The sequence below is a fragment of the Tauraco erythrolophus genome, chromosome 27 (assembly GCF_009769465.1).
Source record: "Tauraco erythrolophus isolate bTauEry1 chromosome 27, bTauEry1.pri, whole genome shotgun sequence".
Taxonomy (NCBI): Eukaryota; Metazoa; Chordata; class Aves; order Musophagiformes; family Musophagidae; genus Tauraco; species Tauraco erythrolophus.
Window position 1 is genome coordinate 4,274,079 of NC_141491.1, and position 60,948 is coordinate 4,335,026.

At 51.6% G+C, this 60,948-nt stretch overlaps 4 protein-coding genes across 5 annotated transcripts; 1 reads left to right on the forward strand and 3 right to left on the reverse strand.

The window, feature by feature from the left end:
- The first annotated feature begins 8,126 nt into the window (after positions 1-8,126).
- On the forward strand, positions 8,127-9,677 carry HMGA1 (high mobility group AT-hook 1). Its single transcript, XM_086627124.1, is given in 4 exon segments — positions 8,127-8,172; positions 8,175-8,227; positions 9,090-9,170; positions 9,624-9,677. Coding segments are annotated over 4 exon segments (234 nt in total).
- Positions 9,678-12,696: 3,019 nt separating this feature from the next.
- On the reverse strand, positions 12,697-13,556 carry SMIM29 (small integral membrane protein 29). The gene is given in 5 exon segments (XM_086627448.1): positions 12,697-12,759; positions 13,156-13,193; positions 13,196-13,260; positions 13,336-13,364; positions 13,446-13,556. Coding segments are annotated over 5 exon segments (306 nt in total).
- Positions 13,557-25,609: 12,053 nt separating this feature from the next.
- NUDT3 (nudix hydrolase 3) lies at positions 25,610-49,249 on the reverse strand. Its single transcript, XM_086627468.1, is given in 6 exon segments — positions 25,610-26,190; positions 26,193-26,267; positions 27,182-27,266; positions 28,038-28,082; positions 36,181-36,291; positions 49,100-49,249. Coding segments are annotated over 6 exon segments (507 nt in total). The 5' UTR covers positions 49,199-49,249; the 3' UTR covers positions 25,610-26,098.
- A 2,810-nt stretch (positions 49,250-52,059) lies between these two features.
- RPS10 (ribosomal protein S10) lies at positions 52,060-58,645 on the reverse strand. Of its 2 annotated transcripts, none has more exons than XM_086627469.1 (6): positions 58,605-58,645; positions 57,534-57,683; positions 56,915-57,086; positions 53,029-53,106; positions 52,596-52,651; positions 52,060-52,148 (listed from the first exon to the last, which is right to left on the reverse strand). In XM_086627469.1, exons 2-6 carry the CDS (start codon positions 57,681-57,683, stop codon positions 52,107-52,109), a joined length of 498 nt encoding a protein of 165 aa, XP_086483595.1. In that variant the 5' UTR covers positions 58,605-58,645; the 3' UTR covers positions 52,060-52,106. The 2 variants fall into 2 exon arrangements, with proteins under 2 accessions (XP_086483595.1, XP_086483596.1); XM_086627470.1 differs by lacking the exon at positions 58,605-58,645 and adding an exon at positions 57,968-58,099.
- Positions 58,646-60,948: the final 2,303 nt, after the last annotated feature.

Here is a 60,948-nt window from a genome sequence, read left to right on the forward strand (position 1 = left end):
AGGAGCTGTTTAATCAAATAAAAAGGACTGTTTCGAGGTGGGTCTGGGGGCTGTTTGGCCACATGGGGCTTCATCAATGGGGCCGTCGGGAAACAAAGCCAGGAGGGGAAACAAAGGCCTCATCCTCATCCCCATCCCCTCCCGCCATGGCCACGAACACCGCGACCTGGGGACATCCCTGCCTGCATCCCAGCTGGTTTCCCAGCTTGTTCGGCTCACCGGGATAACACAGGGCAGCAGCACTCCGTGCGATGCTGACCCTGGCACGGCGCAGGCTGCTCCTCCGCACCCTGCATCGGGCTCAGCTGCCATGGGGGGGAATAAATCACTTCTTGTTTCACTATTTCCGGCCATTTTCACTTTCTGGTCTCGCTGCAGAACTGAACTGCAGGTTGTGGGAACCTTGCTGCACCGGCCGCAGGCTTAACTCCGGAAAAAGCCAACCACTGGCTTTGACTCAGGAAAACTACAAAAACAAAAGTGAAAATTATCTTCCTGGACTGAAATCCCAGGCCCAGTACTGGGCTCTGCTCAGATCCAAGCCGCTTCACACCGTTCTGCATCTCACCTTACCGCATGGGCATCGCAACGTGCAGATTTGTTCCGTTTTAAAGCAGGGGGCAATGCCCCACGGCCCCCTCCCTGTGGATGCAGACCTCACTGCCATGCATTGCCAGGCTATTTCCAAGATCCCCTGGGTCCTCCATCCTGGTAAACACACTCTGAGCACCAAACAAATCTGTTTCTCCAAATCTCAATTTTTTCCTCCCATAGCACGTGCCAGTTTCCCATCAGGATGTTGCTCCTGGATGCTGAGAGCATCTCACCGCCGCTCTTTGGTTCCTGGGACCACTGCAGCACTATTTTGCTATAAAACCAAGCAGTCACCCCACAGGTGAATCCAGCTTGGGGAGGCTCCAGCGTGGGCTCGGCAGTGGGGAATTGCCGAAACTTTCAGGGATCAAAGCGAGAAAAGAGCAGCCCCGGTTGTTCGCAGCTCTCCGGTTACAGCCATTCACTGCACCGCAGAATAAATAACGAGGGATATTAATAACAAACGAGGCTGTGCAGGGACAGAAACCAATTCCTCACCAGGCTCACCACAAAGTGGGGAAGCCCGAGCGTGGCGACGGGGAGGACGGGGCTGCTGGAGGCAGAGGCATCCAGCCACCTCCAAACTCAGGCAGGGCTGCCTGCAGCTGGGGGGAACACCATTTTCGAAAAACAAAACCTAAAAAAAAGGACACTCAGAGTCTGCAAGCAACACCTCACCTGGCTGCAAGGTCCTTGGATGAAGGACCCACCACCAGCATCGGGCCATGGGTCCACAGCCGGGCTCAGCTCTAAATTCAGCAGTGCAAGGGATGCACTGCTCTTTTTGCAGGCATTTGAAAACAGCTACCTCTTACAGAGCGGTTCCCCCCACCCCGTTTGCTTTCATTTTTTCACCCGTCAGAAAGGGGACACTGCTTGATTGTGTTTAGTCAGGGGAATTTGCAAGGATTTTAAAATCCAAATAACAATGAGGAAAAAAGTGCCACAAGCCTGGCTCGGCTCGATTTTTGTTCTTTTTACAGCATAAATCTTGCCTGCTGAAGAAGTTTTGCACATGCAGAAATGATATTTCCAGTTTCACGTTTTTAAAGGTACTTTTTCTAACAAAAAACTTGCTCTGAAACTTAAATCCAGCATCAGCCAGTCTAAAGGTCAGCTCCTAACTCACATTCCTAACTCCCTTAGTGTCAGGAGGTGAAAGTGCCTAATTGGAGTTTCCATTAAATTTGTGATTGGAGTTTCTGCAGGAGTTTGGGGAATTTGACACAGTCCCATCACTGAGAGGATGCCGAGCTCTGGATTTCCTTGTATCCCATCAAAAAACCCCATGAGATCCCAATGCCTGACATGCCTTGGAAAACATGACACAATGAGGGTCTGGGTTTTGGGGTACCTACCTGGAGAGCTGATCTCGGCTCCTATTCCAGACCTGACCTAAACCACTCCCAAACAGATGGCATGAATTCAGAATAAAGTCCTTTTACTGTGAACCAAGCCCACCACCAGCTCAAACCCAAGAGCCTTGGGGCCACCCACCAGCCCTCCAAACCCCACGGTGCCGAGATTCCACACCGGCCTCCTATTCCTGCAGTGGTGCCGCAATGAAAATAAAATAAATATCGTGACAAAACCCGGCCAGCCCTGCGAGGAACTCGGGGATGGGCCCACCCTCCGTGATGGAGCCTCCGATGGGGACCAGAGGCTCTTCTGGGAGCAGAGAGGCAGCAAAAAGGAAAGAGCATCGTGCTTTTGCACATCGGTGCTGGACCCGGTGCACGGCCACAGTCCTGGCCGGTTCTTGTCCCCGCGGTGATGCCAAACCCCCCAGCCACCAACCCAAAACACCGCTTGATCCGCTCTGCGAGGCGAGGGGGAAGCAGCCGGGGATACCATGCCCCCCACCAGCCCCAGCTAGGAGCATCCCTGGAGCATCCCGGGACGAGGGAGTGGAATTGGGAGGGAAGGGTCTCCCATCTCCCCCTGCGCTGCCTCCATCTGCCCCCGGGGGGACCCTCCGCCATCCCCGGGGCTCGGGGCGGGGGGAGCAGCCGCCGCCCGCCCGCCGCAGCCCTTTGAAGGACACTATCAGCTCCCCGGCCCCGCCGCCCGCACCGCCCCCGCCGGCCGTGATGCAGCCCGGCTCCTCCCTCTCCCCGCTCCGCAAGGCTGGAAGCTCCCCTTAGCCTGTTTGCCCTTATTTAATTTCGAGTGTGTGATTTTGCTATTTAGCTGCTGGATCCCCTCCAGTACAGGTTGGGAGCTCGCTCCTTTCTCCCCCCCCCCCACCCCCTTTCCCCCTCTATTTCCTATTTTTTTTTTCCCTCGCTCCCTGCAAATGATTTTTGACACCGGCTTCCTTCTCCTGGAGTAATTTTTTTTCTCCCCTCTCTTTATTATTTAATAAATAAGAGGGGGGGGCCTGGCTGAGCTGTGGATTGCGTGTGTGAGTCGCAGCCTCTCCTCTCTGCCTTCTCCTTTCAGATCCGCAATTTGCGAGGAGCAGCGAGCAGCAGGCAGCAGCAGCAGCAGCAGCAGCCTCCGGGAAGTGGGGGGGGATTTAATTCGCTTCACAACACAGACAAGCCAGGGGGAAAAAAAAAAAATCCAAACCAAACCAAACCAAAAAAAAAACCCTCAAACAACAACAACAAATCAAAAAACGAACCACCACCACCCCAAAAAAAATCACCCCAAGCACCCAGCTCCGAGATCCAGCTGACTGTGAGTGCCGGCTTCCTCTTTCCTTTCTGCTCCGGGGGGTGCGGGGAGGGGCCGGGGGGTACTGGGGGGGGGGGGGGGGAAACGGACGGGGTACCCGGGGCTCTGCTCTGCCCCCCTCCCCGCATGCTGTGCACGATCGCCCCCGGTTTGCTCTGTATTTGCAAGGCACGCGTGTGTGCGTGCGGCGGGCCGGCTCTGCAATGCCTCGCTTTATTAGTCTCGCTATTAATTATTGTTATTAATAGGGTGATGCACCTGGCGGGGCTGCACGGGCCGGGGGGGGAGCCCGGGATCCCCCTGGTTACCGGTCGCTCCCGGGCGGTGGGGACTTTTTTCCTCCACTTACTCGGTTTCGGGCGATGCAAAACGCCCCACGGCCCCGGGGGTGCAGCCCCCCCCCCCCCGCCCCAGCCGACGGTACCGGGCACCCCCGTGCCCGGGGCTCGCAGGGTGCGCTGGGGTCGGGACGGTGCTTGGGGCCGGGTCCGTGCGAGCGTGCGCGGGGGCCGCGGCCGTGTGCACTGGCGGGGACTGGGACCAGTGCGTGGGGCCGGGCCGGTGCAAAGGTGCTGGGGCCGGGGCGGGCGGCCAGGGCCGGGCCCAGTTCAAAGATTATGGGGGGGGGACACGACACACAGGTCGGTGCAAAGTTACAGTGCTGGGGGCACGGCCGCCCCCCGCCCCGCACAGCTGCCCACGCTGCGAGACCGTGGCGCCCGCACCCCCTGCACCCAGCCCCTCCCGGAGGTGGGGGGTGATGCCACGCAGGGGCTGGCTCCCCCCGGGCTTTTATTATACACCGCAGGACGGGGGCTTCACAAAGCGTGTGATGGTGCCCCTTCCTGCCTCTTTCTTTCTCCCCCACCTCCCCCTTCCTTCTTTTATCACTTCCTTTTTATTATGCATGCCCAGGAAGGAAGAGGGGGGTGGGACTTTCCTTAATAGCCGGCCTTGGGGCGGGGGCTTCAAAGCAGCCCCATGGAGGGCTCGTCCTAATGACGAGCCGCGCACATCCTTCCCTGCCGAACAGGCTCTTCAACTTCTGCTCCACATTTCTTCCCCTCCTCCCTCTCCCGTCCTCCCTCTGCCAGGAGGTGCGGCCGGGATCCTTCTCCAGCTGCAATCAGGCTAGATTTCCTGGGCGTGAAGAGGTTTTATTTTTTTTTTTTTTTTTTCGTTGAAGATCTAAGCCACGCCTGTCTCCCTGCTTCTCCTGGCTGGTTTGTTTATCTAAGAGTAGGTGTAGGAGCGGTGGATTTATGGGGTATTGCACAGAGAGGTGTAAGCCAGCGTGCGCGGGTGGGGGAAGGCAGGAGCAGGCCCGGGGCAGAGAGGAGCATCGCTCCGAGGGGCCAGGTTGTCTCTTTTGCAATCCAGCCGTTGCTTGTGCAAGCGGTGGCTGCTGAGAACGGCCCAGCTCATGTCATGGTAGCAGTGGGAGCCGATGGGTTGGGGGAGGAGAGTCCCCACAGCTCCCCATCCGTAGGGATGGAGAGGGGAGGAGTTTTGCATCCCCCAGCTCCATCGATCAAGAGGCAAATATAACCCCTCCACCTCCAAACCTCGCAGAGGTTTATCCCTCCCAGCCTCGAGGGACCCCAGCCAATATCCTGCCCTCATCTCCGACCGATTCCTCCCTGCGTGGAAAGGTTTCTCCTCAGCTGCTTCCTTTCCTCCATGGCAACAACAAGCTGCTCCCTCCCTCCTATATGGCTTTGATGCACATGAGTGGGGCTGGAGCTGCTTCCCGCGGTGTCCCCGACACCATTCCACAGGCTCGGGGGGGCTCCCTGGGGCTGGGCAGGTGCCCCCAAGCTGGGGAGCATCACACTGAGCCAGGGCCACTCTCGGGAAGATGGAGTGGGAATGAGGAGCATCCCCCATCTCCCACCCAGGCATCCCATTCCTCACCTCACTCTCTGGGAGTTGGGGCAGGGAGCTCTCGGTCCCGGGGGTGGTTTCATCCCTGGAGCCCTTGGGGGAGAGGTCGGAGGTGGTGGAGGGACGGGTGGGACCGTGCACATGCGTTCCCCAGCACCAACAACTTTGTGGCGGCAGGGCTCTGGCTCGGGGGGGTTGTACCCGGCGGCACCCCGACGTGTGGGGGTCCCCTCAGCATCCCTGGCTGGAGCCACCACAGCAGGGCCGAGGAGAGCATGGCAGGGTGGGGGCCACACTGGGGCCCATCTGCTTCCAGCTATGGAGAGGGTACGGCACGGCTCAGGGGCTGTTTCCTCCAACAAAGATTGACTTAAAAAGGGACGAACCCGTCCAGCCCCTGGTCCGCCGGCCGGCTTTTTTCTTTCCTAATCTAAACCACACTTTTTTTTTTTTCTAAGAAATCTTTGAAGAGCTCCAGGATGCTGTGAGTAATATTTTCAGGGTGTTTACACGACAGCATGGTTTCTGTCTCCCAGAAAAAAAAAAAAACTGATTTCCGAGGGTGGTTTTGTTGTTGTTGTTTTGCACTCGTGAGTCACTTCCAGAGGGGAGCGGGAAGCTGACCGTGTGTTTTTTAAAAAAGCGTTGATGGTCTGAGCGCGGCTCCTTGCACCGCGTGTCTCGCCTGTGCCCGCTCCAGCCACCCCAATGACGGCTCGGCATCCCCGGGGGGGGGCTCAGCACCCCAGCTGCCCCCGCAGCCCTGCTCTCCCCAGAGTAGCACTGTCCCAGCTCCTCTAACACCACCCAAATTGAAAAACAGCTGCTCAAAGCTACGCGTTATAACCCTGTATGGCAGAGGTAAGGAGGGTGCCTCCGTCTTTGCACACAGACTGGGCACAAAACCTGTACCTGCAGGAGAAGCTGTGCCCAGGGAGCTGCTCGCTCTCCAGAGACATGAGTCAGCCCCAGGGCAGGGGTGCAGGGACTGTCCCCAGAGGCAGAGGGTGTCCTGGTTGGGGTTGCAGCTCCTATCCCGTTCCCATCCCGTCCCATCGGATTTTCTAGCCAAGCCTCCCAGGCAGCTCCAAGGCCTGTGCTTAGGGGCAGCAAGACTGGGATGCTGCTCCCACCACCCTGTTTCTACTGGGAAACATCCCATCACCACCCTGAGCAGGTAACCCCACCTCTGCATGGCCACGGTCACCCGACCAAGGAGCAGAGTGTGTCCTGTGCTCAGGATCACTGGTAAGCACTGGGGCTGTGGTAGCAATCCTGTTCCTTTCCAGCCCAGAGCCCATCCTCCTGGCTCCTGGGCTGGGAGCTGGGTGTGGAACTGGCCCCACAGCTCTGGAAAAGCAGGTTTTTCCCTATGCCCTTGGGGAAGCAGCGAGATGGGAGGGATGATGGAGCCTTTTCCTCCGTGGGATTTCCCTGTGAGCAAGGAAAGCCATCCAGCACTTTGGGACATGGACAGGGGAGGGGAACCCTCTGTCCTGAGGACAAGTGCTGCATGGTGCCTGTCCCTAGACCCAGCTGGGGTGGCAGAAGCAGGTCAGGGGTGCAGCATCCCATCCTGGGTGCAGTGGTGGGGGTGTCGAGGCAGGGGGGGGGAGCAGGACTGCGGGAGCCTGCACCCGCAGGCTTCCAGGGCCCTGGGACACCCATGGGGATGCCCGGAGGCCCCTGGTACCATGCCACCACTCATCCTGTTCCAACTTGCTGGTGCCGGTAGCGTGTCTGGGATTTCAAAGACTCCAGATTAAATCTGGAGCGCTCTCCTCCTTTTGGGGAAAGGGGACGGGCTCTGTGGGAAGGGCTGGCCAAGCTGCTGCTCCCCAAATGCCTGCTGGGAACCCCAGGAGCTGCCTTAGCACCAGGGCGGGCTGATTCAGCGGAGTGTCCATGCCGTGGGCTTGGGGCAGGATCTTGCCTGGCAGCTGGTTGGTTTTGCTCCCCAGCTGGTGATGGGAGGATGAAGCTGTGAATCCTGCCCTGGGGGAAGGCAGGAGTGGGGAACAGGTGAGACAGGGAGGTCTGAGCACCCAGAGCCTCGCCCAGCTGGCGTGAGAGCCGCAGCTGCCACGTACGGCTGGTCATTAGGGCCACGAGAGGGGAGTGGCACCGGGGTCCTGCTGCCACGGTCCAGCCCTGCAGCCTCAGACACGTTGCTCCATCCCTGTGCATTGGTGCTGGCCTGGGCTCACTGCACCAGGGCATCGCCACAGGGCACCGGTGCTGCTGGCAGGGAGCGGTGGGGCAAGAGGACACGCGTCGGGGACCGGCACGGGCCAAAGGTCTGTTTGCAGGAGGGACACGGGTGCAGCAAGGGCGGTTTTGCAGATACCAGCTTTGCAGCGGCGGGAGGAAGGGTTGTGCCTGCCCGAGGTGCTCCGTTTCGGGGGGGAAAGCCCTGCACCGCGGCGTGGTGCTGCCGAATGGGCTTGGCGGTGAAAAATTACAGGCGGGGGGGGCTCTTCTAGGCATGTTTTAGGCTTCTCCCCCGCTGACCCTGCCAGCTCTGGCAGTGCCCTGGGCATGGGCTGGTCCCTGCTCTGAGCAGGGAGAGGAGCCGGATGTGGGTGAAGCTTCAGGAAGGGCTGGAGTAGGGCAGAAGCTGCTCATTTCTGCTAAATTTTAATTCTAAGGGGCGTTCTTAGAGGGGGGACCCCGATCCTTGTCACCTCCCATCCTTGCTGATACCCCACCGGCCACCCCCATCCCTGTGACAGCCGGGGGGGCCAAGCACCCTTACCTGGGGGGGAGTGGGCAGCAGGGGCACTGCCGTGGCCAGGCTGATCCCACGGGAGGCTCTGGTGGCTCCGCTTGTCCCTTGCAGCCCTGTGAGTCACTTCCATGGCCCCCAGTGCCTGGGACAAGGGCTGGGGGGAACAGCACCAGCTGGCATGGCGAGCCATTGCTGACCAACCTTCCTCCTTCTCCCACTCCTCGCCGCTGCTGGAAGGACGATGAGTGAATCCAGCGCCAAATCCAGCCAGCCCCTGGCCTCCAAGGGGAGAAGGACGTGTCAGAGAAGAGGGGCCGGGGGCGGCCCAGGAAGAAGCCACAGGTACATGGGGTCCCCTGGGAGGAAGGGGAGGCACCCTACTAGGCAGCTCTACCCACAGTGATGCCCTTGGGCTGGGCACTCCATGCTATGGGGCAGAGAGAAATCCCCCAATTTGGACCTGGCAGCATCCCCCTGGCGGATGGGGATACCCACGGTGCAGCCCCCGTTATCTCCCTTTGGGCAGCACCTCCCAGGTGCCCACTGGCAGCAAATCCCTCCTGAGGGGGCTTCACAGCCCCCCCCAGCTCTGCAACACCCCAGAGCTCCTCCAGACCCAGGGAAGGGCTCGGGCCTCCCTTGCTGCAGCTGAACCTGCCTTTGCAGACAGGCTAATTAAAGCCCCATTAGCAAAAGCTGCTCAGAGGGATAAGATGCTGCCCGAGCTTTTGCGGTGCCAAACCCACCCCACCCCCCCCCCCCTACACACCCCTCCCCGGGCCGGTGGGGTTCGTGTGCATCATTTTCCCACAGAAAAGGCAATTTGCTGCTTCCTGGACACTTTGCCAGGCAGCAGCACCAGCAGCTCCGGGGTCCGGGGCTGAGGAACCGGCGGGGACCGTCCGGCTAAGCCGAGCGATTAACGCCGGGGCACGACGGGTCACGTACGCGCTTGGCTGAAGGACGCGCAGGAGCCCATGCCTGGTGTCTGACCGCTGATCCCAGTGCAACCGGTGCTCCCGGTACCACCGGTGCTCCCAGTACCACACCGAGAGCATCCCTACCCCAGCGGGGTCTGCCAGGGAGAATGGGACACCCAGCCCAGAGCATCCGGGGCGCGCTGCCGCACTGGGAGCCACTCTGGGCATGCATCCCTCCCTGGGGACCCCCCCATCCACAGCATCCCCCCTCCGCTCTCCCACAGGAGCCCAGTGAGGCCCCAACACCCAAGAGACCCCGCGGACGGCCGAAGGGCAGTAAAAACAAGGCCACCCCGAAAGGCAGGGTAGGTGCTGGGGACGGGGGGTGCTGCAGCCCAGCAGCCATGCACTGGGACGACGGGTTAGTTTTGAGCAAAATTGTAGACAATTCAGGGCAGATCTGCCCCTGGGAGGGGGGTTCCCAGTGCCTGCCCTCAGGGAATGTGGGGGGGGAGGAACTGGGGACCGTGGGTGTCAGCACATGGACAACCGTGACAAACCTGTTTGGAAAACAGGCGACTCACATCCTGCGCCCCGCCGTGTGAGTCACGGGGCCGCGGCCGTCCCGGTGCTGGAAACCGGCGGGGAGGGGGCCGGGGGGCCTGGGTGCAATGGTCCGGGAGATGCCACTGGGGTGATGAATTTGGCAGTCGTGAGTGGGAGGAGGGGAACACCGCCCGCCCCCCGGCAGCATCCCGGGGATGAGGGGACAGACCCATCCTGACCAAAATGTCTGTTTTTTTTTTATTTTTGCTCAGAAAGCTGCAGTCACACCAGGGAGAAAACCTCGAGGCCGACCCAAAAATCGGTGAGTGGGCTTTTCCCTTCCTCCTCCATCCTGGCAGGGTGCTGGGCACCTTGGGAGCATGGCAGCCCCCTGGCTGTCCCCATAAGCATGGGGTGGATGTTGCCAGGCTGGAGAAGAGCAGAGCAGTGGGCAAAAAGGGGACACAGTGTGGCATGGGACAGGCTCTGAACCCGGCCGTGTCATGCTCCAGTGCTGGGGCAGCTGATCCTGCCTCCACGGCATGTTGCCACACGCCTGCCCGGGGAACGCGCTGCGTCACTGGCATGGCATTCCTGCACCTCCGTGCGCAGCAAGCCCCATCCTCCTTTCATTTCTCCTGCCTCTCCCCTTTTCACCCCTTGGTTTGCAGCACCCACGAGCACCACTCAGGTGGTTGAGTTGCTCCCTTCCTGGCATGCCCATTCCACTATCCCCAGCCCCGGGCCACGGCCCCCGTGCCCAGGAGCTGCCACCAGGACACAAGAGCCACCCAAGAGCATCCTCAGGGTGCAGCTGCTCTGCCCTGCGTTGAGTCTCACCCCTTTCCCCAGCCAGGGCTGCAAAACAGGGTGGGGGTCACATCCCGGGGTCTCCTGCACCCCGTGCCAATGCCACAGCACCGGGGACTGTTTTAGGGTCCCCAGGGCAGGGATGGGTTTGGTGGGGGTGGGACCGAGCCCGTCCCATGCCAGCGGGGCCATGCTGGGGACACCGGTGTCCCGCTTTGGCAACCACCGGTCGGTGGCTTCTTTATGAATGAAGCGGGCGGCAGCGGGGGCCGCGCTGACTCACACTCACACTCAGCCCTGACTCACCGCCGCGTGCGGGGCCACCACGCTGGTGGCCACCCGCCCCAGCGTGTGCTGTGTTGGACATGGGCACCCGGTCCTGCTGCCACCAGCCCCCCTGGTGGCAACTGGGGACACGGCAGCGGCACTGGGGATCGGGGGCTCATGTTTGTGGGGTTCACCGTTGCCCAGGGGGTGCAGCCCCGTTCCTTGCCCACCCAAGGGGTTTCTTACCTGGGATTTACCCTGTAATGGTTAAACCTGGCGCAAGAGCCAGTCCCCAGATCCGGAAAGTGCTGGTGCCTCTTTGGACAAGGTGTTGCAATGCCCATTTGGCTCTTCATGAAGGGATGGAGGGGTGCCTGCAGCCCCTGGCACCCCTCAACCACACTCCTTTGCCTCGCAGCAGCAGGACGAGGAAGAGGTAACATTTCCCAGGAGTCATCCGAGGAGGAGCAGTGAAACCTCCCGAACCGGCGCTACCTCATCGCCCGACGGTCCCGGTCCTCGGCGGCCGGGGAGAGGGACGGGGAGAAACCCACCGCGCCGCCCTGGCTTTTTTCCTCCCTCCTCTTGCTCCTTCCTCACCCTCAGACAACGGCAGCACTGGAAAATGGCCCGACCTGGCTGGCCCCCACAGCCCCCCACTGTGGGGGGGCACCCACCCCGCCTTCCCCCGCTCCCCGGTACTGGGTTTCAGGGCAGCCCCACTGGCAAAGTGGGAGCCGGAGCTGGACACCCCCACTTTTGCTGCTTACCCCCCCCACCCCAATGCAGTGATCTCACCCATCCAAAGCGGGGCTGGTTGCCCTCAACACCGGGCTTCACCCCGGGTCCTCTGCGGGGAAGGGACAGGGGGGTCAGCAAAGGTTGAGACCCCCAAATGCATTAGACCTTTGCTCTGGCCTGCTGCTACCCTGGGCAACCCCCCATATCACCCCCCCTCGTCCTGCGTGACTGCACTGTGCGTGGGAGAGTGGCTCCCGCGGTGATGCCAGGGCTTGGTACCCATCCCCAGGGGTGCCCGTTCCTGCGGGGTGGCCTTTCCTAGGTTCTCATAGATATATAATTTTTTTTTAGTACTTTTTTTTTTTTCCTTTCATTCACAACTACCTCTGGATATTTAAGTTCCACTCTCTGAACTCACAGACGTTGCTGCTGTGCCAGCTGCTGGGGCATCGTGGCTTGGTGTTCCTTTATCGGGGTGTCGCTGGGGGCCATGGGGTATTGTTTTTCCTCCCTTTTACGGGCTTTTTTTTTTTTTTTAATTGCTATTTAAGGTCTAGGTGCTCTGCTGCTCCAAGGGATAGAGGTGGGGTGGGGGGACCGCAGGATGCTCCCCCCACCATGCCAACCTCCCGCACAACGGCTGCAGCGGACCGGAGGTCGGTGCTGGGTGGCCCCAGCGGGAGAAAACTGGGGTTTGGTGGGGTTTTTTTGGTCCACGTTAACGACCTTCTGGGTTCCTATTTGCAGTTACTTGAATAAAACATTTTATGGATGTTTGACCTCGCTCCTGGACTCTGGCCGGCAGCGGGGTGGGAGCAGGTTTTCTCCATGCAGGGAGAGCCCGTGGGCACGGAGCAGCCGCTCCGCACGTACCTTCTCCACAGGGACATCCGTGACGGTGCCAGCCGTCCAGCATCCTCCACAGGGACGGATGGGAGCTGTTGATGGAAACAGAAACAGGCAAAACCCCACTGCCCACCCCACCAAACTCCATCCTCGGCGCTTTGTATTACCAAGCCAAGTCACGGCGCTGCCAAAGCAGGGACATACGGTGCCAATCCCCCCCGATGTCGGGCTGACCCACCATCCGGCACCGCTTGTCTGCCGAAAACCCTCCCTGCCTGACGTGAGAGGCTCTTGGTCAAATGCAGAGAAACACGTTTATTTGCTCCAGCACACGCCGCGCGGCTCCTCTGTGTCCTGCCCCCAGCCTGGCAAAGCCCTGGAGCCCGACGGCTCCCCTGCCAGGGTGCCAGCCCCAGCCATCCTGCTCAGTGCATTTTAAGGGCTGTGGTGGGGCAGTTCAAGCAAAAAAAAAGGCAAAAATGGGCGCCGAGATGGGAGATAACCCGTTATCGTCAGTGCTTGTGGGGTGGGATTGCTCCCGGGCAGCGGCCACCAGCATTGCCACGCTATTGCGGGCGATCCTGCCCGTCCCGGCGGACAGCGAAGGCAGCAGCGCCAGTGCCAACACCATCCTCCCTTGCCTCCTGCGGGCAGGATTCGGTCCCAGCTCTCTGGGCAGCATCAGGCCTTCCAGTCCCCGCGTGAGGGGCGATGGGGTGAGGGCCCCCCCCAGCCGGGCACCACCTGCAAAGAGAGCGTGCCCTCAGCACGCCGGGCAGCTTTGGAGCCCAGACCCCACTGGTGCCAAGCAGGTGGGGCAAAAGCAACCCCAAATGGCGTCAGGGCGGGTGGAAGCCCCAGGCTTGCAGGCAGCGGCTGCACAGCCCAACCCTCCCAAAAACCTCTGGATTATGCCCAAACCTTTGCCTGGCTCCCAGAGCCCGGTGGTCCCACCCAGGCTCTACAGCCCCGTGGGCTCCCCGACTTGGGCTACTTAACGCTAATTTTCATGAAAAAAAAGAGAAATAGCAACTCCCGGCAGCACCGTGTGTGTGGCCGGTGAGTGACCCAAGAGGCCACCCCACACGTACCAGCCCCCAAAACCAAACCCCGTCCCGACACGCAGTGGTCCACCACAACCCGGGTGTCCTCCGCCTCCACCAGCAGCTCCTGCTCGACTCCTGCAGCTCCTCGGCCGGGTCGTAGCTGTAAATGGGCAGCAGCCGGTGGCGCAGGCGGTCAAACCTGGCAGGGGGATGGCAGGTGAGCGGTCACTGGTCCCACCACCACCCCAAAAACCCAACCCTACGCCCCACACACTCACTTCGCTTCTTCTGGACGTACATCACCTGCAAGGAGACAGGGGAAGGCGTGAGCGGGCGCAGGGCTCGGCCGGTGTTTGGGCCCCCCCGGTCCTGCCACCCACTCACCGCGGCCAGGAGGGCACCGAGGAGGGTGACGAGGAGGAAGGGTCCCAGGACGTAGCCCACCAGCGAGTCCCCCGCCGTGCCCGGGACCGTGGGGGCCGTGGCGTTGCTCATGGCCCAGCGCCGGCTCCTTCCGCATGGGGACGCGGTGTCCGGCCCCGCCGGACGGGACGTCTGCGAACCCACAACCGGCCCGGTAATACCCCCCGCCCCGGTAATAACCCCATCTACCCCGTAATAACCCCGGGGCCGGGCAGGAACCGGCGGGGGGGTCCATGCACGCCCCCCGCCAGGAGGATGCTCGCGGGCTGCGGGCACCTCGGGACGCGGCAGAGCGGGCGCCCAGCGCCCGGGGAGCCCCACTCGGGGGGGGGGGTCGGGGGCACCCCGCCCTCCCGCCTTACCCGCGCAGAGCGGGGCGGGAGGGAGGGGGTGTCCGCCTCCACGGGCAGGAGCTACGGGGCGGGGGGGGGGCGGAAACGGGCCGGCGGCACCCCCGCCCCAGGCTCTGCCCCCGCCCCCAGCCCCATGCGGGACGCTCCGCCGTGCGGCACGCAGCCCCCGGACCCCCCGCCCTAATTCTGGCCCGCACCGGCCCCCCCCTCGCTGCATCCCGCCCCCCCCAGCCCCCCCCCCATCCCGCATCCCCGCGCGCGGCTCCGCTCCGCCCCGCCCCACCTGCGCGCGCCGCCCGCACCCGAACCCGCGCGGCGCGTGACGGACGGGGGGGCGGGGAAATGGGGGGCTTGGGCGGGGTGGCGGCGCCGGGCCGGCAGGGGGCAGCACAGACCGGGGGGGGGGGGGATCGGGAGAGCGAAGGAGAAGGGGGGGGAAAAAGGGGGAAGGGGAGGAGAAAAAAGGGAAAAGCGGAGGAAAAGGGCGAAAGAAAACCGGGGAAAATGGGAAAATGAAAAATAGGAGAAGGGAAGAAGGAAAAAAAAACGGGAAAAAAAGAGAAAAAGGAGGGAAGGGGCAAGAGAGGGGTGGAGGGTGAGCAGGTGGGTGACGGACAGATGGAAAGAGGGCGGATGGAGGGGGGGGGACACAGCCGGACGGGGGGGGTGCACACCTGGGGGCGGGCGGAGGGGTGGGTGACGGGTGTGGGCGCGGGGGGGTGGAAAGGCAGAGGGATGGATGGGTAGATGGACAGATGGATGGATGATGGATGGACGGATGGGTAGAGGATAATGGATGGACAGAGGGATGGATGGACAGGTGATGGATGGTGGATGCACACAGGGGTGGGCAGGTGTGTCACTGTACCAGTAGCTGGGTGGATGGATGGAGGGACAGACAGACAGATGGACAGAGGGACAGAGGTGCAGGCACAGGGTGAGAGACAGACCCGGGGAAGGCCGGGTCTCAGGGTGCAGGCACACAGGCTGGCTGGGCAGGGTCACCCATGGCAGGGGCTGCCCTGGGTCCCCTCCCTGGCCGGGGGCTCATGCTGCAGCCGATCCCCCCAAGGCCGGACCCACTGGGAGCCTGGGCAGGGGCTGCCATGGCACTGGTGGTGCCACCCACAGCAGAGCCCGGGGCAGTGGCAGCGTCCCAGCCCTGATCCCTGGCCCTAATCCGCTTTGCCCGTGCAGGGACCAGATGGCCCTGCTAAGTGGGTCAGGCGGGAGTGGGGAACATGGGGAGCAAGGAGCCCCATTTTGCTTCCCAACAACTTTAAAAAGTAATAATTGAGTGAAATGAGGTGGAAGAGAGGAGCCTGGAGATGGCAGTGATGGAGGGATACGGCCCCAGTGCCCGGGCTGGTGGCAGGATGGGGCTCGGTGCCACCGCAGAGCACCGAGAGCATCCTGCGCCAGTGGGATGGCAGCATGGGGAAAAGCAGCTCCTGCTCTGCAGCCCCGGGATGAACCTGCCCAGCAAGAGGCCAACCACCCGCATAGCCTGGGTCCTCCTCCTGCCCGCACCGCTGCCTATACTGCTGCCTGTACTGCCTGCCCAGCCCGTGCCGCGTTATTTTCGCCTCCTGATCCCTGCACCAGCCCAGGGAGGGGCTGGGGGTCCATGCTGATGCATCATGGCCGCAGGGTACTCTAGGGACACAGGAGCAGAGACACCCTTGCCCAGGCACAGTGCAGTCAGGGACACCAGAGCCCTTACGGAGGGTGGGAAGGGGTCGGGGTGGTCATCCTCACACTGGGGGGGTTCTCCCAACCCAGCAAAGAGCACCAGCTATAATGAGAGCACCTGGCACCTGCTGCCCCATTGTCCCATCGTTCTCAGTGGTCCCACCAGACCAACACGGCGTGGGCCTCCCACTCCTGCCCGTCCCTCCCAGCCCTGTGCCGCAGCTAAAAATAAATTCAGCAATTTCTAGGAAAGTTCCTTGGAGAGAGTGAGGCAGCAGGAGTGAGCAGGGGCTGGCGGAAGCATGCAGGGTCCCAGGGGAAGCAGTGTGTCCTGGGAGCAGACTGGAGGGTCACTGAGCCCCCCTGAACGGCCCTACGCAGCCCTTGGCATTTGCAGCATCCTCAAATCCTGGGTGAATATTTTTTCCCTGTTCACCACTGCCCAGAGCATCCAGATGGGGAAAAACGGGAGTCGAGGTTGGGGCAGCACAGGGGCTGCTCATCCCTGGAGAGAATTCCCCCATTACTTACCCCCAGGGTAGGGGAAAGATGCTGGGGGGCTGACGGCAGCATCACCACCAGTCCCGGGGACGTGGCCCCTTCATGACCAGGGCGGGAGAGGGGTCAGCCAGAGGGGCAGATTTTTGGCAGGCGATGAGAGCTAAAATAGCAACACAGCAGAGTTCTGCTCCAAAACCGGCTGTGAGAGACATCAGCCCCCTCCTCTCCGCCACAGCCCCCAGCAGATAATTGGGGACAGCTTTGCTGAGCCGCTAAGCTCCTGTTAAGCAGCTAAGCACGAGTGGCCGGATTTCCAGCCAGCATCCCTCGGCTGCTCACCCCGCCAGAAATCCCAGGGAGGGGGGGGATGCTGCCACCCACCCCGCCGGGGCACAGCCCACTCTGGCTCTGCCTCACCGCTCGCCCTCGAAGGTGTTAACTCCACCGTCAGCAGAGATTAATCTCACCCTCGGCTCCGCGCCGCAGCCGTGAACGTGAGGATGTGTGCCCGAGCCGGCGTGGTTTTCCCTGGGCGCGGTAACATGGTGCAGGAGGAGCTGGTTGTGTTCAGGTCTCAAAGGGAACCACCAATCCAGGACATGTCGCTTTGCAGATACCGGCGAGAGCTCCCACGGGTGTATTTACAGCCTCCTTGATGCCATCGGGCTGCACGTTAGTGGATCCTGCTCAGCATTTGCTTCACATCCCAAAAGGAGGAGAGAAACCCCCCCCAAGGCTGAGCAAGGGCCAGACCGGAGCCCTGGGAGTTGGGCAAAGCCGGACTCCTCCCCAGCCCCAAGGCAGATCTGCTGCACTGGGGCATCAGCAGAGCCTGGTCCCTCAGCTGGGGAAAAACAGGGGGGTTTGGGGTAAGGGACGGCTCGGAGGGGCCACATCGGGCACCCGTGAGGCTCGGAGCTGCCCCTGGCACACCCAGCTGCCCCCGCAGCCGGGCACAGCACGGGCAGAGGGACTCGGCATCTCCCCCTGCTCACCTTTCCCAGGCGGGCAGGGAAGACACCAAACCTCCAAAGGGTTTGGGATACCTGAGCCGACCATGGGTTGGAGCACAAACACAGCAGGTATTTGTAAGAACAGGGCCCGAAGCAGCTCGTTTTATTTTTCCTTGACCTACGCTGGCATCTCCGAACACATTTCTCGCCGCCTCCAGCCCTCGCGCTCCCTCACCAGGGCAGCGATCCACAGTGTGCCCTGCCGAGCGATGCCACCGCCAGTGGCTGCCGGTGCCCTCGGTGCCAGTGGCACCCAGACCCCTCCCACCGCAAGGGGCTGCTTCCACACAAAGGGCTCTCACGTGAGGACTGGTGACATAGGTGTGAGCCGCTTTGGAGCCAGGACCGTTCTGCTCCACGAGGCTCTCGGACAGGACCAGAACATTGGAATGAGGCTATGCCGGCCTTAAAACTCACCCCAGGTTTTATTGCGGGTGCCCTCCACACTTGGATGAGCCGTCTGAACATCAGGCTGTCGGTGACATCCCTCTAAATTTTCTTCTCCAGGCTGTGAATGCATCAAGCCACTCCAGGGAGGGCTTTCTCCTCGGTGCGCTTATTGCCCAATCCCCAAGTTCACTTACGTGGGCAAGAGGGCCGGGAAGAAGAGAGACCACGCAGCAAGCAGAGCCGTGTGTGAAATACTGGGTGTTTATTGGTTGGCACTAGATTACAGCCTACACTCTTGTCAAAGTCGCATCCACGAATTTTATTATTATTATATTTTCTTTTAAAGGACAGTGATGACCTTCCCCTTGCACGCAAACAGAGGAAACACCTCGAGAAAGGAACCAGGCTGCCAGCTGCCCAACACCAGCACAGCCTCACACTGTCTCAAATCTGGCTCAAACGCACCCAGACTCATTGCAGAAGAGGGACGGGGGTTTATAACGATACCAGAGCTGAGCGTGGAGCAGACCGTGAGCCCTCGGTCTTCTGGGAACACTATGGATGAAGGATCAAAATTACGTAGCAGGAGCAAGAGAGCACCTGCATTATTCCTAGGCTCGAACTAAGATCTGAGTCTCAAAGGAAAACGAAACGTGTTTTCTACTGAATGCATCTGACTCTGAACAAATGTGTCCTAAGTAAGAACAAGTCTGAGTCAGTAGGAAAGAGGAAGAGCATCAGCTGAAATGCTAGATTTCCAAAGTGCTCTTGCAGTTGTAAAGTGTTTTTGCAAACCATTTCAACTTAATTTACCATAAAAAAAAACCCCAACACGTTAACTTCACCAGAAGATCAGAAATACAAAGCACTGGGGTGAGGAAGAGAAAAGTCTGCAGCCAGAAAAGTAAACCAAAACGATTATGGGAATTGCAAGTCCAAAACCATCTAGAATTCACAGAGAATTCAGTATTTACCTTACTTACAATTAATTGAAAATCACTGACAAACTCGGGCTTCTTTTAATTCTAATAAATTAGCAAGTTTGTTCTCTACATCAGTTTTCCTCCTCCAAACTCACTGACATTTCCATGTGAAAGCTGTGCAGTGGCAGAGCCTCCACTGGAACTGGAACTCAACATCCCAACTGGAACCACCACGTCACACACGAGCAGGAAACCCTCGGAGCCATCACTCCACCACGCTCTGCTGCTGCCATCGTCCACCCCAGCCCGGACACCCTGAATGACTCAGAAAGTATCTGCTGAGTTTAAAACCCATTTTCCATAGGGAATGCTCACACTGGCGCTGCCAAGCAAGAGAGGTGGTGCAGGTTGGTACCCGGATCCGTATCCAAGTCTTATCCGCAAAGGTGAGTTTGAACGTACCAGCTCAGATATGGACAGAAGAGACAGTCAAAGCCCCACAGCTTTGATCTTGGAGGTATCTCGGATCGATACAGACTGGAAAGCCTAAGGCAGACATGCTCCTTCCCACGGACATCCAGCTCGTGCTGCTGGCAGGGTGATGTACCCTGGTTATTTATCCCACTGCCAGGCACACGCTCCAATGGGGTCTGGGGTCCTGCTCTCCAGCTCAGGGTGCTGCCAGGGAGCCTCAGGTACAGAGTTGATGAAAATATCAAGCAGAAAATGCAAAGCGATCGTTCCAGATCTTTGATTTAATAAACAGAAAACAGGAGATACAGGAAGTTCAGCAAACACTCTTGGACCCCCCCAAGAGTAATCTGAGGCAACTCTAGAGCCAATTTCTCAAGTATAACTTCAAAACTCTCACTTTCCCAACAAAAAATAGAAAAAAACCCCACCCACCCTATCAACTAGCACCAAGAGATTTTATGTCTCCTAAATACCTCTTCAATCCAGTAAGAGTTCTTTTTCACCATCTACACGTCTCTCTTATGTACAGACCTCATGACACTACACCCAGTGTAACACCACACGTATCTACACACACCTTCACCCACCGGAACCCCGAGTCCCTCTCTAACCGTATTCAATTCGTTCCAACGCCGAGAAAAGGGAGGACCATACCCATGTAGCTACGGTGCAGCCTCTAACACTGGGACCAGAGGAGGGAGCACACCAGAAGCAAGGTCACCTGCGTCCCAAGGCTGGGATGTAGCACTAGATGATGCCATCTTATGAAGGAGCAAGAGGAGAGTCAGGAGGGAAAATGATCATTTAAAACAGGACCACAGCAGTCGATGAATTAGACAAAGTCACTGGTGAAAGATAAGAGCTCAACACACCAATAAGCATCTGCAACAACTTCACTTCTTGGTGCAAGTTGGCCAAAGAGACCGACAGATTTCGATCCTCTTCTGACAATCAGCACCAGCCATAGCTTCTACTCCAAGAAAGTTAAATATTCCAACCTATTTTTCATGAATAGATCACCTGCGTTTCCTTTCACTGGATGCTTTTTGCGGGTACAAACATGCATCGGCTGTCTGAAGAGCACAAACATACCCATTTGGGATAAAACAGTGGTTTTGAGAACGAGCAAGAAAATCTGAAGTTGTTCTAACCAGGGAGGTAAACATTTGATCTACACGGCTTCAACTCTTCTGGAGCAACAGTGTGCTGCAGAAGGGTGAGTGCATTCTCTGCAAGCAACAGTGGAGGCAGAGGCCCGAAGTCAGGCTAGATCTGGGAAGGGAATGAGGATTCCTGACATTCCCTACCCACATTTTTAGCCACTGACACTTTATGTCTGCACAAGGGAAAAGCAACACCAGCAGATTCCGATCCCTCTTAATTTTTCAGTTTATAGAGTTTGCATTTAAGGCACGTACAAGATCACACGGAATTAAACTGCCTCCTTGCTCAGCAGAAACCGGGAAGTGCACACAGCTTCCATCTGCCGAGGGCAAAAGCTGATGGAATGCTTCAATTACCACTTCTTCCAGTCCCAAAACCAGAGCTCTTACCTTCCTCCACAGCAGCGAGACCGAAGGCACCATCAGAGGAGACGCAGCAGGTTGTCTGGGTGCAGCCCCCCCCAGCACCATGGGTGGAGGGAAAGGCTCTGCTCCTTCCCACCGGCAGCGCTCCGTGGGTTTATTTCGCAGCACAGCTGTTGGAGACGCATCTCTATCGTTAAGCTGGAACCAAATCACTCTAAAAGGAACACATCCCCAGAAGGGAAGAAAAAGGAAACAAATCCCAAAAGTATTTTAGAAAGACGCAGAGGGACAGCACACGCATTCACCTGTCCGTGCCACCTTCCGGACAGCAAAGGCAAGAGATGGTATCTGGGGAGAGCCCTGGCTGGGCTCCCTTTACCAGTAATCTAATGGTTTCTTACAGTGCAAAGTATACAGAACTCAGTGGAATCACAGCAGGTTTACTAGCAAGAACCAACGGCCACTCCCAAGTTATTTCTTGCATCTTCCCGTGCTGAACATGAGCAAGGGATGGGGGAAGAAATAGCAAGAGTTGAACAAGCCAGATATACTCTTCCCATCCGAGCCATGCAGCAGCTTCAACAACCTCATTATGAAGTGCCCCTCTGATAGAGCCCGTATTTTTAGTCCCTTCTAGTGGTTTTAATTACAGTTACTGGCTAATGGAGTTTATTGGTAATACCAGTGCACGACCTCAGCTCTGTTTAACAGCATGAAACACAAACGAGCGAGCTGACCATCACAAACGCCGAATTATCTTTTTGCTAAAGGTGATGCAACTGCCCGATGCTCACTGAACGGCCTCACTCCCTCCCCCTCTCTTTAACAGATTCATTTCAAGATGTTTCAGCTGTAAAACCACTCAGAGGGTATCTGCCTTGTTCTGAGAGCCCAAAATCATGAGCGAGCAATAATTACCCTATCCAGCCCTCACGGCACAGAAGCCGGTGAGAAGACTGCCATCGTGTCCCACATCCTCTCGGCTGTCACGGCCTCAGTCATGAAGAGTTTTTAACAGTTCAAAGTGGAACACATTTTCCATTTGAAAAAACATCTCATTTTCAGTTTGCAAAGTAGCCATTAGCTCAAGGAACGTTTTGCCAAACGATACACCCGGAGAGGCAAACGCCAAACCTGGAGAGACGAACGCCAAACACTCTGCACTTCTTCTAAGAAGTCACGGCAGTTCGAGTGAGGGTTTGCTGAGCGGTGCCGGAGCAGCGCTGCCTGACCGTATCAGAGCTCCAAACAGCTCGGCCAGTGCTGGTCAGAAGTGGAAGCACTGTGCAAAGATCCAGGAGGTACAAACCTCCCCTGGCTTTGTAACAGTACTCGGTTTCTCTATCGCCAATAAACTATTGTCTAGAATTCAACAATCCATCTTTGTAAAGAAGCCAAAAGACATCTGCATGAAGAGATCAGAAGTACTTTAACAGGACTGAATGTCAGATTTCAGAGAGAGTGGAAAAAAAAAAACCCTTCTTTCGCTCTTCTCCAGGCATCTCCCAGCAAAAGGTGTCACCTCCCAGGCCTGGCAGTGTCCCATCACACATCTCACAGCCCCGCACCGCCATCAGCACGCACAGCTGTGTGGCACCTATCAAACACTGTGGGAAAGCTTCATGAAACAGAACTGATATGTGTACTTTTAACCGAAAAAAAAAAAAAGTTTCTTTGAGATGTGCCTTTGAAAAGCAGGAGCAAAGTCAAATTTGAAACCCAAACCCCATTTTACAGTAACCACTTCAAGACAAAGTTGCTTTACGTTTTCTACAGCACACATTTTCTAAGCTGACATTAACCAATGCATCGAAATCCCTGTTCCACCGTGCCAAAGCCCGATTCGAGAGACTTCCGAGAGCTCCAGACACACGGTTTCAGCTCTGCTACGTTTAATTACGCCTGGCAACCTTCCGCGGAGGGACATCCACCTGCCTCTTGAGTTCCATGCATCAGTTCAGATCATCAGAAAGGTACAGGATCCAACAAATCCTGCTGGAAGAATCCAGCAACAGCCACGGAGACACTGGTACCCAGGGGTGGCTTCCCTTTTTCCCTGCTCCCATGCCAGAGCCAACGAATGCCAGTATAGCCGCTACCCCGCATCGGCTTAAACCACCAGCTGACGCTATCGTGCCACAGCAGTAATCCAAGCTGGTCTGTCAAGCATTCCCAGCGACAGATTTTTCTCAGTGTTTTGCGGTTTAAAAGATCATCACGCGCAGCGGTGATGCTTAAGTGCTGAATGCACTTCCCTGCTCCCATTAAGGTCTCAAATACGTTCAAAAATCCAGATGGCAGGAGGCAACTCCGCTATATGAGGATTTCTAATGTTGACAGTAACAGAGGAAGTGAATCAATGTCCGAGAGTGGGAACTGCTCAGGGAACCTCCCTGCGCTGAGCAGCCGGTCTCCCTCTTCCTCTTACTTCATCACCTGTCTTGCAACCCTGAGGTGACACTTAGGTGCATAGAGAAATCCCGTACTTGAGTGTTTCAAGGGCCAATAATTTTCCCCCTCTCCCTCACCGCAGCCAGACTCGATTCTCGGTGTATCAAGAGTGGGGTGTCCTTGTATGTACCACGACTACATGTAGGAAAAGCAGCAAGGGAAAAAGTACTCTTATTAGCAAAATTACAAAGTTGCAGAGGACACCAGAAGTTTTTCATGAGATCCCAGGGTTCAGAGGGTGCCAGAAGGCAATAAACAGTAGCCCCTCTGGGCTGGAGGCTGTGCATCAGTAAAACACCTGGCATTTATCCCAAACCAGATTTCAGAGAACCAAGACAAGCATCTGAAACCTGCAGCTTGAGGGTGACTTGAGGAACTTGCTGCAAACTTGCAGGATGTCTGAATGAAGCACTGGTATTCCTCTGGTTTACTTACAAATATGTCAGTGCCAAGTAAGACCAAAGCGACGCCGAAAGCCAAACTAAGAACGTCATTCTTCGACGGGAAGCTGAGACACATTGTTATGCTGGATTGAAGGCGTCAGGCTGGACACGGTTTGAGGTAAGACTCTCCAACACTAGCTCAGTATAGCACCGGTTTTAGCACGCTGGAAGTCTGACTCTAATCCTACGGGGTTTGTAGCGGTTGGTCACGACAGCAGCCCTAAGCAGCTCGATTGAGTGGGCACACGGCGTCCCTAAAACAACTCTTCCATCACTAATAAAGGTAGTTTGATTGTCGGTCCCAAACCAATTCAACACCATTGCAGATAAAATCGCTTGCACTGCTAGGGCACGCAGCTGTATCAGTTACTACGAAGAACCTCAGATGCTGAGGAAGATGGGAATTTGTGTGGGGCAGGGAGAGATTCAGGCAGCAAGGACCAGGCCTGTTTGGAAATCCGCGTCTGGTGAGCAAAGGCTACTTCTACCCTAGGAGCTACTTCCAGTTTAAGAAGGCGTAACATCAGCCACTCGCTGTTACTGTGTTCACAGCATCAATTCATGCCACATTAAAACACTTTCTTGGCACAATTTATTTTCTGACTCAAACAAATAAGCCATTAGCAAGGTCATTAACAATATTCTACCCTAAATTGTCAGTTTACAGCCCTGTAAAAACATTTTTAGTTTAAAAACAAAAAGTGTGCATGCTGTTGATATTAAAACTGCAGTACTCTTTCAGGAGTACCAGCTGTTTTGTTTGCAAAGCATTTTCAACAGACTGATCTGTAGAGTAAGACGAAAACTCAACTGAAGGCAGTAGGTGGCTGTGTTAGGTGCCACTCAGCGGACTGTCTGAACTTCTTGGACACTTCCAGAAACAATATTCAAGCCCTTTTGAGAGTTTGGTTCAGGTCGATCAGCACAGAGTGAGAAAGTATTGTACATTCGTCTCTAAGTTGGAGGTGAACTGAACTGGTGTAATTTAGGCTCAATTCCAGGCGCTCGGTTTCAAGCTACTTCTTGAATAATGCCTCTCAGCTTTTCCTCACGCACGGTTTTTCATGTTAGGATCACTGGCACTGCTTTGGCCTTGCCAGCTCCACACTGATGAAAGCAAGGAGAACAAGAAAAGGAACAGAACAGGATCTTAAACCGAACAGCTTCTTGCCAAACCAGCAAGGATACCATTCCCCCTTGTCCCAGGCTCCATGATATTTCTATCAGATTTTCATATTGTCAGCGCTTCTCGGGAAGAGAGAAAACTCTGGAACAGCGAGAATTTATTAGAATATTTTTGTTAAATAAAGAGGAGGGAAAAAAAAATAAAAGAGTACTGCAGATTTAATTTCACATCTTGGCTATGCTCTGACAAGGAGAAGTTACTGAATTCAGCAACTACTTCTTGTCCCAAGCCAGGGATTAATTAATGCCCCTCCCAGAACCTGTACCTGTCCCAACCCACCCTCCCAGTCCCAACCCTTCCCATTTTATTTCCCAACTAGACAACATGTTGGCAAATCAAGACAGCATGAAACTTACATCAATAAAAACAACAACAACAAAAAAAAAAAGTGAAGAGTGCCAATGCATCAGGGGAACTATCCTATTAAACGGTGTATTTCTCCACCTAGGAATTCTGCTTCCGGAGTCAGCTGTACCTTTCACAGAGGGAGAGTTTAAACATTTTGAGCATGCTCCATGGTGCAATTTTAAGCGCTGCAGAACCACAGGACAAGAGACTGAACACCTGAATTTTTCCCCCAGGACTTCTTTTCAGGGACAGACACGGTTTATCCAGCCGAGGGGTTCGTGCAGTAACCACTCAGTAAGTCCAATCCGATGCTTCAGCACGAATTACAAGTATCCAGTTCAGCACAGTATAAGGCATGTGGACAAGAAGAGACATCAGCAGAACGCAGCAGGATCAGCGCAACAGCATCGGGGAGTGACGCTCCAGTTTGTCAGACTTCGACCCCACTTGAATCCCTGATTCCTACCACGGGCAATGAAGTTCAGTTTCTATTGTAGCGTTTCTGAGGCTATTTTTGGCCAAGTGTTAAGAGACCAACTCCTTTTTGCTTCACTTCCATGTAAATGCATTGGCGGAAGCTGTAGGAGAAGCACAGAGCCGCAGGGATGTCTGCAGGTGATCAAAACTCTGCCCTCGACTTCAAGTGTCACTGCACTAAATTGGAAGATACTGAACGGGGAGTAAACTGGCCCAGCCACTAGCACTGTCACAGAATATGTGTTTTTAAAAAAACAGAACAAAAGGCAAACAGATTAATTATGAACCCTTTTTTTCAGAAGCAGACCAGGATTAAAAAAATTCCCTCAAAATTAAAATGTTAGATTCTCCACCTAAAAAAAGTTTTATACATATGCGCTGAAAGTGACCACCACACAGGTCTGAACAGCACCTTACAGTACAGACTAAGACTTAAAGAGCTGATCTCACATTTGAAGTCTTTTAATTTAAAAAAAAAAAGTGTGGCTATGGCTGGGATGACACAAACGGGACACTTCAGAACACAAGGCAGAGGTGAAACTGGCAGCCTCGCTCGCCAGGCCATGGAAGCGTTGTAACGGGAAAGGGGCACTTCATGCACAAAATGTATTTTACAAAATACATATCCAAAAAAGCAAAAAAAAAAAAAAAAAAAAAGCCAACAAAAAAAATAATCCCACCTTGCACTAAATTGCAGCACTCTCAACACTCACTCTGCCACAGGCTGCTGCCCATGCCTTGTTTGATAGAGGAGGCATGTGAAAAAGGGGAAGGGGGAGGGAAATCCATGTTTCAGTCTGTTTTCCAAAATTCCTCTCATAGGGATGTCTTCAGTCATCTGATGTCAGACACGGAGCTCTCAGAGTACGTCGTGGTCATGACAGGAGTGCCGTTGTTTGCCAAACAACCTTGCCTCAAGGTTTCAAATAGGAGGCCTGCACTGGTTTATGATACTGCAGAACTTCTATGGCATCTTCTATCTTAAACCATTCCCTTTTCCTTCCTGTGGGTAAAAAGAAAAATCAGTAGATGCAACAACACAATGTTATCCTTTCTATTTTAAAACATTGTAGTTGATTAGCTTCCAGTCGTTACCACGTGTGCTAATGCAGCAATAATAATTTCACTGGGTTGCAAAAGTGCCAGTTCAAAAGACACTGGAAATTTTCTCTCTGTATTATCTGATCTTGAGGGCTACCCACTCCAAACACCACAACGACTACTCCTCTATCCCCACGACAGGCATTTGTTTAGGGCAGTACATCCACTGCCCAAACAAACCAGTCTTGCATTTCCTAATTTAAAAAAAAAACCCCACATTTATTTTGCATTTCTATTCAAGTCACGCTCATTTTTAAGACAACCCACAATGACATGCACCAACCACCACCCCAATTTCAATCAATTTGCAAGTGAACCTGAATTTTTGGTGGACAGCACTCATTTCTTAGTCTTTCCATAAAAAACTCCTCCATACACAGCTTGAAGAAAGTCAAGTTACAGGTGGTACAGTGCTACTGACAAACCTCATGCAGAGCAACAGGTTGGCTTTCATTTCAGAATCTGATTTAAAGGCAAAGATTTCAAAAGATAACGGGGAATGATGAAACCACACTGCCCACATCTATTTTCTTGTAGTCTTGGAAAGGACACCTCTCATGCTCTTTGCTCAGCATCTTGAAGTGCAAGAATTAAAACACAAAATTGCTGTACAGCTGAACTGACTTCTCTTGGGCCACGGAGGTCACAAAAGCATCGATGTGACCACAATTTTTTTTTTTCCCAAGCAACCAAAGGACACACCACTGCAAACTTTTCTCAACCACTCTCACAAGGATTCAGCTGCCAGAAGGATCCTAAGCTGACGTGTTCTGTCTGCATCAAACCAGTTATTGCTAGTAGGGACAAAGAGCTTACCAATACTGACAGAGTCCTCCCAGTCTTCCAACACTTCTGTGACGATAAGTACGTAAACATATGTCCTGTGTTTCCTGTCCCGATTCTAGAAAGGAAAAGGAACAGAATAACAACAGAGCTACCAAAGCAGAAAAGGCAGGTGGGCACATGGTGACTGCAAGTCACTACGACGCTGCAGTACCTCATGTGCAGTTTCTCTCACGTTATAGCCGTTCTTAAAAATCGTTATGTTTTAAATGAGAGGTCTGAAAGCATTAATAGGGATTGCAGCCAAAAATCTAGTTCCTAATCCGTAAGGCAGTATTTGGGGGATGGATATGCTTACAAATCAGTTCCTCAGCTGGAAAAAAAAAAACACAGGAAAGATTTTTATCTATTTCACACAACTCTGAAATAGTTAGTGGGGGGAAAAAAAAAGCACCTGTAAGAAGAGCTCTGTGTGGTACCTGTTGACTGTGCATCTCTCTAGTGTTCGTCAGGTGCTGCCACACTCCTAACAGGAGCCCAGAGGCTGCACCACGTTGCAGAGGGCAGTTTGGCAAGGGGTGACTGCAGGTGTAAGAACAAAGGGGAGCTGCTGCTCCCCAGCTGGTGGGTGGCCTTTTGTGGCAGCAAGAAAGGTGTGAGGGCACTGAGAATATGCTGTTACACTGTGTGATCACCAAAGACTTCAAACTGAAGGGGAGATGGCAAACGATCATTATCCCTGAAAAGATCCACATGCATTTTTATTTATTTGAGAGTTTTAAGTTTTCCCTCAAACAAGTTACCTAGTTCACGACAAACTGGGAAGTGATTTTTACTCCAAGACAATCTTTTGCATCGGAATTTCACAGCCTCGATGTCTGAAACTTACCTCAAAAATTCCCACTAATCTTCCTAACGTCCCTTTCACTCCAGCCTATGAAAAGTTCAACGAGAAAAAAAAACATGGTTAACAACAGGTCAGTACATATTTCCTTATTTGTGTGCAGGAGCAGCTCCTTTAGGACAGGAAGCAAATGCTGTAAATTTCTGTTAACCTGAAAACAACATGGTCACAAGAAAAATGACACAAATGTATCCTGAGCTCTGACCATGCATGCATTCCCAGAAATTTTTCTTCTTTTCTATATTCAAACCATTTTGGATTCAATCTGGAGGAAAAACCAATTATTTGATGAATTACTAATTGCGTACCGGTATACCCTGAACGACCAGAATCTCCTCTAAAGGTATTACAGTCTAAGCATGGATAAAATTTGCTGTCGGGTTTAGCAGTTTTATCTCTTTAAAATTATAGTTTAAGAAAATAGCTTCAAAGTATGTATTAAACATCCACTTAGACCACCAGAGCAACAATACCAGGTATTGCAGGGACATTCTGCACACACTTGAAGCAAGCTAATATAAGCATAAAATACTCCTGACGTCGTAACGTGGCCTCTGCAACAGGAACAAGACTATTTTTGACACACCACAAAACGCAGAGTGCACTGAAAGAAGACTTTTGCATCAAGCACAGACACAAATCCAAAGAAGATCTAAGCAACGGTTTTGTCTTCTATCTGAATACTACTAAGGATTTACTCACTTGATCTCATTTGCTGTCACTTTTTACACATCCACTCACCACTGTGGCTCAATAACTATCTCCAAGTGCCGTTTCTCGCCTCGCCTTGCTGGGACTTGCATCACGCGTGAATGCAAAACGCCATCCCACTCTCCTGCCCCCTCCTTCTTTTCCCCAGTAATTCACATTCCCTTCTTTTCATGACTGTAAATGGCTGGACCTCAAGTGCTACAGACAAGATGAGATTTGCTCCGTGACTTAACTGGTCTGAAACAACACAGACAATCTGGCATACGACACAGCCACGGCTGGAAGGTAATTCGGCTGTGTCTCTGGCAGCTGGAACACATCCTGACAGTTCAGGAAAATAGTGTCTCTGCTCTTGCAGACAAGACATATAGATCTGATTATGTCAGGCTTTCATTTTTTTTAATGATATGTTTGGGTGAGGGCAACTAAATATTTAATGCTCAGATAGATTCTCTGTCCTGAACAGCTGAGATACACCGTTTCCTGCTTGTTCAGCTCCGAACAGTCATACGCTTTCAGAAGGAAGAACTTCTATTAATTAAAAGATTTTCCTCATTAAGTTCCTAGCCTACTGAATGAAAACACAGAGATACCAAACAGTACAGCCCGAGGACACCTCACTATTGCTTCTAACGATAGTAGAACTGCCCCAAGAGGAAAGGGTTTGTAGCTCCCTCTACTACAAGCATTCACAGAAATCTGTAATTCCTTCTGTAACGTGCTCCCTGAGCTTTACTTCTAGGAGGGAGTTTGTGAGCTCCATCTTTTATGTTGGATTTGGATGCAAAACGTATTGTCTCCTCAGGGTTTCTGACATTCTGCTTGGCCCATAGGTGGGCCACTGACTGTTAACCACCAGGCTATTTCTGGAGTGGAACGGCAATTCCAGGAAGGTCAACGTACACGTGTGTGCGCGCACCAGCGTGGCCAGGACAGATAACTGGGTCTGACCTTTGTGGATGAGTGATTTCCCCCTCATCTGCAGAACTGTTGGGGCTAACCTGGACTAATCTCCTTCAAGAGTGAACTGGAAGGCAAACAATTCAGATGTATTTCATTCTAAGAACTCCTTCAGGAGCCTTGAATGGTGGGCTCTTTTTTTTCTTTTGTTTGGTAGATAAGCAACCATATCAATCAGCCAGCACAAACACAGAGAGGAACACAAGGCTTCCACCTTCATAACATATGTACACACATAAATATATTAAAAGGTGATGTGTAATCAAATGTTTCAGGTAAATAACTGTCTTAAGCCAATTTTCTTCACTTGTTCCTGAAGAATGATATTGAATTTCTGCTCTCTTTACGGACCTACAGAGGTATTTAAGCAAAACCCAGGGATGATGTTGTGAGGGTTTAACGAACTCTCAAGCCTGACTAGAAACTAATTTATCTCCAGACAACTAGCCAGCCTGAAAACTAAGCATGAATTCTGCACAACCAGCCTCCCAAGTAGTTCATCCCCAGCTCCAAAAACTGTGCTCGAAGCAACAGAGGCAGGTGAGAAGCCCTTCCTTCTGTTCTGGTTAAACAGAGATGCGGCCGAAACATACTCTGCCTGCAAACCAAGACCGTCCTTCTCCGTTCTGCTTGGTCTTGCCCTCTCCAAAAAGGCCCAAAAAGCGACGCCAAGGCAAACATGTGCTGTAGGAAAATCACGTTGAATTGTCATCAGACAACTCGATTGAATTTACCACATGCAGTAGTAAATGGTGACATAAGTAATGGTCTGATTCAACAACCATGGGCTGAGTTTATAAAGAGAGTCCTTAACAAAGACTGCCAAGCACATCAACCATTACGTCCTGCAGACCAGTGGCTCTCTCATCCTGTTTTACTGGTACAGGGATTTTAAAGACAAAATATAGGACATGTAACACGTTGGATTGGATTGCTATACACCTGTTTTTGATAAATCACTTCATTCACACACAAATAGGAAAGTCATAGTCTCTGCACAACCACGTACTTCGTTTAATGGAACAAGCAAACATGGAATTCAGTGTCTCACACAAGTTTCTAAAATAAAAGTTGCCCAAGACACCCAAGAAAATAATCTATAGCTGTTATCACTAACAAAGAAAGCTATATAACAAGCAACAAAACTGCTAGGCTCCTCTTTGGGCAAGCTCCCTACTTCTTGCTTTCCTACAGGCCACCCCCCCAGCACCTTCCCGACTCATGCTCACGGCAGGACGACGAGCATTTTCTTGGAAAGTTGAAAGCATAGTCACGGGCTCATCCAGGATTGAAGCTGGATCTAAATCTTAATTTGCACCAGATGACTCAGGAATTTTCTCCTTGGTAGTAAATGGATTGAGAATCCTCCGCCCTCATGGGCCACGCCAGTGCGTGTCTGGCAGAGACAGCACGATTTATTTGGGCACATGGTCCCCCACCAAGCATCAGAAGTGCTGCAATCCTCAAAATACACGGAGCCCGTGCTGCAACCCTCAAAATACACGCACATCCTAGGAGGACACTATTAACCTATCAACAAGGGGTAGGAAAGCACCAGCACCAACTGCTTCATCCGCAGACGCGAAAATAAAGCAAATCAATCCGATGACAGTGCTGCCCAGGGAGAGGCACACTCAGGTGTAAGAGAGGACAGACAGGGAGAGGGCAGGAGAGGAAAAGACAAGAGTGCATGGATGTCACAGCGACAGCCCACTGCCCCAAACCAGCACACGGCTTCAAACTGCTGCCGCGCACCCGCAGGGGTGGGCCAGGCGCTCAGGACGAGGAAGGAAAATCTGGAGGAAATGAAGCTTTACTAGTTCTGCTGCTCATGGAACAACTTGTTTTAATAAAGAAAAATCACTTGAGACATCCAAGAACAGCAGGTTCAGGTTTCAAAGCTGAAAATAAGTTGGGGTCAGATGCAAAAAGCAGCCTGCAGCAACACCATCTGTTCCTAGGGACAGCTTTTATTTCCTTCCATCTGAGCTAAGGAAAACGTGGCTTGGAATTTCAGCTATTTTTCTTTGCTCTATTAGGCTCAAAGCCTGCATCTACTACAGATTACTGCTGGGCAAGAGGACTGTGGTGAAACACCCAAATCTTTGCTCTAATACTTGCAGTACTGAAGGTAGTAAATCACACCCACAAAGACAGCCAGCTTAGACAGTTCTAAAGGCGCCAATTACAGACCTGCCAGGCAAATTTTCTTGCTGTCTCTGCTGTGTCTCAGAGAGGGTTCTATTTATTCATTTAATTCTTTACTGCCTTGCAACTGATACATGCTTTTACGTTTGTGAAACAGAAACGAAACACCATGACGGAGCGAAGAACTTTCAGACGCTGCACTCATTTTTATGAGGTTTGAGTACACAGGGTAAGAGTGGACCAAGTTCACTGCTGTCTATTTGCACTGAGTATTACTAAACCTAGGAAATGTTCAACACCATCATCTCAGTCACTCATCCATGGTCCCTGCAATATTTAAAACCAAAACAAAACACTTCCTATTTTAGCGCTGAAAGATATCAATATTCATATTCTAAATTACTATAAAAAATACACTAAACATTCTTTATAAAGCATGCTTAAGAGGGGAAAAGAATGAAAAAAAGAAAAAAAAAGAGGTCTAGCAACCAGATCAAAGTACTATCACGATCAACTATTTTTGATATCGGCATCAATTGCCTGTTTGATCACAGATCAAGCACAACTTATCCGGCTTTTGATTCTCATGAAGAAAGCACAACTAACACTCCCGTAATTTTATAAAACTTGACATTTACTAAGTATTTAAAGGTCAGGATGTGAAAGATGCTGTAAGTGCAAAAGAAATGCCTTTGGGTTTAACAGATGAACGTGGAGGCTTTTTTCAAAGTCTCTCCATAAGAAGTTTAATTTAAGGCATCTATTTCTAAAACATGTTCTTCAGCAGTTGCTCACACCCATAAAAAAACCCTCTTATTCCTAACATAAAATTAATTCTGGGGAGAGAATGCAACAGCGAAAAATCCAAGAACGAAGAAGCAAAAAAACATACTACACTGGTGCTACTGACTGTTTTCAAAGGGCACACACCATTTTTCTAGAAGGTGAACCCTAGAACGTACCTGGAGTTTACAGCTGTATAAGGCTGACTGCGTAATTTTCAACAATCGGTCAGAAATAAGTGGGTTTATTCTGAAAAGGTTGAGCTCATTCAGATTAGTGTGCTTGTCTACTGCCACTTGGTCTAAAAACAATGCCCAAGAACTCAAGTCACTTCAAATTTTATGCAGACAACAGTGTTGGTACTTGTCTCCTTTAATACTTCTGCTGGTACAGATACATACAGATAAGGACTATCTCAAACTGGGACAAGGACTTCTAGCTCAAACTGGGACAGAGGGATCACACGTTTCACTCAGAATCCACGTTTCATTTTCAGAACAGTCTTTTAAAATTTTGGAAATCAGAAAGAGAGAAAAGTCAGATTTCTTTACATGACAATTATTCCAGCAACGAGTCAAACAGATACGTGGTAAAACTGAAACATGTGAATGCAGAAGTTTGCCACAACATAAATTAGGTTATGGTTTAGGGAAGCGTATTTTAAAAAGCAAATGCATACCATGCAAAAAAGAATGAATTGAGAAAAACCAGCCCATTGTAATCTTGAAAGGGTAATGAGTCCTCCCAGCTCTTCCAACTGTCTCTTATTAGAACGGAAAAGGCATACCAAAGGCAGTGAAAGAAAGTCCACAAATTTCTTCCATGACTTTATCCAGCACGCAAACCACCTTCTTAACAACAAAAATTACTTTCTGTTTATTGACACCAAGGAAAGTGGATTTTCCCTTTCCCAACACAAGCAGCAGACTCTACCTGCCCAGCCAACCTCGCTTTCCTCGCAAGGGACAGACACGCCTGTCCCAGGAGAGGAGCAAAGCCCTCAAACCTACTCGAAATCGGCGTCAGCTACAACCTACCTGAAAAAGCCCAGCTTCACACGGCCGGATGAACAGGGATACCAGTTAGCACGCACGCCCGCTGCCCAGCTGTCTGCTAAAACACCTCCTCTGCCAAAACACCTCCTCTGCCAAATGGAGAGCACAGGCTGAGAAACTGGGTGCACAAGTCCTTTCCAGCGTTACGGCTGTCACACAACCAGCGTCCCCCTCCCGCACGCGCATCCCCAGCACTGTTTTACAGCAAACAGCTGGCCGAGCTTAAGGCAGTTGAATCAGAATCATGGAATGGTTTGGGTTGGAAGGGACCTCAAAGATCATCTAGTTCCAACCCTCCTGCCATGGGCAGGGACAACCTCCACTACACCAGATTCCCCTAAGCCTCATCCAACCTGGCCTTGAACACTTCCAGGGAAGGGGTATCCACAAATCCTCCGGGCAACCTGTTCCAGTGCCTCATCATCCTTGGAGTGAAAAATTTCTTCCTTATATCCAATCTAAATCTCCCCTCTTTCAGTTTAAAGCCATTGCCCCTTGCCTATCACTACACGCCCTTGTAAAAAGTCCCTCTGCAGCTTAATTGATGTAAATTGTGATCTCGCGTGCGGGTCGCGAGCCGCACACTGGAACACGAGCCTGGCTGAGGAAGGTCTTGCACGCCTAAAAGCTCGCCCCGCAGCCTTCCACCCGCGTCAGCTACCCTCATCACCCGCTGCAGGAGCGCTCTAGTCATTTTAGACACAGGGCAGGCTGCTCTAAGCCTTTATCGTTACAGCATCTGCAAGCTCCATTTCAGATTCCCACCCTGCCTTCCCACCACACTCTCCCAGGTATCGCGGAGGTTGGCCGCCGGGATAAGCCTGCTGCTTTTGGGGCTCTCCATGTTTAGTGTTTGTGGAGTGGTGCTTCGCTGGGAATGACTCAACCCTGCCAGGCTGCCACAGTTTGAATTACATTCCCGTTCGGCACCGGTCCACGTGAGCGAGGGAACACCAGCTGAGCGAGCAGGGATTATCTCAGCCAGCCCAAACCAGTTCCTTCGCTGCAGACTGAGCCCATGCCAAGGCTCCCTTCCAGCCCCCGAGCTGTCATGGAAAGGGAGTGACTCTTCCAAGGCGCTGCCCGCGGAACGGAGGGTCGATACAGATTTATTTTAAGGATTTGAAAGGCGAAGCCATATGCATCTCCCGAACGAACCCTTGACTTCTGTACCAAATAACTTAATTATTAATAACGATTGGGTTGTAAAGCAGGAGTCTGCAGCTAAAAATATTTCTATTGTTCTGGTTAAACTCACTTTGGCTTGTAATGTGTTTGAAAGATTGCCCAGTTGCTAAAAAAGCAGGAGCTGCATTACAAGCTGGAAACAAAATTTGCAAGCAAAATCCCCAGTGCTAGAGGGACCTAAAGACATTTTAAAAAAATAAACTTTGACAGCGTAATCTTTCCTATCTTTCTGATAAACTGCTAGATTACAGAAACATCCAAAGAGAAACACACAGCTCAGGAACTGCCACATTACATTAGTCCAGAGGCCCAAATATTCAGCATTTTGTTAAGACAGCAGCAGGTACTTCCAAATACTTCAGCGAAAAACCTTCATATACCAGACAATTAAATAAAGCAGCTACTGGAGAAGCTTCCTCCCAAGTCCCATCAATTAGCTCTTGATTTCTGTTCTGCAGCACAAAGATTTATAACCCTCTTGAAAGCGTTTTTAATCCTGCCTTATATAACTGTGAACCTACTTGGTCATCCATATATAATTATCTAATCGTTTCTGAATCCAAGCATCTCTCCCATTCGATAATACTCAGAAGTGAATTCCAAAGACATGTTTTACATACACGGCAGTCAACTGCCATTTGCTGGCTTTAAATTCTTTATGAAGAATAAAATTGTCCCTCCAGCCCCATTCAGACCATTAATCTGTTTGATCTGCTACTTGATCCCCTTTCTGAAACAGCTTCAAGTAAAAACCAAAACCATGAACACATTAGGAATTGTTACTTATAATTCTTAGGATCAATTTGTCTCATTCACATAAAACTCAACATATTTATTAGACCAAACCACACTGAGGTCCCTATATTTGGCGTGTCTTTAGTGGCTCATAAGGTCTTATTTCTACCTTCTACCCAAGCATTAGATAGCTCCACAAAAGCATAGCTGTTTTTTGAAGTCCTCTTATGAAACCGTTCTTCATCCAGAGAAAACAAAATGGAAAGTATTGTCATATGGACTGAAATGACTAGTCTAACTTTATCTATTTTCAGTTTAAGGTATCAGGTAAGGAAAAGCTCATTCCGACTGAGAGGCCTAATTACATTCCTATGCTATCTTTATTTAGGACTCCAGTTTCCCTCCCATGTATGATGTAGATATCAACAGGGACTCTATACTCCTCTTCACCTTAAGGAAAACAAGCAAGAGTGATAAAAAATTCCCAGAGCCTTGGCTAAGAATCAGCAGCAAATGTCCAGGAGCTCCCGTTCTCATCAAGCACTCACCTCTTCACAGACTTCTCGCACAGCGGCCACGTTGGGCTCCTCCTCGGGCTCCATGCCACCCCCAGGGACAATCCATCGATCTGGATGACGACTACTGCTAACCAGCAGCACCTGCAGAAAGTAGAGCACAGCTCATGTATAAACTCAAAGCAACGGTCCTTCTCAGAGCCCAGCTGAAGAGAAGTTGTCTTTGCATCTCTCACACCTCCAAACACAACAAACAAAACACAAGCCAACGCGAGTCCTTGAAAATCGTCCACTTTTTCCAAGACAATTTCCTTAGCCTCCTCCAGGCAGCTCTGCAAACTACATTATCGGTGACATTGAGGCACTCCAACACTCCCAATTATTTCAGTCATTACTTTCTCACTGCTCCAACACATCGCAGAATAAATTGTGCCTCTGCATACCAAACCAACAATTTGCTATTTGATACAGCATCACGATACTTACAGCGTAAGAGTTCACTGTTGTACCCAAAGTCACTACGTAGCCTTGACAGCTTGGGGTACACATCACGCAACGACGTAAGATGGCACAGAAGCTGCTCACAGCACCTTCACCCTTTGCAGAAGTAGGTTGATTTAACTTTGCCCTCTCTGCTGTGACACTAGCCACATGTCCAAGTCAGGTAACTGCTCACTAAAATATTGGCGTGCAATTCTTTCAACAAAGACTTTCCATTTCCCTGTCTGCCTCTTCTTTTGCAGCAGGTACCAAAGAGTTCAGCTCCGGAGCCAGCACTTGGCTAGTTTTGGTTTAGACAAGGTTGTTCAATGAAATATAAGCCAAATAGAAGCCTAAATTAAACCACTTCAAAACCCTACCAAAAGGTTGCATAGGCGGACAGATTTTTTTGAATCAGGAAAATGGTTCAGCCATGTTCATCCATTTTCAAAAGAGTAACTTTTCATAAGCATGCTTTGTGGCAGTTTTTCTCAAAACACATTTTATTCCAGCGCAATTCTGCTCTGTATAAGTTCAGTTTTTGTTTTGTTGTCCTCTAGAAACAAAAAAAAAAAGCTAACTAACAATCTCAACTGCCTAAAAATTTTCCCAAATATCGAGACACTGTGCTTATTGAATCTACTTGCAATACATCCATGAGCAGAGACGGAAACTAAAAACAAAACTAATACTGTTTTTCAGCTCTCTAAACAAAGCTTGTTCATTAGAGTCATCATGCTATACTTCATCATTTCACTGGCACAAAGCTCAGAGCCAAACCGACTTGCTCCAGAAACTTTCCAACATACCAGTCCAATTAGGTTACAGGCCAGCTGTAACAGTTTCAATCAGACATTTCAAAGCTAAACTGTGCAAGACACTAAAATCCCAGGCTTTACTGTGTAAATGTTGATTCACCAGTAGGATATAAAAAGATTTGCACTAATTATCAAGAGGAAACCTACCTGCAGAATTCAAAATTAAACTTCAGAAACAAAAACAAGCCTAAGATTTCCAGGGTTTCCCAGATCTTCTATCTTTTGAAAATTCTCATTTGCCAACCGACCACCCTGCAAAGTGGTTTTTCGTTTTCCAGGGCCACCCAGATCACACCTGCTCAGCGCAGGGAAAAGAGGGTGGCCAACAGACTAGAACATGCCAGGGTGAGGAGACATGGAGCAGTCGTGGGGGTCCAAACCACAGCTCTCAAACCAGGAGCAGCAAAGCTTAAGGCAGAAACTGAAGGGAGGTCACAACAAACATTTTGGCAACTGCTGGTCTAACCTTTCCTAAGTCTGGAACCTCGGTGTTCTCAAGTGTCAGCAATTTTCTGCGGATCCCACCAATAATAATGTCCCAAAGCCTCCTCTTCCTGCTTCCCTCAGAACCCACATCTCAATCCTGCAGTTCGAGAAGAAACATTAATTATCAACCAAGCCCACTTAAATCCCTGAGCACTCCCAAACTGCCTATTGAATCAAGGCAATTACAATGCTTACTAGAAACGAATTAAGCTGAATGGGCTACCTTAATTCTGCAGCTTCCCAATGGAGATGCTTACTACCTGACCCATCTTCTGGCTTTGGCTGCAATGGAACAGCTTGTACTTCATAGTAACATCCCGTGCTGTTTGGCCTGCTTCAGGAGGAAAACAGAATTCCTTTCCCCCAGACATCCAATCCATATAAAACACCATCAGTAAGCCATGCCTAAACAGGGAACGTAAACTTCATCCTCTGAGCCTTCAAGGCTCACTCTCGTACCGTGGGCCGCCACCAGCAACCACCTCTGGTTTGCCACTACTGAGCCACTGCAGGCTCAGCACACACGCACTCCGCTGACCTCTGCCTCTTACAGGAGTTTTACTTCGTCCTGACTCGTTACCAGCACTATACAGAGAAAAGCTTGCACTGAAATTCCTAACGTGAGGTCAGCAGGTGATTCCGAGGATAAAGTTAAAAGAAAAGTAATGGACATTTCAAAAAAAACGTTTTCTTGCCAGGTAAGGAAGCAGCATCTTTGTCGTTTCCGATTCCAATCCAGAGTCCGAGCCCAAAGGGGAAAAAAAAAAAAAAAAAAAAAAGGATTAAAAAAAGCTGCAGAAATAGATCTTTGAAACTCAGCACAGCGCACTTCGTGCCGCTGAACTCCTGCCACCTTCCACTTGTGAGAAAAAGTATCTGCTGAGAAAATCCCTGCACAAAGACTTCTACAGGAAAGCCTGCTGGACTGCTCAGACTAAGACAATGCTTTAGCAACACACTAGTAGGAAACTTTTAGGTGTAAACAATAGTTTTAGGCAACTAAATTAACTTCAGCTGCTCTGGTAGTTGAGAGCTTTCTAAATAGAATTAACATGAACAACCCTCGCCGGGAAGGAAAAACCTGTCATTCTCACACTTTAATGTAATCAGACTATTTCCTGTTTAATAAAAGGAAATCCCATCAAGAGAGAGCAGGAAACATGCCCTACAAGGTCATTATTTTAAAACAACTTTAAACAGGATATTACTACCAATGAGCCTTCCCAAGACAAAGGCATCAAGTTCAAAACGAGGGTGAGACACGGTTGTGTTTTAAAAAACCACACATCTGAAAAAAACCCTGTGTCCCAATATATGCAATCCATTCAAAGGGATCAGGTAAAAAGGCCATTATAATCCAAATCCGTATTTTCCCAAGGCAACATCATTCAGATATTTTACAAACTGCCCCAAAGCCAGTAAAACGAGATCTGCTGAAACACCACCTCTCTCTGAAAAGCATTAATATTTGGGCGGAACAGCCTGAATGTTGTTTCCAAGATGAGAAATACATTTCCCAGCACAAACCTCTTCCCTTTGACAGCTGGACAGAGGAACACAAAATACCTGGAGAAGCGAAGATACCAGCTGAGCAGGTTTGTACTTCTGTCACAACAAGGTCAGGTTTTCTAAGTTTCGGAACAAACAGGTGAGAGAGCACAAGGCTAAATCACACCAAAAATCCAAGACAGAGAACTACACCTTCATTTTACAACATAACATGTCAAAAATGTTATTCAATTGCTCAATTAGATCGAACATTTTCCAACACAACTGAATTCTATAAAATAAAGAGTACAGTTGGGTTTTTTTTAAAGGACTGCTTGGTAGCTCCTATGCCCTGGACACCTAAATTTTTGTTCATTAACTTCTTTATTACATAAAAGCGTTCATTCGACAACATACTAATGAAGATATTTTAATCAAAACAGTAATTAAAAATACAGCAAAAATTACTTACTTTTTAAAAATAGGCCAAAACACAAAGGAAGGTTGGCATTTCCATTTTATTCTTGCCAGGCAACTGTGTCTAAGATGGCTACTGAGACTCTTGGCTTAGTAGGGATTTTGGGAGCAGATTTAGGAGCCAAGTCTTGCAACCTTTTTGGAAAAGCATTTGCAGGTATCGCATCGCATGGCCAAGTTCTGTTTTCCAGGATTTGAAAGACAATTATGTCATTTCCAAGCAGGGAAATGAGCAACACAAGCCGCTTGGGCAACGCACAAGGCAGCCCTGGAGCAGCTCTCCCACACGATCAGTGAAATAAGAGAAAGGTTAGAAAAATAAGCAAAGTTTGAAGTCTACAGCAGGGGCTCCGTGGTAAGCAACCTTCAAAGCAGCATGCAACCAACCAAACAAAAAAAAACCCAAACAAATTTAGAGCTGCCTACCAACTTTCCTCCAGAGGAGACAGGAAACATCTAAGACTGCCTGCACCATCACACGCAGAGCCAGGAGCTCCATGGGAAAAGGGGAAAAGAGCTTGCCACCAGGATAAATCTGGGAGTCCCTGATACAAAATGCTGACCTTAAAACAACCTAATTACATACAAATCTGTTGTATTCATATCAGGGGTTTTTTTTCCCCCTTTTTTTTCTTTTTATTTTCCCCAGAAATAACGGTGCTCTGCAAAGCAAAAACTGGGCAACCAAAATAAGGCAGAGAATTAACTCTCACTTAACAGAAGGGAGATTGAGGGATTCCCAGGTTCTTCCATGCCACGGTGGATTTAAACAACCACCACCCATAAATAAAACAAGAGTAGCTCCACCATAAGGAGCATGATCATTCCTAGAAAGAGGCTCCACAGAAGCATCACAGCAAAGATGAAAAGGGCTACAGCATTATTAGAAGCCAGGCTACAACCTCACCAGAAAACAAGCTGTGAACCTTCCAGGCTTCCAGGAAAAGACAATCCCACCCACACACGCCAGCCTAAGGACAATCAAGCTGGCAGACTTGGTAAGAAACAGCAGAGAAGATGTTAAACACTCGGGTTTTGGCCCAGCCAGCATCCTGCTGCCAAAAGGCAATCTATAGCTCCTGGCTACTGAAACAGCCTCTGCGCCTTCTTTCAGGTTTTCCATCAATATTAAGCCACAAAATCATGTATTTTGCACAGCGACTAAAGCACAAACCTCCTGACGTCTAAGCTCGTTTGCACTTGAGCGTTATTTATCAGAACATAACACGTCTCACAACACGCTGTAGTGAGACTGGTGGAGAAGATGGCCGACTCCAGTGCTTTGTACAATCTGCCTTTGTTTGAAAGTTTCAATTTTATAAGAGTCTCTGTATTCAGGAGTTTGGAGCTCAGCGCTGCGACTCTCCGAAGTGCCCTATGACCAGGCAGGATATTGCAGCCGCTGCAGTTCTGTGCCCAGCATGATAAAGACCTTGCATGTTTTACCCAAAGTTAAACGTTCTCACGATCCCAATGTATTACTGCTGCCGTACTTCATGTTTTTATATCTGACAAAACTGGGATCTCAGTTTGATCACATCGAACCATCTTTACCCATTAAGAACAGCTGACAAACGGAGCTCAAGAGGAGCAGGAGGGGAAAAAGAGGCACTGTGGTTAGCAAAGCCTTGCAAAAATTAATCTAATTGACCCGTCGGGAACACAGCCTCGATTGCACTACAACACAACATGCATTTTAGCAACAACCCCATGTACCAGTACAAGTTGGGACTGAAATGGTGGGGAACAGCACAGGGGAAAGGGATCTGAGGGTCCTGGTGGACAGCAGGATGACCATGAGCCAGCAATGTGCCCTTGTGGCCAAGAAGGCCAGTGGCATACTGGGGTGTATTAGAAGGGGTGTGGTGAGTAGGTCCAGAGACGTTCTCCTCCCCCTCTACTCTGCCCTGGTGAGGCCGCATCTGGAATATTGTGCCCAGTTCTGGGCCCCTCAGTTCAAGAAGGACAAGGAACTGCTTGAGAGAGTCCAGCGCAGGGCCACAAAGATGATGAAGGGAGTGGAGCATCTCCCTTCTGAGGAAAGGCTGAGGGAGCTGGGTCTCTTTAGCTTGGAGAAGAGGAGACTGAGGGGGGACCTCATTAATGTTTATAAATATGGAAAGGGTGACTGCCACGAGGATGGAGCCAGGCTCTTCTCAGTGGCATCCAATGATAGGACAAGGGGAAATGGATATAAGCTGGAACATAAACATGAGGAAGAACTTCTTCCCAGTAAGGCTAACAGAACACTGGAACAGGCTGCCCAGAGAGGTTGTGGAGTCTCCTTCTATGGAGATGTTCAAAACTCGCCTGGACATGTTCTGGTGGGATCTGATCTAGGTGGTCCTGCTCCGGCAGGGGGATTGGACTAGATGGTCCTTTGAGGTCCCTTCCAACCCCTGACATTCTGTGATTCTGTGATTTTGCCAAACTACTAACACAGGACGGTCTCAACACATATGCCAAGGCTTCCACCTCTTGCTATTCAGGGCACGTTCCGAAGTTAGCACATAGTAGTACCAAGTACAGCCTGTGGTCAGCCAGGCTACAGCCGGCTCTAACGTGACAATGTCTTTAGGAAGACAAGGATACACACAACCTCCACAGCAAGCCACAGGAAAACCCTATCCTGACCACAACAGCATGTCCTCACTGTCCCTCAACAGCACATGATTCCTCAGACAAGTGGTATTTTTGCACACACACCCGCACCTTGCATAACACAATTTAACCTACAAAGCTGCACCTAGAAACTGGAAGCAGGAAATTAATGATAGAAAGGTAGAAGGGGAAATTATTCACACTACAGAACCCGACAAAGTAAAGCACAAGTCTTGGAAGAGGAGTAAGAGGTGAGCTGGAAGAAGTTCAAGTCATTTCAAGCATTTGGATTGCACCATAGAGGAAAAAATTAAGAAAATCATGTTGGTTTTCAGGCCACTTCTTAGAATAACAATAATAAACCATCACGTACTGCACCGCTACTCTGGCTTCCAAATACCACGGGTCATATTACTGTTGCTACAGTTTTCTTGTGACTTTAGAGCGACTGCTTAACTCTTACTGAAGAGCACCACGATCCGGAGTCCTCTCCCTCCATCAAAATGATGCTTTAGATAACCCCAAAAATTATCTGCAGCATGCCGGGACGGAGAAAATGGCTGGAAGGGCTGAACCAGCAGCCGCCTGTCCCAGAAGCCAAGGGCTGATAAGGAGACACTCCCAGAGAAAGACTCCCAACCCGATAACCTGTATCTGCCTGTCAGACCAGTTTGTTGGCCACTCCGTACTTACACAACTCGTCCAGACTGACTTTTTCCAGAAGGAATGCTAGCTTTTAAACTGCCTTTTTTTCTAAAGGGAAATGAAAAATTTGAAAAATGGAATATTTTGGTCTTTTTACACAAACCAAATGACTCTCGGTGTCACTTATTGTTTTGATTAACAAGTCCTATTCATAAAATAAAGCATTCAAAAACCCTACAGCCACGAAAACTCTTGAGAAGCTTTTCAAATATAAGGAGTTAATTCCACCCATAACATCACTATATGTTATTTACACAAGCAACCACCCAAGTCAATTCGAGTTAAAGTAGCATTCATACCACGGGAAGCATCTTTAAACAAACAAACAAACAAACAAAACATCCACCCAGTAGGTAACTGTATCCCTCTGAATTTCACATGTCAACGTGGAATTTCTAAGAACAAAGAGTTAGTGTGTGCTATCCATCGCACAACAAAGACGGCTACAGAGACACAAATTCTGTTATAAACACGCACAAAATTTGGAAGATCCTTGACCAGTCTGTGCAGTCAGTCTCTCAGCTGGACGGAGAAAGAACTACTGTTTAAAGACACTGAGTACCTGCTTCCCACTGCTGGATATTATATCTGAACAATGATATTTACTATTCATAAGGTAGAATTATGAGTTTCCTAATTTTGCTCTACTCAGTTCTTCTGGGCGACCCCATCGCAAGGTATGCAAGCCAGGACAATTTTCCTTATTTCAAAAAAAATAATGATAAAATCCAATGATCGTTTCCTTCGATTGAGAAGGGAAAGAGTGTTTTTTTCCAGACCTTGAGAGACCATCCATGGAAAGATTAGGTCCTGTGGCAGCAGTCTCAGTGGGGTACATCCCCCAACTGCTCGTACCTGCCTTCATGCTTCGACAGCTTGTCTGAAGGGTGCTGAGATGAACCAAGTCAGGGAACTGACCATGAATTTTAAAAAAAAACGAGGAAGACGGGACACAGAGTGAGGAGAGAAAGGCAGGAAAACCAGCTACAGCCTGTGCTCAGGCAATACATGAATGTGAGACGACAGGGATTTCCGAGAAGTGTTATGCAGAGGAGAAGAGACAGCGGCCACCGCTGTTGGGTCCTTCTCAACGAAGCCAGGGGTACAGTACGCTCTCTCCTCTTTCCCTATCCATCACTATCCCTGACCCGCAGCAGAACAAAACTGACTCGATTCTTCAGTTTCACACCAGCTTACAGAAATTCCTGTAAATTAAGTGAAAATTTAACAACTTTCATTCTTTTGTAGTTTGGGCCCATGGAATTGCTTGTAAAACAGTTTATGAAAGCTGCCTTTATGAGAAGGCTAGAAAACACTTTTTAAGATGAATGCTAGGTTTTGCAGAGGTTTATACTCTTGCTTTTGGAGAAAACTAGCTACAAGCACAACCGAGAGGGACAGGAGAAGCAGAAGCAAGACAATTATCTCTAAACTGGCCTATATCCTACTGGAGATGCGGTGATGTTAGGAACAGACAGGGAGAACTTTATTTGGTTTCAACCACAATCCTTTTATGTAGTTGAGGGGATCGTTCAGAGTCAAGCTGAGCCATCAGAACAGAGATTCTGAGACTATATTCCATGGAAAGCATGATGATCATATGATGCTGGGCTCCCTTTACATCCCAACAGTGAAGTGCCCCAAGTGGTTTTAACTGTTATTATTTTTATACTGGAGCAAACGCTCAAAGGATGGCCCGGGAATATTGTGTGATCACCGGCACAGTCCACAGTTCAAATTTGAGAACTGCTGTATTGCATCGCAGCTTGGTTTAAAACTGACCCCGGAGAAGCAAGAAGAAAAAGGCTAGTTTGCATGCGAATGACTTTCCCCAGCCGAGGCCGCTGTGGGCTACACAAACGTAGCTTTTGGTGGCCGTATGGGCTTGGCGCGCTCGCGGGGCGGCGGAGCCAGCGCGCTCACCAGACGCCGCGTGAAAGTTCTCTTTTCTCATCTCAATATAGACTTCATTCACCATTGAGAAAAGACTACCAATCCTGGATCTTATTCTTCCCAAGGCATTTCCTCCAAAAAAGCCTTTAAAAATACCAGTTGTTAACGAGCAGCTTGTCCTTTCAGCAGATACAATGCGGGCATGCTTAAACCTGCAGCTACACCAGCGCCGGACTTAAAGCCACATGGTTCCTTGTTATTTCTGCTCAAACATAACACAGAGATGCTGCCACTGAGCAGCCTTCCATCTGCTTCATGATAGTAAGACGTTAGTGAAATTTTCTGGAACATTTCCTCATTGAAACAGCTGGTCTGCACAAACAACACTTGTGTTATTTAAAAATAACACCAGAATAGCAATATTGAGAGTCGCCAACATCACAAGCGGGAACACGCGTGACTTCAGAGAGAGCACAAGACTCGGGATCTCCTGATCCGCACACTCTCCTTCCCCACTCCTGCAGGAGCAGCAAACATCAAGGGAGTTTACTCCATTGGGAAAGATGAAAATGGGAGAGTCCTGGCGTTCCGTGGCCAAAAGGTCCTTTGAAGTCTGTTCACACTCTCTTTGAATTAATCCTGGTGATTGCCCTGTTCTCCCTCCTGCCCAAAGAGACATTTATTAAACACCACAGATAGAGATTTTTTCCCTTCACAGCCCAATTAAGAAATGGATTTTTTCCTCCGTTTGAGATTCGTGTTTCAATGAATTCTCCCTGTACTGCTTTTTAAAGGAATACACAACAAAGACATCTTTTCAGACACCATTTGGTCTTCCAAAACCCTTCCAGAGCTTCTTCCATGTCCAAAAGCAGTAGCTTTCAAACACAATACAGAGAAGATGTGCTACCTCAAGTAGCATAAGGAAAAATTAAATCACTTAAAAACTAAAAAAGAAACAAAGTAAGTGTTATTATGTTAAGACTCTTTATTTGCAAATTTAATGCCTAACCAAAGACATGCTGTTTAGCAATCTCCATTGACTGCTAAGATTTCAAAGAAAATCAAATCAACCAACTGAAAAGTTAGGGAGTAAACACCTGAAAAGAAAAAAGTAGCCTCCTCTGTAGGTGTAAACAGAATTTTTCTTATTTCTTCTTGTCCATTCACAAAATTGTTAATTCAGGAACTAATCAGGGGTTCAAAAAGAAGGAAAAAATGTTTTTTAAATTCAAAGCAGAAATGAAGAAACAAGACAGGAGCTAAGATCTACTATTTCTTAAGTGTTTAAAAGAAACAGTAATCAGAAATAGCCAACCCTAGAAAAAAACAATACTTTAATATAGAAAGTTTAAATTATTTACCAAAATTTTTTTCTTTTCTTTTCTTTTTAAACAGTAAGCTTTTAATAGATCTTTAACTCACACACTTTGGTTCTGTTTTTCCCACCCCTCCCCAGAAAGGCCTTTTAAATAGATCTCAATTTGTGTTTCAATAGAAGTAATCAATAATAAAATATGTTAGTAGCACAAAAAAAAAGTATTATTCTCCAAGAGAAAAACAAGAAATCTTCCACAGATGTTAAACTATATAATTAAATGTGCACTGATAACACCTTTCTCGTTATCAAAAAAGTGCAAGTAGCAATGAGATTAGACAAGTTGACTTCTCTCAAATTAAAAGTTTAAATAAATGCCAACAAATGAGAATTCACTTAAGAAATAATCAGAAAGAGAAATTAGTAAAAATCCAAGTTTCCTGCTTGTTGATTTCCATAATCAAGACAAGCACAATTTAATCAGTTTCTAGGCCTTTTGGCTACGAGCAGGAGCAGTATCGGTGAAAGGAGTCCATTTTGGTGTGTATGAGGTTAGCACGGTGTGACTCGACAGTAACTTTCTCAGATGCATTTATTGCAGAAGTCCCCTTCACGACTGGCTATTGCAGCAGGTGCAAGAGGTGAGCACACAGGATGCAGTTTCAGCTCTGTGTTAAGTGTACAGACATCATCAATAAATGTGGTGTTTGAAAGGCTGCGTGATGTCCTCGAGAGGTGATTCGAAATAAACCAAAAGTGTAATTCACTATTTCTGTGGCTCACTTACACACGTGCATGTACCCATCAACCTACATCCCATGCTGCATCATTTACAAAGCAGTTGGTGCTCCTCGATGTGTCACAGGACAGTACAACACCCCACCTGATTTTACTGGGGAGACCAGAGACAAGGCCCAACACTACCAGTGACCAAAGCTGCAGTGAGAAAATGATGCTCAAGTGAGAACCTCCATTGCCCCGATGCACAAAAAGTTGTCCAGAGCTTCGCTTGCAGCCTTTGCAACAGATCCGTGGAAACGACAAGGCACAATTAGCACAGGCAGACAGCCACCTCAGCTCCTGCCTTTGAAACTGGAAACAGATTTTCCTGCTCTAGGTCCTCCCTAGAAACTAAAGCCTCAAATTGCACCAACGAAATTTTCAATCCACTTAAAGTCGTTGCGAGCCACGACACAGACACAACTTTGACATAAAAATGGCTTTAAAGCTCAACCTTAAACAAACCAAACCAGCTTAACCTACACTGAAACAAATTTGTCTTAAGTTAACATGCCTCTAGAATGAGTTGACTTTTCCTTCTTCAACCATCCTGGGTCAGTACTGTGAAACTGCCACGTTAACAAACCTTTGTGTCACCGACACCATTACGAGCTCTGGACACCAGATCCCACTGGCCTGAAGACGTAAGAGACCACCGCCGTGGGGTAAGCTGGAGCCTGTGTGACACTGCAAATTGAGGAGCTGCAAAATAAACACTTAAAAACCAGTCAAAAGCGGACTGCATCAGGTAGCTGTCAAAATTACATTTCCATCTTCAACCATGCTGTAATTGAACGCGGCCAAGCATCTAACTCCTGAGAAAAATTACCACATTTGCCTCACAAATTGTGTAAAATCGCATCAGGAAACTCGGATGCATTCAACCACCCGTGCTGATTAGCCCCAGTATCATTACACAATACAATTACATTCTTCTTCAGAGTTAGTTCAAACCATCATAAATTTCCTGAAAGTCAGTGGGAAGGACCAAAACATACTGTTTTCATTTCAGACCATTTATGCTCGAAACGTTGACACTCTTCACCATGACAGCACAGCTACAAAGGGTTTGTCAAGCCTCCTTCACCACGTTAAATAATAACTGAATGGTATGCTAATTTACTTTCCTCCAGTGAACTGTCTGCATTCCCTTCCGATTTCCTGTAGCTACAAATATGATAATCAGGAGAACAAAGACTTTAGCACAGCCACTCAGGAACCAGTAAATGAAATGAAGCATGCCTGACTCCAGAAGCAGCAAAAAAAGACCTGCAGCCTAGCTTGTCCTAAATAACACAAGCCCGCGCTGCGAAAATATGAAAAAAAAAAAGAATAGTGAAAAATGCACATCTGGGTAAAAGTTTCTCTTTTTAACTTCAGGGCCGACACAACCACTCAGCAACGCGGCCGTCCCTAAACTGACCGATCTACCTTTAATTCCCACTTCCTCCCAGCCTCTCTGGACAGCAGCTCCTGGCACTCCATCACTCCCCTTTTATCCCAGTGTCTTTTTATAAATCCAAGGTCAGGTTTCCTCTCCCATCTCATGTGATGTGCTGGACTGAAGCTCTGCCAGCGTGGTGGGTCCGCTCCACTGCCAAATCCCACCCCGTGCCACAACCCTCCTCGCCAGCCTGTCCCACCACCCCACGAGCGTTTCATTCCGCCTTATTTTCCTCACGTTTAGCGCGGAAAAACAAAGCCGGGGGAGAAACACCAACTTTCCCAGCGGCACTTAATTGCACCTAAGGGAAAAAAAAAAAAAAAAAAAATCCCGCCGCAACCGAGTCACACCCGCGCGGCTGCGGGGGCGGCGGGCGCTGCGCGGGGGTCTCCGGCCTCGCCCCCAGCCCTGCCCCCGGTGGGGGGGACATGCCCCCCGCCGGCCGCGGCCCCCGGCCCTCACCTCCTCCTCGCTCTCGCTGCGGAAGCACAGGCAGGCCGCCCGCTTCTTGTAGCCGTCCCCGTCGTAGGTGCGCGTCTGGTTAGACTTGAGCTTCATCATCCTCCGCTCCGAGGGGGCGGCTGAGGGCGGAGGGGAGGCGGGGGGAGGACGGCGAAGCCCGCGGCCTAGAGGGCGGGGGCGGCGGGGGCGGGCAGGGTAGCGGCGCCGGGAAAGACCCGCCGGAGCTCCCGCGAGGGGCGGGCGGGGAAGGACGGAGGGGACGGGGGGGGGGGGGGGGGGGCCGCCTCCCCGCGATCAGTCTCTTTCTCGGTCTCGCTCTGTCTCCCGCAGGCCGGGAGCCGCCCGCTACGCGCTGCCGCCTTTCGCCCGCCTCATCCCTCCCTTCACTTCCAGCCTCTCCGCCGCCGCTGCCAGCGCTCCGGCCACCGCCGACGACGACGACCGCGACGCCATCTTGGGGCACGCTACGCAAACGGCGTAGAGCCGCCGGGCGGGGGAGGCGGTGGCTGCCCCCTGCCGCTTCACGGCGCGCCCGCCACGCAGACGGCGCAGCTCGGCTTCCAGAATCGCTCCCCCCCGCGTAGACAGCGCCACCACGCCTCCGCCTCCTCTCCCCACCTCGCCGCGAGCCCCCTGCGCCAGCGGCGCGGGCCGCCTTCCAGAATAAGGCGGCTGTTCGTAAGCCGGCAAGCGGCTGAGTGCTGGGGTGCCCTGGCAGTTACGCAAAAGGCGCCGGGGCAGAGCCGGCCCCCCGCGCACATGGCTCCGCTTTGACAGCGGCTCTACGCAAAGCGCGCAGACGCCGCGGAGGGAGGCGGCGGGAGAGGGCGGCTTACGCCAATGGCGGAGCGCGGCCGCGGGGATCCCATTGTACCGCGCGGGCGGGAGCGGAACAAAGCGGGGGGCGGCGGGGCGGGATGCCCTCTGCGTGCCGGGTGGCCTCAGCCCCATGGGCACCAGCACCGAGCCACCTCGCGGGGGGCACCTGCAGGGTCCGCCCACTGTCGCACACGCTCCTTGCTCCCCAGGAGCCTTTCGGGGCATTTCCAGGCTCCATCCTAATGGCACAATGTCACTGGGCAGCCTGTAAGCCACAAAACGACGCCCCAGGATGGGCTATCGTCAGCATCCCCCCCACTGCAAAGACACCCGCATGCGGGGCTGGGCTTGTCTGCAGAGCAGCTGCAGGTGAGAGGGGTGCCAGGGCACGCCCCGGCCCCACACGGGCTCAGCAGGCAGTTTTGGAGGAAAAAAATGGAGGAAAACCCTGGCAAAGGGTTGAGTACTTCTCCGAGCAGTATTTACCCTGGTAAATTAGTATTTACCAGTTTGGCTTCAGCAGCCTGGTCTCTCTGCTCCACACCAGGAGAGTCGAAAACAGAGGGTAACCCACGAAGCCTCCAACATCTCCTGACTCTGTACATGGGTGGGATAAAAGGCTCTTTGCCAGGCGTGTATCCCACTAGGGAACATCCAGAAAGGAGACACTGTTACCAGCCCTGCCTCTCATCCGGCAGCTGAATGCTCACAAGCTTTGAGAGGATGAGGATGGGATCTGTTCTCTACTACACACAGAGCTCCCGTCTCAGGCTGGGCAGACTGGTGGGTTAGGAGACTTGTAGGAGATTAAAAACTCAGAGGCGATACTTCCTGTGTGGAAGAGTCTACTTAGACTGGGGTTCTTCACCCCAAAACAAAAGCTCATTTGGATCTTCCCTTTTAATGAGTCAAATGTTCTTTTAGGAGAAAAAATTTAGCACTTTGTATTAATTGCCACACGCTTAAGTACTGCAAGTCATTTTAAATAGTTGCTTAATTTCACACGAAGCTGAATGTTTTGCTGAACACAACACTGGTTCCCAAACAGAATCACAACTATAAATGCATAGTAGCAGGTGTAAACATAACCACTCACTGTAGGATAAAATAAGCAGAAACTCGGAACAAAAAGACCCAGTAGATGCAGACAACCCAGAAGCTCACAAATATCACCAGCAAAGTTGAAAAAACAGCTGCTTTAATGCACATTCCCATTAAGAATAAGGCTGTAAAGTGCATCCTGGCTAAATCCATTCACCTGGGATTCAACAGGTTAGTCTGGATTAGCTTTAGCTAAATCACAACCTACAAACTTCAACAGAGGCAGATGGATCAGTTAAAGATTTGAAACACCTACTCTCTCCCTACAGTTCCAGCTCCTTCGGGAATAAAATAAATTCATAATCACATGACCACCATTTCCCTCACCCCAAACTAGGACCGGAGTGAACTCCTTTCCCCTTGGGTTAGTGTCTAGCACTTCTGTGAGATTAAGGCTGCCCTGAACAAGACACCATTACCACACCGCAGAAACCCATTCCCAATTAGCATCAGCCCGTTATTAGTTGCCGGGTGACATCTACTGGCAGGCTGCACACTGCAGGGGACCCCGGCCTGCACCTCCCTGCCCCAGCTCCACTCAGCTCCAGACAGCAGGTGCTGTTACAACCACCCCATCTTTCTTAAGCCATGGTTAATTAACCCAGTGATTTCACAACCGGGGTAAAGGAAATGCTCACCTGCCTGCGCTGGTTGTGTCCGATTCACAGAGCACCTTGGGCCAAGACAGCTGAACTTGCTGAGTTTTGTCTGCAAAATAGAATTGTCTCTCAGCCCAGATTTGCTGCATTACTGGGAATTACTAGAAATGAGTGTCTTCCTGGGCAGAGCAGAAAAACTGCCTGCAGCGCTTCTGCCTTGCCATGAAACAACGCTCCTCGTCCTCCATAGAACCTCCTCTACGTGCTAGCAAAGCCTATGTTGGTACCCACCAAACCTACAAAGTTCCTTTTCTATAACCTGTTTTCTAATTACAAGTTATTCCACTACTGTTGTTACACATGCCAAAGATTTGAGTCACCTCTCTGCTACGTGAGCTCTAGATTTATGCACTTAAATAAGACACAGTGATGCAACTCAGATGGCATTTTCACCTATTTTATTATACACAAAACATGAGCAGGAAGTTCTACTGAGGAGGCTGACCACGTCCACGACCAAATCCACCTCTCTGGAACAGAAAAGGAAGAGCATTAGAAGTCACCGTATTAAGCAAGTGACAGCAGCAAGTACACAGCAGCAAGAACCACCAACATCATAAAAGACTTAGCTGTCTTTCCTCAACTTCACATCACTTTAATAAGCATCCCCTGCTCCAAAAGCACAGCCTAACCTTCATCTGTTTGAGACTAGCTACCTGACAGAGGTTAACCAGATGAGTGATACTACGAACAAAATCATTCCATCCCAGCCAGCTCTGTAGATCATGTCTAAAACTCTTCTATTTCTGAAGTATAAAATCATGCATTCCCTTCCCTTCCTTTCCCTCACGCAATCAGAGCCCAACACCTAACCCTGGCTGGCACACCCGAGAAGCACCACATGCAGATACGACCTATCCGGTTTCTCCCACTCAGAGCCTCAATAAAAGCAGCAAATCTCGAATGCAAATACTCACAAACTGGAATTCAGTGGCTGCTCCAGCACCAGCCTCGGCCTTCTTGTCAGCACCAGCTGAAGAGAGAGGAGAAGGAGTTACTAACCAAAGAATACGCTCCCCAAGTACAGTGCTCCTGCTTGGAATCAAAGACAACTAAAACTGAGGCTAAACATAGCAAAGTAAAATAGATACTACTGAGACTGTTGGAGAGTTACTGAACCCACCCCAGAGAAAATCCCATGGTCCAGCTTGACAAAATTCAAGACTCCTATCCATAAGCAGATACAGATGAACTCTGTTGTGCAAATGTCTCAGCTATGCCAAGAGTCTAATTCTCCCCTTTTCTTCTTCTTGAAAGGAGGCCAGTACTGAAGACAGCTCTCCCAGAGAGATAACCTGCACAAAGAGCAAGGTCAGCCTGATATTCCCACAGCAACACACGGACACTCACGTGGAACGGCACTGCGTCTGTACGTGTCCCTGTCAGCTTCTCCCCGAGTGAGACGTGCGGGGCGTTCACCTTCCAGACCTGTACGAGAAAAGAGCAACACCAAATGCATTGCTTAGCCAGGACACAAACAACCCATTCCCTGGGTGATCCTGCATCTCAAGGTGGAGAAAAGCCCTCCAGGTAAGCACTGCATCACATCCACCAGCAGAACTGCCCCTTGGGCAGCTCGGTGTATATGAACGCAAACAAAAAAGTGATAATATACAGCAAACTTCACTTTAAGGGCGAAATCTGCACCAGCTTATGCTTGGGTTGAAGTTAAGTAATGTGAAAAATGGATTTACAGCATCACCTCAACCATCTTCTGGCCTTCAAATAAAGAGTCAAAAATTAATGATAGTTAAAAAAAAATCAGAAATATGGGGAATCTGTCATGTCTGACAAGCTTGTTCACAGCTAAGTCACAAACTGCACGACATTCTGATCCTGACAGTCACACCATCAGTATCACAAATCCTCCACAACGGAAGATTAATAAAACTAAAAGCAGATTATCTATGTAACGTCAGGTTAACAGCAGACAGGAAACAAGGAGATGTGGTGGAACTGCCAGCCTCTGTGCGACTCTCACGAGGTTCCCCCAGAGCATCGATGACAAAACACACTCCCACAGCACCAGACCAAAGTCTTCACGCTCAGCAGGGAGACACATGTAAGAGCAGCTGCTGCCTGGTGCACCTCGGTGTACTTACTAGCAGTCTCAAGCAGGCTGCAAGAAGAAACACAAACCACTTCTACAGGTTTGATTTACACTCTGGGCAGTAGTTTTCCCACACAAAACTCGTAACAGATGAGTCTGTCACAAGGGGAAACACTGCTCAGTGATGTGCAAACAAACTGTTTAACTTATTCTACCAGTACTTCCATGTCCTTCCTTTCTGGCAGGGTTAAACCATTCCAGTACAACTCCTAGCCAATGTTTTGTTTTGTTTTTTGAACTTCAGGTCTGTCCATCCTTAATTTCTAACAGTTCAGTTACATTTTTAACAAACACAAACTGCAAATGTCAAATACATAACTCTACTCAAATCCCCTCTACTCTGCTCTCCTGAGAGCCCCCCCGCAGTGCCGTGTTCAGCTCTGGGGTCCCCAACACAAGAAGGAGATGGAGCTGCTGGAGCGGGTCCAGAGGAGGCCACGAAGATGATCTGAGGGCTGGAGCACCTCTGCTATGGAGACAGGCTGAGAGAGTTGGGGCTGTTCGGCCTGGAGAAGAGAAGGCTCTGGGGAGACCTTCCAATACCTAAAGGGGCTACAAGAAAGCTGGAGAGGGGCTTTGGACAAGGCCGTGTAGTGACAGGACATGGGGCAATGGTTTTAAACTGGAAGAGGGGAGATTTCAATGGGATATAAGGAAGAAATTCTTTCCTCTGAGGGTGGTGAGGCACTGGAACAGGTTGCCCAGAGAAGCTGTGGCTGCCCCATCCCTGGAAGTGTTCAAGGCCAGGCTGGATGAGGCTTTGGACAACCTGGTGTCGTGGAGGGTGTCCCTGCCCATGGCAGGGGGGTTGGACCTAGATGACCTTTGAGGTCCCTTCCAACCCAAACCATTCCATAACTCCATAACAGTCTAAAACCTGCTCTAGACTAACTATTCCAGCTTGTGCACCAAGCCTCACTTGAGAAAGTCAGTAGAACTGCATGGAAATACCAGAAAAGACCCCAAAACTCCAAGAGGTCAAGCAACACCCATAAGCTTGGATTCAGTACCACCATTCACACACAGCTCTGTGACTCCTCGTCTGCTGCAGCCTCAAGCAGGTAATCCACAGAAAAACAGCACGGGAAAAGCCAATTCCTGCAGCCCCACCCACTAACCCTGCCAAGGGGTGGACTGAACACGGTCACTGGCACCGCACAGGTCTGTGATGCTGCAAAGTGGAGCTCCCTTGCTGCAGAAACCCGGAGCAGATTTTAACCAGGGACTGGAAGTCCCATCCTCCCAGTAGATATGCAATTTCTTTAGCTCACTGGATAAACACAACATCTAAAGAATAAATTCTGTAACATCCAAAGCTACTCAGAGATCAAAGAAACCATCATCTTCCTCGCTTCAATACAATTCTCTTCTTTGAAGCAGACGGTGCTACAGTTTTGTTAGGCTAAAACCAAGTTGCAGGTGAACTCCTCAGCACCCCAAGCCCACAGCCTTCGGCCTCAACGCAGTGTCCAGTACTTGGGGACAGGACACAATGTAGCTCAGAAACAGAAGTGCAGACCCCTAACATCTACCAAAACAGCTCGGTCATGCAGGACTCCCCTTTCACAGAGCAAGTCCTTCTTTAAGGGCAGGAAGACACTCTACCTTGGTAAACACAAGAAGCAACTCCACCATCTCCTGCCTTGAGGGAGAAGAAACGTTTCTTGTCCCTAGAGACCGGGCAATGCTGATCTGCCAACCACAGTAATTTCCTCTCTTCTAAGTTCCCACAAGTTCTGATCTCCCCAAAGATCTCTCAGCGATTTTAAAATCCATATTCTGCACTGTGGCATCTCGTCTCTGCTACCGGGCAAGGAACCAGCAAAACCAAGCAGAAGAGATTCTGCAGAACGTTTCGAAATTCACACAAGCAACGTAACCAGCCTTCCTATTCCACATTATTAGCTTGGAACACAGTAACCTTTTCAAAACTGACCTGAGGGGCACGGTGGCTTCAGCACACTCACCTTAAGTTCTTTATGTTGTGCTAACACACGACTTTGCTCACTAAAAAAGATATCAAAATGGCTCACAAGCCATTCACAGGCCAACACCAAGGATCCACACAGAAAAAGCGCAGCTTCTGCCTTGTGTGGACTACACAGGCAGATTGGCAACCCAAATTTTATTATTTTATATTGCTATTTGCAACCAGAGAAGAATACCTTCTGGGAACACATCCTAGCCATCTGCAGGTGGGTCCAGCTCACACGTTGCAGGGAGGTGCTTGTGCAGAGGCAGCTGCAGGCAATCTGCGAAGTCAGTGTCAGCAGCACATCTGTTTGCATGACCAGCATCTCCTTCACTTCGGGGTATGAAAATCCCACCAAGAAAAGCAATCAGGGCTATGAGCCCAAGGTACCACAAGTGTTTGTGGTGAATCTTTAAAAAGGGAAGGCAGCTTTCATCATGTGATTTCCCTAGTGGCACGTGAAGTGTACGTGATCCAGGCAGAACTGTGGATATCCAGCTTGACCCCAGTACCACAGACAAAGCACACCCAGTACCCAGGATTAGCTTTCACTTTCAGTCATGGAATGTCGTGCCCGGGAGCCACATCCAAATCCAAGTTTGCTCCCCATCTCAGCAATCCTAGCCAAGGCCACTCAACTTTTGCACAAGAGCCTCCAAGCTAGTTCTTCTAAGGATATCTCAGCCAGAGACAAAGGTTCTCTGTACCTGCTGGTCAAGACCATCTCCTGATGGACTGCGGTGATTGCTGCAGGCTCTTCCCAAACGACAAGAACATGGCAGGCAAAGACACTCCCTGCCTCAGCCCTCAACCATGTCTGGGCACCAAGTGGTCCCAGCCTGCGGTTTCCAGTCACTTGTGCTGCCAAGTCCCACACTCACAGCATTTCTCCCAGTCAGTCTCACAACTTTCTTCAGCCCTCTCCAATTTTTCAGCAGGCCAGTGTCAAACACAAAAGCAATAAAATCTATACACATCTATTAATGTTTTTACACCCCAAAATCACAGCAACTCACACCAGCCTGCTCTGGAAGCTGACATTCCGCTGAGCATCCACCACACCTGCGCCAACACACTTAACCCCCAACACACTTAACCCCCTCGTGCCCTGCTCCCCCTGCCGCCTCAGCAGCCGCCCCCCAACCAGTGCTCACCTTTGGGCCGTGGTCTGCCCGTCTCTGGGCGGCTCCGGCGCAAGGTCGCAGGGACGATCTCCGGCGGGAGGTGAAGGTAATCGCGCAGGTACTGGATCCCCTCGTTGGTCAGGTACCAGTAGAAATGCCTCCACGCAAACTGCTCTTTCACATAACCCCGGGATTTCAGAGACTAGAGAGAGAATTCTGGGTTACTTCACAAACAATCCTTATCATCATCACACATCTCTGATCAATACCCTCACCAGATGTTTCTAGGAACATAAAAGCTTGTCGGGGCCACGCAGGGAATGAAAATTCAGAAACAGATAAAAGTTCACATGCACAGGAAAAAATAACAGCATCATTTCCACTCTGTGAGAAAACACAAGACGATGTCACACACACACAGCTTCAAAAACGGAGCTAGAATGAGAAATGACAAAAGAATAACCCTCTGTGTTCTGCAGGGAACAACAAATCCAAGAGGAAACGGCAAAAAGCAGGAAAATGGGAAAACAACTGCAAGAGGAAAGCAGCAGCAAACCAAAGGCAATGGCTGACCACAGTGTTCACAGCTCCACAACAATCCCACGTGCCCAGGTGCCAACTGGCTGCCAGCCCGCCCTCGCCTCCACACCTGCATGGCTTTCATGACGTGGAGGTTGGGCACGTTCTTGTCGACGAGCTCAGGGTGCTTCGGCATGTGGACGTCCTTCTTGGCCACCATCACTCCCTCCTTGAAAAGGAGCTCATAGATGGCGATTCGGTTCTTCTTGGGCATCAACATCTAAACGAGAGGTGAGTGACAGACAGGGAATATTGCTCATCTAAAACCAGTGCGTTCTGGAGTCCACCAGCAGGAATAACACCACTGCTATATGTGAAGAGCTGAACACTCCAGTAACACCCCTCGGATTGCCATCTCCCGTGAGAACCTCCTGAACTACTCTGCAGCACCAGCTCCCGGGTGGGCAGCCCTTCTCTGTGTTTTCCTGCGACGGAAAACACGAGCAATCCCAACTTCTGCTCGTGGAACATTAACCCACGTCGCCATGTGAAAGACCGAACTACCCGGCATCAGCCAAAACAAGAGACAAGGGCTGACGCAGGCGGGGCAGAAACGCGGCTCTTCCCCCAGTGCCGAGGCTGGAGAGCACTGGTGCTGCTGGTGTCCATCCGGGCGGAGCTCGGGAGCAGAGCACACCTCTCGCGCTCGGAGCCGGGCAGCGCACACCGGAGCCGCGCTGCCGCGCCGCACCGAGAGGCCGCTCCGACTCCCGGCGGTGCTTCCCGACACCCTGGCCCGAGCACAGCGGAACCGCGGAGCTCCCGGTGCTCGGGGCCCGGCGGCGTGAGCGGAGCTGCTGAGCGGCGGGGCGCCCTCACCAGCCGCAACGCCCCCCCCCGAGCACGGCAGAGGCCGCGCAGGCCGAGGGGCTCCAGCACGGGGCCCTCTCGGGGCGAAAGGCCCCGGTGCCGCCGCTGGGAACTCATCGGGGCCCCGCCGCCGGTAACGGAACCCTCCCGCGGCCTAGCGCGCCCCGCTCCCTCCCGCCGCGCAAACGCGGGCCAAGACCCTCCTCATCCCGGGAATCTCCCCGCAGCGCGCCGCGCCAGCGCTGCCCGCTGCCGCCGAGCAGCGGCCCCCCGCCCCGGCCCCGGGATGGCGCCGATGCGCGGCCGATGCGGGCCCGGAGCGCGGCCTCACCGTGGCAGCGGCGGCGGGCCCAAGCGCGGAAAGGAGCGCGCACGCGCCGCGCGGCCGCTTCCGGCCTCCCGAAGGCCCCCCCGTGGCGACGCGGGTGGCCGCAGCGCCGCCTGAGCGAGACGCTCAGGCCCCCTCCCGCCCGGGCAGCGGGGTGCCCTTTGCGGTGCCTGCTGGAGCTGCCACCGGCTCGGCGGAGCCAGCGGTGGCCGCCGGCCCGTGTCCCGCTCCGTGTCGGGGCTCCGGCCGCCCCCACAGCCCGTCCCGCCAGCAGCGCCCGTCGGAGCCGTAGAGCCCTGGCCGGGATCCCGGGGAGCCGCGGTCCCACCCCGGCTGCTCCCCGCCGCGCTCACACGCCCGAGCAAAGGGCTGGGGACCCGCCCGCGGCACGCAGAGTACCCGCTGCGGTACGAAACGCCCTGTCGGGAGGCACGGGGGGCACCTGCAGCCCCCCTGCCCGGTCTCTTGGTGCAGGGCGACACGGCGGCCCCAGACGGGGTGCAATGTGCCCCCCGGCCCGGCGCTGCTCCTGCCCTTCTTCGGACGGTCAAACACGGCGGGAGAGACGGGAGCGGGCGGGAGACACCCCCGCTGCGCCCCTCGAACACCCCAAACCCAGGGGGGCTTTGGCGCTTGGCACCCCCCAGCCTCCCTCCGGATGGGGGGAGGAGAGAGAAGGGAGGCTGCGGGGAGGAGGGGAGGGAGGGAGGGGACGAAAGTGCACGGAGAGGATCGGGACCCCCCGCCGCCGCCACCGGCCGGGCCACGTGGGGCTCCCGGCTTATTCCCGTCCGTCTCCGCAGCCGCGTGTTCACCTTGTGCGGCCAAGGAGCCGCTGCGGCGGGACGGCCATTGGTTGGCTAAAAATGCTTCCCTAATCTCCGTGCTGATCTTTACCCCCCTCCTCCCCATCTGCCGTGACCTTCCTGCCGGTGTGCAGCGCCGGGCCCGGCGAGAGGCACCAGCCCGGCTCCGCCAGCGTCCCCACGTCCCAAAGGTACCGCCATGCGGCTCCCGGACGGATCCGGGGCCGACTCGGCTCCCGGCGAGGCACGAGGTTGGCGTCGGTGGGTTGGCCGGGGCTCGCCGCAGCGAGGGTTGTGCGGCGGGTGACGGTGGCGGTGTCCCCAGGCGGTGGATGGGATGTTGGGGCTCAGCGCGCCGTGGCAGTGCCATCACCCCGAGGCTCTCCGGTGGTCCCCGGCTGGTGGTGGGTTTGAAATGGGTTGCCCTCCTGCGCCGGTGGTTGTTTGCTGGGAAATGAAACCCGCTTTGGCAGAGAATCCCTGACCCATTTTAGGCCTTTTCCAACTTCTACCTGATTGTCCCCAGTGGAACTGGCTGTCTGACTCAGTTTCCCCCCAGGTTTCAGGTTCACCCATTTTTCCTGGCTTTGTGACATCTGGCAGGGTGGGAAGGCAGTGTGGGTCCCGCAGGTCCCTGCCTGACTGCCTGCACTTCCCAGGAGAGCTGGGGTCTGGTGTAAAGCAGCAGTGGATGGCAGGGGTCTGGGCAGGGGTCTGGGCAAGGGTCTGGGCAGGGGTCTGGGCAGGGGTCTGGGCAGGGAATGGAGTTTCTGGGGGGCTCATGAGACATGGCACCATGGGGCCGGTGGGATGCAGCACATGCCCGCCCTTGCACAGCCCTGCTCTGTGCACTGTGCCCATGGCCCCCATAGCCCACCCAGGCATCCACCACACCCAGGGCTCCCAGGGGTCTTCCGAGGGGGGGGCTTCTAGCCCCAAACACTGACCATGGGGCCAGGGATGCCCAGAGCCAGGCTGGGAGCTGGCACGACTGGTAGATCAGCCACTCTCAGCTTCGGGCACGGAGTCCCTCCAGCCCCTATGGATGCATAAGGGAGGGCTGTGACCCCGGCCAGAACAGCCTGCAGTGGGGAGGCTGGCAGCAACTGTGCTCGTCTTCACCCCCCACCTCCCTGGGATGCATTTAGCATCGTCTTACCTGGTGAGAAACAGGCTCTTGCTCCAAGCCCTGCGGTCAAAGGGGTTCAGCCTGTGCCAGCAGCCCAGCTCTGGGGTGGTCTGGAGCCAAGCTCGCGGCAGAGCCCCCCCGGAGCTCCCTAATCCCGTCAGCTGCAGGGGCACGGCCAGGCACCATGATGCCCGAGCAGCTGGCGGGGAGCTGAGGCTCCGCAAGGCGGCTTAGGCTGAGCCCGGGCGCTGCCGGGGGGCTCTGCCTTCTCAGCTGCAGGCAGGGGCCAATGCTCCCCCCACCCCAAGCCCACATTTGCCCCTGGGGTGTGAGCTCTGGAGGCACACGGGGCAATGGAGCTGTGATTTTGGGGCTGCACTAGGGTGAGCAGGGTGGTCGGCGGGACCCCTGC

Coding starts and splice junctions, on each gene's coding strand:
- RPS10 (XM_086627469.1), bottom strand. CDS start 57,683: ATGTTGATGCCCAAGAAGAACCGAATCGCCATCTATGAGCTCCTTTTC. Junction 57,087..57,533: donor ACGTCATGAAAGCCATGCAG/GTGTGGAGGCGA, acceptor TTCTCTCTCTAG/TCTCTGAAATCCCGGGGTTA. Junction 53,107..56,914: donor GGGCAGACCACGGCCCAAAG/GTGAGCACTGGT, acceptor TTTCTCGTACAG/GTCTGGAAGGTGAACGCCCC.